At 37.4% G+C, this 72089-nt stretch overlaps 1 pseudogene; it reads left to right on the top strand.

The window, feature by feature from the left end:
* Positions 1-48472: 48472 nt before the first annotated feature.
* Positions 48473-48573, top strand: LOC129239941 (small nucleolar RNA U3; annotated as a pseudogene).
* The last annotated feature ends 23516 nt before the right edge of the window (positions 48574-72089 follow it).

Genomic DNA, 72089 nt, shown 5'->3' with positions numbered 1-72089 from the left:
TGAGAAAACTATTTGTTTATATATTTTTTCACCAAGCTTTGTTTTTATTATTGTTCTTTCTGCATTGGTAAACAGTACACACATATCTCATTAGAAGTCGTTCACATTTTTATTATTAAATTTAATAAATATCGAGTCATTTTCTTTTTCTAAGAAAGTATTACCTGCATCAAATAAGCTGTGAGTCACTGTGTACTTTTCTCCTTGCTTCTTTTCTTATTTCTGGTGCTCTTATTTGTGGTGCTCGGCAGTTGAAAAGGAACATCGCCCAAGCTAACCAATTGAGGCGGCATCCTCAACAATTATTAAAACAACAAAAAAACTCAAAAGAAAAAAATAAAAGATAAATACATATGTATATAAGGGGTGATCAATTCAAATTTATTTAAATTCAAATAAAATAACGAAAGCTGAAGTAAATTGGGCAATCTTTATTATTTTTGTGTAGGACCATGCCTAGTACTTATTTTTTAATAATTTTATATTTATTATTTTTAACAATTTTAACATAATTAAGCCCTAATTTTGAATGATTCGCTGGAGGACTTTGGTCGGTATCTCCTACATAGCTCCTCACTCGAAGTTGGTTTATCCTCAAAGCATTTAAACTTTACATACTCGCACAATTAATCTTGGTGACCAATCTACTGGTCCGAGAAGAGACAAAAATTGCTCACCGAAACATCGACGCAATAATTCACTGTTTTCACGGGTTGTATGGCAAGTACCTCCGTCTTATTGGAACCAAATCTTTTGGAGATAACGGGCATCGATTTCTGGCATCAAAAATTCGTTTATTATGGCGTGATAGCGTTCGACATTCACTGTTACATTAGCGCCAGCCTCGTCTTTCAACAAAGATGGGCCGATGATCCAGTTCTTCTTTATGCTAAAAAATTAGAATATAACAATTTTAAGATAATTTAATGGAAAGGAGTCATAACAGTTACGATCCCTGGTTAAGTTATACAAAAATAATACTTCTCTAGCATACATTAAAGACTTAATCACCAAATTCACTTAAATTTATTACTGCTTTGTGGCCTCTCTTATATCCTTATACCCTTAAGCTTGCTCAAATTATTGTCAATATTTTTTCACTGAAATAAACCACATTTTCTTTAATAAATCGTTGCTGAATCTACTTTTCGCTCATACCTTCAACTCTTGTCCAAAGAAAAATGTTCATATAAAGGCATTAAATCTTTCTTTGATTTTCTTTCCACTTTAATTCGTTTTTCTTTGGTTTTTGTTATTTTCATTATTGTGTTTTTGTATTTTTTTATATTGGCTAGACGGTGCTAAGTTTTATGTGCGATTTGCAGGAGATTTCTTTTCCATTACAATATTTACCTTGTTGCGCTTTGTTTTTTTTTAATCTGGTGGCGAGCAGCACTGGCAGGGAAATGGCAGATTTATGATTGCCCTTGGTGCTTAAGTGCTCACAGCTGTGCACTAAATGTGCTTTGTATTTCTTTCGAATCATTTTTCATATTGTTGTTTTTTTTTGCATGCGAATTCTGCTTCCCTCTTGGAGCGCTGAACATTTGTACGAGTATGGAAAAGTGGATTGCCTGAAACAAGGTGTACTAGAATTTTGCTTTTTTTCTAATTGCTTTGAACCTTACCGCTACATTTTATTGCTTTGTACTTGAACGCGACTGAGGGGGGGTTTTGGGGTACAATTTTCGATACCAATAAAAGATGCTAATTGTAACAAAAAATAAATAATAATAATAATAAAAAATAAAAAATTTAAATATTTTATGTGACTAAATTCGAAATAGAAACAAAAAAATAATATTTTTACCTAAACAAGTGACAGGGAGTGTGTTAAACAATTATGATGTGGCAAGAGCGGTTGAATAGGGCAGCACATCTTTACATCTATAAAATAAAGATAAATAAATAAAGGGCGCTTACACTTCTATTATGTGTTTGGCTAAGCTCCTCCTTCTGTTTGTTGCGAGCGTTGCTGTGTTGTTCCAAAAATGGAGGGACTTACAGTTTTAAGCCGACTACGAGCGACAGATATTTTTTATGAGGAGGTTTTTCATGGCCGAAATGCACTCAGGTTTGCCATTGGCTGCCGAGGGGCGACTGCTATTAGATAAAACTGTTTCTCCTTATTTTGCTGTTTCATGCACGGAGATTCGGACGACGCACTCCCGAATGGTTACGCAACAACCCATTCGGCGGCCACCATATAAACTATAAAGAGAATGGACTAAAGTAGACTTTGCCACAGTGGAAAGAACCTAAAATTTGCTAAAAACAAGTGACGCGTCAATGAAATTATAGTTTTTTTCTGTAAACTGTGCGATTACATAAATATTGTAACCTTTTTCTACCTAAGAAACTAATTTTTTTCTTCTTCAATGTTGATGTTCGTTTGTTGTTGTAGGTGGGTCAGAACGTTCTGCTAATATTGCAAGTCGTTTGGTCTCTCCATCTAAAATCCGCGATTCGGAGGTGGTTTGAGGAAATTTTATTCTGCAAGATCGTTATTCATGGCAGATCCCCCTTTTGCTAGTTCCTCTGTTCTTTCGTTACCTTCAATGTCCCGATGTCCCAGGAAAAGTAACTTTATGGTTTTCACTCAAGGTTATTCCTACTTTGTTCCACTAGTTTAAGGGTTGTTGTAGCCGAATGCAGTGCCCGGATTGCAGTTTGATTATCTGAAAGCATATCTATACTACCCTTAAAAGAAAAATCTGCGGACGCCTTGTACGGATGTCTTCTACCTTCCGAATATTTGATGGTTTTTGCGAGACGTTTGTTTATGAGCCTTTCTTTATAAAGCAACGATTGTAAGCTAACTATACATTTTGTCAAGTACCTGGAATTTGTAAACGATATCGCCCCCTTAATATTAAAATAGCCTATAAATTTTTTGATGTTTTGAGAAAATGAATTTCAAACTTTTTGTCGTTATGTCTGTAAATATTTATTATTTTTTGGCTGACGTTTTGACCCACTTTGTGGAACTAGAATTTGACAAAATTTTGACCACATATAAAATCGACGATGGAGAATCCAAAAATTTAATAAAAAAATAATAGCCTATGAGCACATAGGCTATTGTTATACTAAGGGGACGATATATAAATTTTATTTTTTATTCAATTAAATCTGTTTTACTGTCTTAAAAATGGACCTCTTTGTAATCCAATGAATAAGTAATCTAATAATTCCATTTATATCCGTTATCGACTAAAAACGGTTGCCCCACAGTGGAAATTATGGAAAAGTCTGCTAGTAAAGACTGCAAAATATTGGTTGGTGTACTGACCAGATGCTGTCTCACCCCACATCAGGCAGCCAAAATGGGATTAGTCCAGAGCGATGCGTGGAACACATGCAAACGAAGCGAATGCCAGGGGTACTTAGGAACACCTACTTTGCCACTGCCCTGCTCTTTGTAGGACTCAACAAATGTGCCTTGGATCAGTATATTTTTCATTATTGAAGGGAACTGCCGACAAAAGGATAAGCCAGCACTACCACCGTATTCGCCTGATATGGCTCCATGTGGCTTTTTCCTGTTCCCCAAGCTCAAGTTGCCGCTCCGTGGAAAACATTTTGAGACAATTGAAGTCATAAAAGAGAATTCGAAGAACACACTCGAGCTTGACTTGTTTACAGTAGCACAGAAAACAAACTATGTGACATATCACGCTGAAATTTGCCATGTAAGCTTATAAACAAAAAATTTATTTTTTCCATATGCCATCCGCGGACCGTTTTATTGATACCGTCTCGTTCATATTTGAGCAGAAGTAATTATAGTTTTAGAAAGAAAAAAGTGAACCGCAGCGCATATCAGATGGATAGGGTGGTTGTGCGGAAGGTATTGTTTGAGTTCTGGATCTGAAATTTGTGCGCAATAATAAATTTCTGCATTTTAGTGGTAAATAAATTTTGAGTTCATTTTCATTTCACAGATTTGGTATTTCTCACACATTGGTTCTCTTAAATGCCTCTTTATTTACCGGCATATGTTTTTTTTTTCTTTTTTTTTTTTTTTGGTTTCTTAAATTGCAAATTCCTATAAAACTGACCTTTCAATTGTATATATTATAATAATAAATTTTTCGATGCCTTTTTGACATAATGCGCCACGCATTGCCTGGTTTGCCACGCAGAAGTACTCACACGTATGATGGCTGGTAGCCGGTTAAATAACCTGCGATAACTAATTTATTACGGTTTAAGTGGGACATAATCATTTTTCAATTATCTGTCCACTACAAAAATTTACAACAAAAAAAATTTTAAAAATGATCTACTTCGCACTCTATAATTAACTACACATAATGAAATCGCTTATCGACCATAAACTTTTACACCCACTTGTAACTCATTGGATTTACATGCGCACACAGATAGATATGTATATCGACGCTTGATTATTTATGAAACTTTTCGCAATTAAAAAATATTTCTTTTTTTCGTGCGAAATCCAGTTAATTAATGACTTCGACGCGCAATAACTTTTGCGTCTGCTGCGCCCCTTTGTTGGCGCATTTATTGAAAGGCCCTTAAGTACGAACAGGAAGCAAGCAAAAAAAAAAATTGCTTTAAATAAACCAGTAGATGTCGTGAATGTAAATGCAAAAAAAAACAGTTTTTTTCATTAATGTAAATATGTAAATGTGTACTATTGGTAATTAATTGCTGTAGCAGAGGTAGGAAAATAAAGTTTATTACGGGCGTTGGCATTTTAATTTTAATTTCATATTTTATTTCTCATTTTATTTTCTTTCTGTAATTTAAATTTTCATATTTTACATTCGTTTTTCATTAGTGAAATTATTTATTAAAATTTTATTAAATCTTCGCTTTTTTTGGTTTTTATTATTATTTTCATTACTGCTTTCATTATTGTTTTCATTATTTGGGTTCACAAGCACGTTTTCACCAATTTATGTATGTGTGTGTGTACATAAACACTACTCAGTCTGCTCTCACCATTGTTCCCCCTCTTTTGGGTCAATTCATTTGCCGCAAAAGAACTATATCATGCACTTACACACATATACATACGCAGGAAAAATATTATGTGCGCTCCTTGTAGTGCAAAGCTGAGTAGTTTAGCAGATATTAAACTTAGTTCGTGAACTGGGATTTAATGGAAGACGAAAAACTAGTACTAAAGCGACCAGAGTTGTCCCAGTTCCAAATTGCCAAGAAGAGGTATCCATGTGCCCATAATTATGAAAGTGGCGTAAGTCATATATTTCTTGTCTCGAGATATTTATTGAATTGAATTTGAATAAATTAAAAAATATTTTTACATTACCTTTCCATTTAGAATTTTACCAGTCTTGATTAATCGAAATTTATTATGAATATGCAATTTTGTGTGAATTTTATTCAAAAATGTTGTTTTTAAATTTGGAACTCACTTAGGCCATTTTCAAAGTCTGCTGAATGTTCTATACACGTTTTAAGGCATTAAAGAACTATGAGTTTTATTTGAAACAATAACCTTAATGAAAGAGTTCAGGAACGAGTAGTCATTTCTTCCATTTCGTGTTTTTAAAATTCTTAAAATGTTCCTCAAAAACTGGAGGCATTTATTGTTGTAAACTCATAATATCTTTATGGTTTTCTTCCGCTATTCCGTGTATTTTTGGTCGTCCTCTTTTAGGTGAAAGATCCAAAAAGTTGAATATAAAATCATCTAAAAAAGTGTTATAAGGTTCATTTTCTCATTCACTGCATTTGTAGCCAAAATTCGCCCGCGGTTTTTTTACTTCTTGTTGTTGTTTTACTTAGTGATATCGTTGAAATAAAATCCGGCTGTGCCATTCGTTTTATCGAAAATGTATTTTTGCTTCCACACTTTTTTATCAATTCATAATAATGCTCAGGGTTGTATAAGTAATTTGCATATTTTGTTTTCGCTTCTACCAGCTCAAACTCACAAATATTCGGTAGAAAGAAATGACGCGATACCAAAAATTTGTGGCCTATGGTTTCAATATAACAGGGTCCGGTCCGGCACTCGAAATGTAACCAATTAAAAAGGCCATAAATTTAGTTTGGAAAATTACTTTTATTCAACTCAAAGTAAAAAATGAATTAAGAACTAATTAACTTTTGTTCGATATGACCACCTTTCGCCTTGATTATGGTCTTGAGACGGTCCAGAAACAAATCGCACGCTGCCCGTGACTTGTGTGACTTGCAGGTATTTTAACCCACTCGTAGACAATGGCTTTTTTCAGTGCCTCGAGACTGGTGAATCTCTTAGTGCGGTTCTTGCTCTCCAAAACAGTCCAAAGAGAATAATGCATCGAATTCGCGTCTGGAGAATTTGAGAGCCATTGTGTGGACGTTATGATTCACTCGAGCTTTGTGAGACAGTGTCAAGTCTTGTTGAAACGTCCATGCTCTGCCAGCGAAATTTTTGTCTGTCCACGGCTTCAAAGCAACCTCCAGAATACTTTCTTGATATTATTTCGCATTTAACTCGACGCCAGGCTGGATGAAAACGATTGGAGAGTACTCATCTGCGGTTACAGCAGCCCAAACTATTATCTGCGGTGGGTTCTATCTCTTGGTGACCAACTCAAATTCTCGTATGAACGGACGGTCAAATAAATCCTATCGTTTTGGGAGTTTACGAATTGCTCAATTTGAAAAAGTTTCTCGGCCAAGCCAAATCTGACTTGTTACTGCTTTAGTGTGAGATCATGCACCTTTCGGAAGGCTTGACTTTGAGATCATTTTTCAGTACGAGGCGAATGCTATGGTCAGATATTTGCAGCGGCGTCATCAGCGACAGAAGTAGGGGACGTGAGACTAGCAGAGCAACCGCTATGTGTATTAGCGCGCGAGATATCAACAACATCAGCATCAGCAGAAATAGGCGAATTTACAGTCGCAGGGTAAAGTAGTTGGTAAGCTTACTCTGATGGACAGAAACTCCGCTTGAGGACTGTTGGAAAGGTTGGCATGTATTTGTCATCGTGTAAAGACTGATAACGATAAATCACACGACCACTCTAAGCTATGAGCACAGCCAATTCATTCAAAACAACACTGAGCCTAGATTTCAACTCTTTGCCATTCTGTAGCCCAATGTTTTGCTTTTGTGTAACACTAAAGCGAGCGCGCTCAGTTAACGATGGTTGTTTTTCAGGAAAATCTAAATGAGAAACAACAGTATCCCAAACATTAACTGATGGTTCAGCCGCAATGCGGAATAATAATGAGATGGCGCCTATCGTGGCATCGTTACTTTGCTCTCAGCGAATTTGACAATGAGTGACGTCGTATTAGCCCCAGTATGGCCAGATTACTATTTTCGTAATTTGATTTAGTATTTTTTTGTTATTTAGTCTCCTAGTTTTAGTTTTTTCTTTATGACATTTTTCTAACCTGCTCTAATTAAAATGTAATGTTTATAATTTTGTAAACTATACATTTTTTTTTAAATTAGTTCAATAATTCACTCAGTTTTATTTAGCTTTGGTTTTTCATTATTATCTGGTTACATTGCCCGCCATTGCGGTTATTGTTGGTGTTCTTCTCCTTTCAGCAGTCAAATCTCTCTCTCGCTACTGCAGTGTTGCCTAGCGTGGGATATAAAAACGCACTAAAATGCCCATTAAAAGAAAATAAAATATCAACTTTTTATTAAATTACTTAAAGAACTTTGTATGCGTGACAAATTGTTTTTAAAATGCGCATTGTTTTTTTTAAATGTGTTATGGTTACGTACAATTTAATTTATGAGTTTTTTTGTAAAAATGTCGTTCTGGTTTCTTCAATATTTTCTGATTTTTTTTGCTTATTTTTACTATGAATACACCTCTATATGCCCTATGACTCACTAAGGATTTAGGACCGGACGAAACGATTACACCTCTATGGTTTTAATTCGCATTCAGTAAATTCGAACGGATTTTAAAATGTGTAATAAGGTTTTCAATGTTAGGAAGAGTTGAGAGAAGGAGATTGAATATTCTTGGATAACCTTAAAAGGAGCAAAAGTTTAAATTTGCACTTTTAAAATATCAAATTTTATAAGAAACAACAAATTTTCATAAGCACTTAAATCTTCTCAGAGTGACCTTTTTCAACCTTCTTTTGTTTAATAATACAATTTTTTTTTTAACTTACAGTTTCGGTAGCTTTAAATTAAAAAAAAAGAAACAAACCCAAACCTGAAAATTTTCGCATTTTGGGTATAAAAAAGCACTAAATTTATTGCGGAAAGCAAATGGTTAGCAAAACTGCACAACTCAGCTAATGACTTCACGCACTCTCTGATGGAGGCAATCTTGTTTCTATCATTCACTTTTGCACAAGTTGGGCAATAAAATACACTATCCGATGCCAGAAAGAAGTGAACATCGGCTTCATAAAATTAACTTTAAATGAAATAGTTAAAGCACTTAATTTTAGGCTTAAAGTGCCCAAGTGAGATATAAAATAACCATTACTATCGCACTAATATTTTAAATAACAGCTTCACAACCCTTTTACTCGAGTTTATCTGTTTTAGTGACCGGATTTTATTATGTTTTATTAAATTCTTGCTTTTATTTATTTATCGATATTTAGAACTAAATTAAAGGTCATTTTCCGGAATCCTTGGATAACAACAAAATATGTTTCAAAGACTCGCTGATAAAGCTTTTATTTACTTTTCCAACTCGTCCACAACTGGTGATTTTTGTCACTAACTGGACTAGAATTTTGCATATCTACATATTATATTATAAACAATTCATCAACTGGTATAGGATTGAAGCGATATATTAAACCATTTAACGAGCTAGTTAGCAACTAGTTCTTTGGCAACTAGTTAGTTAGGAACTATATTAGTTAGTTAGCAACTAGTTAGTTAGAAACTAGTTCGTTGGCAACTAATTCGTTGGAAAATAGTTAGTTAGCAACTAGTTCGTTGGCAACTAGTTAGTTAGCAACTAGTTAGTTGGCAACTAGTTCGTTAGCAACTATTTCGTTAAATGGTATAATGTAGTTGCAGATACTAAAAATTGGCATTTCGTGGTTTATCGCCATGTTAAATATACCAGTAGCTAGCATTGGAAAGAAATAGAGGACATAGCCCGGTGGTGCGAAAGTAGTTCGAAACTAAAAATTTAATCACCAGGGCTATAGCGATTTGTGTATGTGTGTATTAACCGCCTGAGTATTGCAATAACTCGCACAACTACTAATCTTCATTTTTATCCTCAGGATTATGCATTCACCTCCGCTCGTCCACGCTGCCGCCGCCGCCACCACTGCGGGTTTTCATTTATCTTACGGTCGCTTTGCCCGTTTAGCTAAAAACTCAATTTGGCCTTTATTTAATTATGAGCTCATTAAACTTTTGTTATTTTTACACATTTATTTCGTAAATCGCCGCCTATTTTGCCCGGGGACGTCTTGGGGAGCCGCAAGAGGTCAAGCTCGTATTTTCATTGCACATTGCAAAGTACGCGTAACTGAAGACGCACCGAGTTTTTGCTTTATTTTCGTTTTGTCCGCTGTTTAAGTTTTACCAAAATTTGTTGCTGTTACTTTAATTTGTGGTAGTGTTTGTTAGCTTAAGTTTCATCGTAGAAGCATTTATTCATGTTTATTGAAAAGTTTTTTCTGCGGTTTCTGTTGTGGAAATTTTGCGCAGTCTTCTCCTGTAAGCATTCTTCGCCCGAAATTACTTGGTTTGTCAGTCTGCTGCATGGCATATCCAGTTACCAGCGCAGCCAACTCAAGTCATATATTTGGAAGACCAAATTTTCGTAATATATGCTTACGCATACATACATACATTTACCATATTTATATAAAGTTTTTAATTGCTTGTGCTAGTGTGCGTAGTGAACTTTTGACCTTGTCCTCGACGCTGTCCTGCAGCACTACAGCATGAAAATGCCTGGCTTGTATATTAGGTTGTGTATCAGTTTGGCGCACCACCTCGCTTTTGAGTTCTATTTTCGTCCAAATTATAGAGCTAATTGAAATTCAATGAAAAGTAATTGGGCGGCAAGGAAAAATCGAATTTCGGTATGCAGTGTTTTATTATTAAACTGCACGAACAAATGAGTGGGAAGAAAAGTGAGGCGGCTGAGAGAATATTCGTTGATTATCATAAGAAGTGGGCGGGTATCTGTTTCATTGGTAGACGTCCGACAGCCTTCAATAATGGGAGTGGCGCATACAGCGTTTTTGTTTTCTGTTGATTTGTTCATTCAATTTATTTATGCTGTGCTCCCTGCTCAAAAACTTACCTTATTTTTTCAAATGTGTAATTTACTGCGAGCTAACCAGCTTCATTTGTTATATCATAAGTGTTAGAAGTGCTGTTATAATTCATTCATTCATTTCTTCATTTAGTAAATCTGGAAATACAAGGCTTCTTACAGACTGCATAGAACTAATGGTATTTGAGACCTATATAGTGGTGACCAAGGATGATAGAAACAGGATTGTGCCGATCAGAGAGTGGGCGACGTTACATTAGCTGAGTTGTGCAGTGTTGCTAACCATTTGCGCTTCGCAATAAATTTAGCGCTTTTTATACCCAAAATGCGAAAATTTTGAAGTTTGATGTTAGTTTCTTTTCTTTAATTTAAAACTGCCGAAACTGTAAGTTAAAAAAAAAAAAACACAAACTGTATTATTAAACAAAAGAAAGTTAAAAAAGGTCACTCTGAGAAGATTTAAGTGCTTATGAAAATTTGTTGTTTGTTATAAAATTTGATATTTTGAAAGTGCAAATTTAATCTTTTGCTCCTTTTAAGGTGATCCAAGAATATTCAATATCCTTCTATCAACTCATCTTAACATTGAAAACCTTTTAACATTTTAAAAAGCGTTTGCATTTACTGAATGCGAATTAAAACCATAGAGGTGTAATCGTTTCGTCCGGTCCTCAATCCTTAGTGGCGCATAGGGCATCAAGAGGTGTAGGTAGGTAAGTGAAATGGTTGAAGTATCGGTCTGGCACTCCTCAAGTAACACTAAAGCGCTGTTTTGAGGTGCATTCATAGTAAAGATAAGCAACAAAATACCAGTAAATACTGAAGAAACCATAACGACATTTTTACAAAAAGAGTGACTTATCTAGTAACATAACCTGAAATAAAGCAAATAAGTCGTCCCCTTAACAAAAGAGTTTCTTTTAACAAAAAAAAACTCATAAATTAAATTGTACATAACCATAACACATTTATTTAAAAAAACGCACATTTTAAAGACATTTTGTCACGCATGGAAAGTTCTTTAAGTAATTCAATAAAATTTGGTATTTTATTTTCTTTAAATGGGCATTTTAGTGCGTTTTCATGTAACTTTGCAGTAGCGAGAGAGAGATTTGACTGCTAGAAGGAGAAGAGCACCAAGTACAACTGCAATAGTGGGCAATGTGACCAGCTGTTAAAAAAAGTAAAGCTAAATAAAACCGAGTGAATTATTGAACTAACTTAAAAAAAAATGTATATTTTACTAAATTATCAACATTACATTTATTTAGAGCAGGTTAGAAAAATGCCATGAAGATAAAGCTAAAACTAGGAGACTAAATAACAAAAGAAATGCTAAATCAAGTTACGAAAGTGGTAATCTGGCCATACTGGTGCTAAAACCACGTAACTCATTGTCAAATTCGCTGAGAGCAAAGTAACGGTACCACGTTAGGCGTCATCTCATTATTTTTTCCATCATAGAATCGCTACGTATATACCGGGAAAATCGGCCTAGATACTTAAGGCATTACTACTTAGGTAATTTCCTATTCATTTTTGAGGTCAAATGAGAGACCTCATATGCAATGAGATGACTTCGTTCGATAATGTGGATGTCCTAAAACAGGAAAGACTTGCCGCGGCTTATGAAATGTGGCAGAATTTAAGAGCAACAGTACGGAGATGTATTTTAAGGAAAATTATAAGAATTTATGTAAGGAATAGAATTATAATGAATAAAAAAGTTTAAATTCGTATGTCACGCTTTGTTTTGCTTTAAACATAAAAAAATAATTAAATTAAAAATATTTCATATATGTATAAATAATTAACTTAAAATTAATTCGAGTATCTAGAATTAGAGGAAACAATTAGAATTAATCATGGTCAAGTCCCATAAGTTTTTTAAATTATACCTCCTTTACTAGCACAAATAATCCTGCATTTCTCAAGCAGCGTTCTCATGTTTGTCATCGTTGATTTCGTTCGTTTGATTAAAAACCAACACAGAACTCAAAACTTTCTCCCAAAAAAGGAGAGAACGAATGAAGTAACTATCGAAAACTGCTTTAAGATTGGAAATACGAATAAGAGCGCAAAGCGTATCGCCGGTACGGGAGACAAAATTTCATCTCTCTTCCGCGGCCGTCCTTCTCCCTCGAACAAAATCCAAATGTTTCCCTGCGTAAATGGGCACCTGCGTAATGGGCACCATCACGACTGTACAGTACCACACATTCTCTCTCTCTTTTCTCACTGCCTTGCTCACAACAACTTCAAACTCATATTGTTTTTAAAACTAACGGCAATTCTAATTGCATATAATATCTAGTTTCACTGCTATTATTATGCTTAAAACGTTGCATTTTAAATATTTAAATCATATTCGTTTAAATGTACCTGAATAAGGAAACCGAACACATTCAAGTGAATAAAAAATAACTTTTTTTCTTGTGCCAAATTGATAACTGATGGGTTTTTTTAACAATTATTTTAATAACAATTTTTTTAAGACTTTTATCAAAATGTTAAAGGGAAAATAACTTAATGGTTCTGAGAAGGTCCAAATAAACCTTTAATCAAGTGAAATCGATAGATTGGGCGAATAATCGGAAGATCAGAGGCAGTGGTGCGCTCTTTTTTAAAAAGAGGCAAAACTTATGATAAAACCTACGAAAGGCAATGAAAACACTGACTAATCGCGAAACAGATTACGTAAAATGGAAAAGAAACCGTTGTAGAAGCCTGTGTTGAAAACGCATCACAGACCAGCGCATTTTGATCAAGCGGAAAAGCAAATATTTGCTTTGTATCGAACAAAATCAATTCTAAAATATACATGGAATTATTGGACAATGTTCTCATCTCATTTTTGAATTATGAAATAGCTGAAGACATCGTTTTCCAGCAAATAACGCTGATTTCAAAGAATCCTTGAAATGGTTTGAACTCCGGTAGAGAACCTCTGGGGGTGCATGCTGTGCAAAATTTATGGAAAAAAGCGCAAAAACAGAGACATGAAAGCGATTTTTTGTAGCCGAAAATTGAAGATATGTACCGGGAGAATTTCTGGCTTCAGCAGAAGGGCGAGTCATGCCACAGTCCATATCTGTAGCACGCACGACTTAAATTTTCTTTTATCATTAAAAGAAATTTTTTTTTATATTAATTTTTTTTTTGTAATGACTTTATTCACTGAACTCAACTTAAAAACTAAAACTACATCATCTCATATTTAATGTCATTAACTAGCATAGTTCCTGAATCAAAAAAGGGAAGTTGTGAAACATATATATTAACTGCAATCGGACAGCCAACAGTGGTGTGATCTCGATGCCTTTATGTACATAGATATAGAAGAAATGTGTACAGCTATATTAAGCCGGTGAATAATATAATACATACATACATTAGTAAATACATTAATAAATACAGGGTACATAATGACATAACAACTCATAACTCACGCCTAGTTCGTTAGTTGTGCTATCAGTGGTCTCGGCGATGTCAGTTGGCCACTCCGTTAGAGATTTTTGGTTGCATACCGTAAAGGTCAAATGTTATGTGAGCAATAAATTAACGTTTCATACCCTTAAGCGAATATCAAGCAACGCCATACGTGAGATTGAAATAGAAACTGTCACCAAAATCGTAAAAAACTGGGTTAAAGAGATGTCCTACTGCGAAACCAGCTGAGACAGCCACGTGAAAGAAATCGTCCTCCGTAAAAACACAAATATTTTCTCTTTCGAATAAACTAATAAGATTAAAAAGAACCTTTTTTTATTGAGCCAAACCTTACTGAAAAGAAGTGTCAACACAGTTTGTCATTCTCAGCTGTCAGTTATCAGTTATCGATATCGATATGCAGCTAAAAGAACAGAGAGATGTTTTTCTGTATAATATAGTAGTTCTCTCTTGAGTAGTTCTTAAAAACGCCACCTAAAAGTACGTATTATAAAAAATAAAAATATATGTAAAATAATATATAAATAGAAAATTAAAAAAAACTAGGCCTACATTTTGCGCTCCACTTAGTAGTGAAGGCGTCTCCACAAAATTTTGATGTGGTAAAAAAAACACGCATAATATCCGTCAGTCCATAAGTTCGTGCGTTTTTTAAAGGTGGTTTTAAAATTAATAAAAAGATGTTTAAAGTATTTATTAATCAATAATATATTTTCCTTCATTATTTACAATGTCTTCTCAATGTTTAGGCAAATTTTTAAATCCCTGCTCAAAAAATTTTTTGTCCTTGGAGCCAAAATACGCTTCGTTATCCCTTTTTATAGCTTCTTTTGAGGAAAAGGTGATAATCACATGGTGAAATATTCGGAGAGTATGGTGGATGCGGCATTAGCTCCCATCCGAACTCGTTCAGCTCGCCTAATGTTTGCCTTGCGGTATGAAGTCTTGCGTTGTCGTGGTGAAACAAAACTTTGCGTATATTCACTAAAGACGGTCGATTTTTGTTAAGTGCCTCATTCAGGTTTGATAGCTGCTGGGAATAATAATCAGCAGTTGTCGTCTGGTTTGGTTCCAGAAGTTCATAATAAACAATAATGGTCATATCCCACCAAATAGACAGGAGAATCTTCTTGGGGTGGAGGCCATCTCTAGGGGTCGGTTCTAGTGTTTCAACTTTATCTAACCATTGGCGTTTGCGAACAGGATTATTGTAAAGGTCCGATTTTTCATCACCAGTAACGATACGGTTCAAAAAACTTTCATTTTCAAGCCGTTGCAGCAGCTGAGATCACACATTCACTCTCTGCTGAAAGTTGGCGGCGGAAAGTCTATGCGGAACCCATTTTCCCAGCTTTGAAACCTTTTGCAGCTGAACCAAGTGCCTGTGAACTGTTCCACGCGATGAATTTAACCTCTGAGCTATCAGAACGACTGTCAAATTGGGATCAGCTTCCGCGAGTTCGAGTGAGGCGTCGGAGTTAAAGACTTCAGGACAACCACCGCGCGGGGCATCCTCCACGTCGCAGTTACCGCTTCGGAGTTTTGAAAACCACTTTTGCGCAGTCCTTCCACTCACGGTATCCTCTCCGTGAACAATGTTTATTTCTGCAGCAGCAATTGTTGCATTTTTACCACTTTTATAAAAAATAAAAAATATGCCTCTTATACGCGTTCGAAGATTCCATATTATTTTTTAACAACACGTGCTTCTATCCGCGATTAAAATCACTTGTTGAATGCTCAATATATCAAAGAAAATATAAATAGTTCCGTTATATTCCGCGAATAATTTTTTGTATGCAAAAATCGTACAAAAGTGAAATGATGGGTAAAATACGCACGAACTTATGGACTGACCTGATAGAAATGCCTCCACTACAACTTCTTCTCCAGAATTTTGTGGAGTCTTCCATTTCCAAACTTGCACCCTCTAAGAGGCTGCACGTTCGTTGACCCGAGAACATCATTTCTCCCACCACTAAACATTTTACCGTTCGAACTTATGCATTCACACATTTACTTTTTGCTCCAAAAAATGCCCATAAAAAAACAAAAAAATCAATCCAATGTGTTTAACTGAACATTAAATTTTATTTAAAATTTGTTCAAAAGTTTATTCCAGAACTGAATTTCAATTGCGAACAGCAATAACAATAACAGACAGCAATAAACCGTTATTTGCTGAACATTAGCACATGGAATGCTTGCAATGAACAAAACCAAAGGCAAAACACTCCTGCTGGGCCACACGCACCATTAAAGGCAAACTTCCACAGTAATTATCCCAGCATTGCTCGTTTAGTTCTGCAAAAAAAGGTAAATAGAAAGAGATGTGCTTCTGCATTTATGCTCGTTCATTAATGTGAGTACCATATTTGTGTATGTATTAGTTCATATGTATGTGCATATGTATGGTATGCATGGCATGCAGTGTTAACCACTCGAGGCTAATGCATGTTCTGATATGTAAGCACAGTTTTTATTACCCCAGCAAAAACCAAGCAAATTTAATTTGAAACACAAAAGATTTGATATCGCTTGAAATGTTTTCGCATTTAATGCTCATACTACTATTTTTTTTTTACTAAATGTTTGCTCTCAGTGAGCATTGCAGTTGCTGGAGATTTCTGTTTTTATACCACTTCTGTTATTTTATGGGCTTATATAGTCAATATTGTGACAACTTTTGTATTTCCATACCTTATTTATGCCTCGCAGGTCAACACAAAGGACTAGATAAATCTCCGTAGAAAGATAAACTAAGTGGTCATTTGATTTTTGTGTTATAAGATTGGCTACAGTGAGAGTTTTATTAAATCTATTTTTACATACATGGGTTAAGTTATGATAGTAGTTGGTCTATACAGGGTCCGGCACTCGAAGTGTATCCATTTAAAAAGGCCATATATTTAGTTTCGAAAATTACTTTTATTAAATTCAAAGTAAAAAATGTGTGAAAATGATACAAAATTAAGAATCAATTTACTTTTACTCGATATGACCTTGACTATGACCTTGAGACGGTACAGAAATGAATCGCAAGCTGCCCGAATCTGACTTGCAGGTATTTCGGCCCACTCGCGGACAATGGCTTTTTTCAGTGCTTCGAGACTGGTGAATTTTTTAGTTCAGATCTTCTCTCCAAAATGGCCCGAAGATAATAATCATCGGATTCGCGTCTGGTGAATTTAAGAGCCATTGTGTGGACGTTATGAAGTTCGGAATGTTCGTTTTTAGTGATACATTGTTCATTCGAGCTTTATGAGAAGATGTCGAGTCCTGCTGAAATGTCCATGATCTTCCACCGAAATGTTTGTCTGCCCACAACAACCTCCGGTATACTTTCCCGATAATATTTCGCATTTACCTTGACGTCAGACTCGATGAAAACGATTGGAGGGCGCCTACCTGCGGTTACAGCGGCCCAAACCATTACCTGTGGCGGATGCTGCCTCCTGGTGGCCAATTGATGTCTTGAATTCTCGTATGAACTGTCGGTCAAATAAACTCTATCGCTTTGGAATTTACGAATTGCTCAATTTGAAAAATTTTCTCGTCCGAAAACGCAATGTTCGGAAATTGACCGCTTTCGGCCAAACGAAGCATCTCCTGCGCTCACTCAAGTCTGACTTTTTGCTGCTTTGGTGTGAGATCATGCGCTTTTTGGATCTTGCAAGGCTTCACTTTGAGATAATTTTTCAATATGCGGCGGATGCGGATGCTGCAATCTGATATTTTTAGTTCTTTCGCCATTTGATTGCCACTTCGACGGGGATTTCGCTCGAGTCGCTTCTTCCCTTTTTGACCCATTCCACGTGATGTTCCAGTCTTTGGGTCTGGTACTCCTCCGCCTTCAGCGTAAAATATTAAGGAGGATATATGTACCAATAAGGGAAGCTGATGAATCCTACAGAATCAGATACAACGATGAGATCGAACAGCTGATATCAGGTCAAAACATTGTGCGCTTCACTAACGCTCAGCGGCTGAGATGGGTTGGACATCTGCTCAAGATAGACGACAGCAGAATTACGAAAAAGATCTTCCACTCTCTTATTATTGGCAGTAAAATGCGTGGAAGACCACCAAGAAGTTGAGTAGACGATGGGGGCTTGCAGCTTTACGACTTATAAATGCTAGGAGAAGCGAAGCAATGATGATGACTTTTTTTGAGGTCAACTCGACTCATAGCTCAAACTCAAATCAAGGTTACTCTATGGTTTTCACTCAAGTTGGTGAGGCTATTCCTACATTGCTCCACCACTTTAGAGGTTGTTATAGTCGCGTCCAGCGCCTGGATTGCGGCTTGGCTATCCGAAAGAATAGCGATATTGCCCTTAAAAGAAAAATCTGCGATTAGTAACCTACAGGCTTCCCCAATTGCTAGTACTTCCGCTTGGAAGACGCTGCTGGTATTAGGGAGACGCACAGATTTTTCAATTCCAAGTCTATGAGAATATATACCAGCTCCAACACCACAATCCATTTTACTGCCATCTGTATAGACTGTGGTATCGAAGTTGTTTAGAGAGAGTCCCTTATTCCATTCTTTTTTAGATGGAAAGAGTGTGGCAAAATTCCTATTGAACTTTACCATCGGGACGATGTAGTCAGTCCTCACCGAGATTAACTCAGCTTGTCGCAATAATAGACTAGCGTGACCATAAGTTTTTTCTTTCCAGCGACCCGCTTCATTTAACCTAAATGCACTCATGGTTGCCGTCTTCTTTATATGTAGGTCTATGGGAATAACGTGTGTCAGAGCATTGAGAGCCTCTCTGGGACATGATCTGATTGCACCGACCGTTATTGCACAGGCTGATCTTTGTATTCTGCCGAGTAATTTGGTATTGTACTCTCTCCCTAGAGCTTTCCACCAAACTACCGAACCATACGATAGAATGGGTCGTATAACCGCCTTATACAACCATAATGTATGCCTCGGTTGAAGACCCCATCTTCTTCCAAGCATACGTTTGCAGGCATATAAAGCAATTTCTGCTTTCCTTACCCGTTCTTCGACGTTTAACTTCCAGCTAAGTTTGGAGTCCAGAATTACTCCTAAGTACTTTGCACTGGTTGATAGTGACAGAGTTTGTCCGTTGATGTTTGGTAGGGTGAAAGTTGGTACCTTGTATCTGGTGGTAAAAAGCATAAGTTCTGTTTTACGCGGGTTTAAACTTAGCCCACATCCTGTGGCCCAAGAGTTAAGCTCGCCTAACGCCCTTTGGATGATCCCACTGATCGTATTTGGGCACAGTCCTGACACCATTAACACCACATCATCAGCGTACGCCACCACTTTTACCCCACCTCCGTCAAGTTTTGTTAAGATTTTGCTGATCACACATAGCCAAAGAAGTGGAGATAATACTCCCCCTTGAGGAGTGCCCCCGTGGACCTTCTTGGTTATGTTGATATTACCCATATTAGCTTTGATGATCCTCGTTTCTAGCATGGAGATGACCCAGTTACTAATGCAACTGTCCACCTCCAGGTCTATCAACGCCCGTTGGATGGCATCTGTGCTAACATTGTTAAAGGCGCCTTCGATATCCAAGAATGCCGCCATGGTATAATGTTTGCTCTCTAGAGAGCCCTCTATTGTTCCGATAACCTCGTGTAGCGCCGTCTCCGTAGATTTGCCTTTAAGGTATGCGTGTTGTGCAGTTGATATACCAGAACTCTCCAAAGAGCTTCTGAGGTGCGTATCCAAAAGCCTTTCAAAAGTTTTTAACAGGAAAGACGAGAGACTGATTGGCCTGAAGTCTTTCGCTGATTCATGTCCTCTTCTACCTACTTTTGGTATGAAGACGACCTTGACTAGTTTCCAGCTGTCTGGAATATGGCCTAAGTTTAAACACGCTTTAAAAATTTCCTCTAGCCATGGTAGGATACAGTCCAAGGTTTCCTGTAACATCTTTGGAATGATCCCATCTGGCCCCGGAGATTTAAAGGGTGAGAAAGATTTGATTGCCCATGCAACTTTTTCTTTGGTAATGATTTCATTTGCAAGATGCTGTGGATTATATTGGCTCCGCCTAATGTTTCCCCTCTCACTTTCGTAAGCGCTGCATCCCGGAAAATGCGTGTTTAGCAGAAGCTCTAGCGATTCTTCTGCTGTAGCAGTCCAAGTTCCATCAGGTTTCTTGACCCAAGAAGCCATAGAGTGGTCTCTGGAAAGAACCCGGCTAAGCCTAGCAGAATCCCTAGTAGATTCGATTGACGAACAAAATTCCCTCCAGCTCTCTTTTTTGGCGGCCCTGATTGCCTTCTTGTACTGTCTCCGACTTTCTCTGTACAATTCCCAATTTCCCGTCGAGTAGCTGAGGTTAAATGTTGATCTAGATTTTTCCCTTAGTTTTAAGAGCTCACTGCTCCACCAAGGAGGGTGAGTTTTTTTGCTAAATTTTATGGGGCAGGACGTTTTGTAGGCCCTACTAAATGCCTTTTCCAGTGTTATGACCCTACTCTCAAGGCTTTCCGTGAGAGTGATTTGAGGGGTAGGAGTCCCTCCTATCCTCTTGTTTACTACATTTTTGAACCTCTTCCAGTTGGTTCTTAAAGGATTTCGATACGGTAGGGGTGGATCTACCTTAAGATCCAAATCGTAGAGGATCCAACTATGATCAGAAAATGACCTTTTATTGGATACCCTCCAGTTATCTACCCTTACTACGCTATTTTCAGACAGTAGAGTAACATCAATCACTTCCTCCCATCCTCTGAAGTACTCCGTACTAGGAAAGGTGAAAGTGGTAGTGTTACCCCTGTTACATACCGATAAGTTAGTATTAATAATAAAATTATATAAAGACTCACCTCGGTCGTTTGTCTCGGAACTTCCCCACAACGCATGCCTCGCGTTGGCATCGCATCCGAGCAGCAGGTTCTTATTTCTGGCTTCACACACCAGCCGACGAGCCTCCTCGGGTGGTGCTGGCCGATCATGTGCCATGTAGATGGAAGCCAGTATGATGCCGACACCGTCAGCGGCTTCTACCTCCACAGCCGTCACATCCTGTGAACAATATGATGGGATTAAAAATATGTTCAAATGTTTCTTAGCTACAACACAAGATCTGGGGTTACCTTCAGTCCGTTTGTAGAAAAGGTTGTGGTTGTTCCCAGTGAACCCCTTCACCTCGGTGCTCCGCACCCAGGGCTCCTGGATTAAAGCGATGTCGACATCCTCCTCCGCCAGGAGAACGGTTAGGTTGTCCGTTGCAGTCCGCGAGTGCTGCAGGTTTATTTGGACAACCTTGAGACCCATACTGCTGGTCGCTTTACAATTAGACGGCGTCGCTAAGCTGCACTCCCGGGTGCTGCTCATTAGCGCCATCGTTTTTGGTAGACGCGGCGTCGTCAAGTTGCATCGGTGTGAGCAACTCGTTGGCGCCGTCAACCTCGTCCTGTTCATCCTCCGGATTTGCAGATCGGAATATCTTCAGTTGCGTTTTCCTGACGCCGAACCGAAGTTTATTGTCCACTTTTCCCAGTGGCTCGATACTCTCCTCCGATATTTGGAGAAGGAAGGACACACTGTTCTTTTGCGGAGCCTCCGCTTTGATGATGCTCTAGTCATTCATCGGAACAGTGCGGTTGTGTGCCTGCAAGTATGGAATAAGTTGCTTAGCTTCGAATTCCATGTTCGGGATCCAGATGCGAGCCCTCGGCCGTCGAGGGATTTCGCTGGCCGGGATTAGTTTGAGCCTCAAACCTTCCCAGTCGCTCTGGATCTTGCCCACAACTGTTTGCAGGAAGTTAAGGGAGAGTTGATCATCGCACTTGATCACCCTGTATCCGCGGACCACCTCCATTGAATCGAATCCTGGCACATGACCCTCCGGGTTTGCCATGACATGATCGACGACAATGCGTGACAGCCGTGCCTCGATTTCGGACCACTTATCCGATGCAGGTTTGCCGCGGTTTGTTATTTCATCAACCAAAGCTATTTGCAGGTGATCCCGTGCCACCTCATTAAATGAGCGTTTGGTTGGTTTTGGTATTGAAGCAGAGTGTACCGACACTTTATGCTTCTTCGGTGGTTTGTCGCTTTCGTCCTGCGAACGATTGCGTTTTACGGCTTCTGCCTTCTGGGTGGCCTGGAACGCCCGGTACTCATCGACCACCTTTTGGCACCTTGCCTTATCGGCCGCGTCCTTTGGATGAGTTTTACCTGCAGCCTCATTTTTATTTATTCTTCCGAGAATAGTCAGAGACCTCTGGTAAAGCTTATACCTGGACGGGCCTTTTTTAGTGTTTTGGCGCTTTTGCCCCTTGGCATCAGCGGATGTGGATGGTTGATTGGATGTTGATGCCGTGCTGTGGCCCACAGCTTTGCCATCAACCGTCTCTTGGCTGGAGGCCAAGAGTTCGTCCTCTGAGGGAGTTCCCAACTTCCTCAGTTCGTTGGTGTCGGTCCGAGTTGTCCATTTGTCAATCTGTTGTGTCAATGGGTGCGTCCGTTTATCCGTTCGTTTTGTGTCTGTGTCCGTCCGTTTGTCCGTCTTCTTTATGGCCTTATCCGAATTTTTTGTTTTTGTTGTTCGTTCATTCTGTTTCGTACGGTCACCTGCCCTTCCAGAAGGCTGCACATGTCGCCATGTGCGGTGACCAATGAGGATTTAGGGGAAATAAGCAGTCCGCCATGGCAGCGCCCCATACCATGGTAAGGCCACCGTTACAACCTGAGGCGGCCTGGTGTCAGGAGGGCTCCGTTAAAAGACAGCCTTGTTTTATCCCCCGGCTGCCAAACCCACCCAGTAGGCACGGGTCGCGTTACACCTTGGGTTGAGGGAGTTTTTTTAACGAAGTTTACGTCTTCGACCTGTGTGGTTCGCGGGAGACCTACTCTCCTACCTTCCATATCTGGGAGGCATTCCCCTATCCACCACCTGGGGACGCGCCCTATAGGGATAACAGGTTCCCCCAAGGGTCTTTAACTGTTGACATGGAATTTAAATAGAATATTCAGCCTCGGTAGTCTAGCGTAAGTGCACTAGCCTGCCATCTCAGAGGGTGTGGGTAAAGCACTGTCTTCGCACTTTTCCCAAATTTTCCCTACTTTCCTTGTTTCTAAAAACAACAAATATATATTCCTTAACTCCAGGAACTTGTTCTTTCCATCCTTAGATTAGATTAGATTAGATTTGTGGGGGTTTGGACAAATCCAAGCACTCAATCAGTAGACCATTGTCTACATCCGGATAGATATCAGTAGAAAGAATAGAGATAGGAAAGATAAAAAGTGGATGGTAAAATGGATAAATTCGTTTGAGGTCACTCTTCCACAAATCTCTTGGATTCATTGATGAGTTTTAAGAGATCCGGAAAAGGAAGAGTATGAACTTTGTCCATACTCAGTGTATTGCAATCCAATATCCTAAGTCTGATTCTGGAAAATGCAGGACAGCTACAGAGAAAATGCTCTGTAGTGTCGTCATTCTCAAGACCAGATAGGCATATCGGGCTGCCTACGACCCTCATGGTAGCCATATGCTGACCACAGACGTTATGATGACACCCATCAGTACTCTAAGGTCCTTTCTGCTAAATCCTTTCCATCCTTACTCCCACACAATAGTCAGCGCATTATTTGCGTTGTGGCTGCTAAAAACAAACAAAAACAAAGAAAAACACACAGTTACGCAATATATCAGTGGCACCAGCAAGCGGAAGCGAGCAACTGCGGTAATACCGCAGACACACCACTTTAGCGAAGTCCTCAACCATCTGTGCGATCCTTCTGCCAGAAAAATGTGGAACACAGATGGCGCTCCAAGCAGTAAGAAGCAACGACAGGTGGGCATTTCTACCATTTAGGACTGGTAGTGGCAGACTAATCACCTGCCCTGTCCAAAATCAAAATAGATTAACAAAACCAAAGCAAGACTGAGTCTTGTCGAGGCCCTATGCTCCCGAGAGGAGTGAACAAGAAAAAAAATTCTCAAATTTATTCTGCATAGATGTTGGTATGCAATTTTTATAAATAATTTTCAATTTTTTTTTTTTTTTGCAATATTTTGTACTTTTTTCAAAAAACTTCATTCCAAATCTGAAGATATCAAAAACTATGCTGTGCTTCTACTGCTATTCAGATGCATAACCGAAACAAATTTTTTTGTTAAAAGCAAATTAAAAATTTCAGGCACTGTTGTTCCGGTCGCGCGCCCATCAACAAAAAGATTGCGTCAAAGTAATCTGTGCCACCACCATTTTTTTTTATAAAACTTCGGCTATTAAGAATATTTTTCGCAATTTTGATTTATTTCATTGTTCTAATAAGCAAAAAAAAAAAATCCGAAAAGCAACCTATTTAGTTTTTCCACAACTGGACTATTCAAATCCCTTCAAAAAAACCAACGCGAAAATGTTTTTCCATTGAATAAGAATTTCAGTGGAATTATTTACGTCAACATTTTCGTCTTGCTTTTGATTAAGCTTTCCAAAAGATAAAATAACTAAGCGCATTACAGCTTATATGCGCTCTTAGATTACCGATGCAAAATATTATATTATATAATAGAATCTGATTTTAGCATATTTTTGCTGGAATATTTTCCTAACATATGTTGCATGAACACAAATACCCGCAACAACCCACACACACACATACACACACACGTTTTGTAACCAAATTGTGTACAGCAAAAGCAAAATGTAATCTCCATTGGTTTGCATGTGCGAAATCACAATTTTTTCTGAAAAATTTAAATGTCACAACGCGCAGTATCTTCTTCTCAGTTCTTATCACTTGTTGGCCTGCCTTCGCAGCATTACAGACGAACTTAATGTTCTGTGACAATAATGTTACATAATGGCCTCTGATAAACTCGAAATTTCTATTTTGTTGATTTATGTTTTTTTTCTTTTATTTTCTTGCATGCAATCATGTTAACTGCCGAACATTCGCTTGCTTTTTATAGGGCTATAAAAACCCTATTCGATTCCATTTACTGTCATTTCTATGGCTTTTTAAATAAACACTCAAATGTTGCGCATACGCCCCGTGCGCCATGTGCCTATGTTGACATGGAGGCATTAAGCGTTGAAATGTCAATGCTAAAAGAATTTACAATTTTTTTTATTGTTTTAAGCCAAGTAAAAATTTGCTTTATATGGGATGATGCCCTAAATGTTTATCCAGTTTGCGAATATTGATTAGAGAAGCCAAATGGACGTTGTCATATTGGCGCATATAAATGAGAATTTTTACTGCATGCACAGGGGAGCTAGTATTGGTTTTTGCTGTTCACATAGTAGAAGTTGTAAAATAAAAGCAAGCAATAAAATTATGTAATGATTTTTAAAAAGTCTATTTTTAAATCATATGTTGTTTTGGCTAAAATGCAGCACTTAAAACGTAAGCAGACCTTCAGTTTATGCAAAAAATTCATAAAATATGCTTGCTGGTAGTCGACAGTATCCGTCATCGTACAATACCTGCCACGATAAGGTATTTGCTCTGGCACATCCGCAATCACTCCATCCAGAATCATCAACTCGCTGTCCACAACGGCAACTCGACATTTCACATATCAGCCTAGCCTAAGCAAATTTTTTCAAAAAGATATCGTATCAGTCACTTACAAAACTCCTTTTAAGCCATCAGTTGCTGACAAATGAGCATCTAAATGGCGACCAGATTGGAGGAGTTTTATCCAATAGGGGTTTCTTGACCGATCGCACATGTCTACTATAAAAGTCAATACATAATTTTTGTCAGTATTCTTTAAAATTTCATCCCGGATGTGATGTTTACAAATCGTATAGTTTTATTACGAAAATCGACGCTCTGTGAAAAGTGTTCATCGCGCGCTCAATCCAACTCATGGTATTCAGCGATGAGGCCTATTTCTGGCTTAATGGCTACATATATAAGCAAAATGATGCCGAAAAGCAACCCGGAGGCGAAATTGAAGCCCGCGATATCCATTATATTCGGTTCCAAAAAGACGGCGCCATGTCATACAGTCCATGTAGCAATGGATTTACTGCGTCGTCGCTTTGGTAAGAAATTTTTCTCTCGTCTCGGACCAGTAGATTGGCCACCAAGATTGTGTGATATCACACCTTCGGACTTTTATTTGTAGAGGTATGTAAAGTCGAAATGCTTTATGAAGACGATTAGTGGATTTGGAAATGTGCGCCATGAATTTAACCTGGAATCAACAGATCTGAGTTAAAGGAATTTGTTGCGGTTCTTAGCGCCTCCCTGAAACCGTAGGAAATAATAATAATCACATTATCATCTCGACACAGCTAGATCATTGCACACCCACGATAAGTCTAAGCGGAACTTTTTCTATTCAATTCCCTCAAGGAGACATATTTACGCATGGGTCGAAGTAGGACGGAAGAGTTGGTAGAGGAGTATTCTGCGAGGAGCTTCACATCAAGCTCAATTTTAGGCTTCCGGATCACTGTAGTATTTTCGAAGCGGAGGTTGGTTGTTCGCTGCTATAATAACTACTGCGACAGCCAAGCAGCAATTCGGGCTCGGGGCTTGTTGTTTGTGGGTTCGAAATTAGTCGGGAAATGCCAGACTTCTCTCTCGATTGCACTCGAATTCTTCAATATCAGGCCCATTTGGGTTCCCGGTCACAGCTGTATGAAAGTAAATTCCTGGGCTGATGAGCTGACTAGATAGGGTACTCCAGAGGGTAGTGCAAAATTAGAGGATTCGGGTGCCCTTGAAAATGTGTGGTCTGATCCTGGGAAGATGTGCCTAATGTCAACTTAGCGAGCGCTGGGTTAGTATGCCTAGTCGCAATATCTTTCTGGCCACGAGTAGATCGGGCGCGCTTGAGGGCACTTCAGAGGGTATCAAAGCTGCAGGTCTCGAATTTGGTAGGTATCCTTACCAGACATTGTCCTTTAGGTGTCCCTGCTGTGAGACTTGGAATTGCTTTAAGTCCTTTCTACAGAACCAGTCTGTAGGATGAGGTGGAATCGTCTCAGCACTTTTTTCTTAGCTGCTCTGCTCACGTCGGGTAAAGATTTAGACATCTGAGCTCTCACTTTTTTGTTAAACCTACGGTTTAAATATCACAAATCGGGTGAAATTCGTCAGTAGCTTGAAGTGATTAATACGAACGTAAATAGCCACTGTTGAACGCAAACGTGCTAAGTCGCGAAATTCTTCTGGCCACAGGTAGAACGGAAGCGGTTGAGGGAACTTCTAAGGGTAACAAAGCTGTACCACTCGAATTTGGTTTAGTATCATTACCGGACATTGTCCTTTAGGTGTCCATACGGTACGACTTGGGATTGCCTCAAGTCCTTTCCGAAGAAGCTGTCTGGAGGATAAGGTGGAATCTTCTCATCTGCCCTGCTCCCGTCGGGCAAAAATTTAGACATCTGGGCTCTCACTTGTTTGCTGTTTTCCACCTTTCTGGTTCCTTTCCTTCTTTTTTCCCCTTGTGTGGTATCATAACGGACGAAATGCTGTTATATTTTTCAATGAAGCTAATACGAATATGTAAAGTTATAAATATCCACTTGTGGGCTTAAATTAAATCAATTAATTGCAGCAACGCATCTCACGTCACACAGCCCATAAAATAGTCACTCTTTAACGCACTAGTTTCGATAATCCTCCAACGTTGCAATGTCAACTGGCAGCTCGGAGTTGTGAGCTGATCCCAATCATCCTTCACTGAAGGTCAGCATTAGGCAGATAATCGAAAGGTGAGACCGACTTTTCTGGTTTATTAATGAACTAACTTTAAGGCATTTAGACCCCTGCACAAAAACTGAAAAAAGAGGTGCAAACACAAAGATATGTATGTAGTTATGTTTTCTATGGTGAAGCAAGAATATTCTTGGCGGCATGCAAATAAAAGTCTAAAAAATAGTACCTTAATGGAAAAGTTGAAAATTTTAGCATCTCATTAGAAAATCATCAACGTAGAGCGCATCAAAAGTTAACATAGACAAAAAAACAAAAAAAAAAAACAACAACCAAAGAACAAACAACATTAATTTATCATCTGACGGGAAAGGTAGAAGTGAGTTTTGCAAATTTGGAATTCCAAGAATTTCGAATATGTACGCCTGTGAAGAAAAGTCTTGTTGCAGACATGCATACATACATACATACATATATATATATATATATATATGTATATATATATATACAAAAATCCTTAATGAAGGCGCAAGAGCACGCCTAATTTATTAACGCGCGCACCGTTTAGTTGTTTTATTATTTGTCTGCGTCCAAATGACATTTACTGACAGTTAAAATTTATTACCAAATTCAGTAAAAAGTATTCACGTAGATCTTCGACCGACTAAGATGACTACTCACAACGTCATTGAAAAGTTCCGTACCCAAGTAAAAAGCAAGAAACGTCGGGTATGCATTATATGGAGAAAATTCGCAGGACCGTTAGGGAAATCAAAAATCATCCAGAACTTTGAGCCACTTCAAAATTTAACTTTATTGCATGCTTCCTCTACACAGAAGCATGCACGGGCATAGAAGGAGTTCCACTGCCTCTTCCTTATCTATAGCTTGACAGCTTCTGCAATAGTCATTAACTGGTGCTTCTAATCCACTTGCATGTCTTCTTGTTAGACAGTGTTCAGATAGCACACCTACTACGGTTCTCAGATCCCTCCTACTTAATTTAAGTAGACGCTTAGTGCGACCCATTTTCCATTCGTGCCACGTTTGTCTACTAATAGCGCAGATGCTTAACTATTTCCAGTCGGAGTTAGCAACACTAATGGTGTCTCTGTCTATCAGAAGTTTACATGTTGCCAAGGAAAGCATCATCCATGGGCGAGCGGCTTTTAACTATCAAGAACATGGTGCGCCCGCAATAGCATGGCTTCTTTCCGGGCCGCTCAACAGTGTCTAATTTAGTTGTATTTGATTGTTGCTGATTGTATCGCTGCCTTCCAATGAGGGTAACAGGTTGACACCATTTATACCGACTACTCAAAGTTTTTTGAGCGGGTTTTCGATGTAATATTAATGAAAAACTTACCTGCATTGGCTTTCACGCAGGCTTTTTGAGTTAGATTACATCTTACTAGCCCGATCGCTGCTTCATTGTCGTCGGCAATGTTTGGTCCATTTCCTTTCGTTGCTTGCTCTGGGATTTTGCAAGGTAATACACTGAGCCTGTCGATTCTGAATTGATGTACTTATACGCTGAAGCTTTTGTATGTAGCGTTTCTACGTTTCAAGCATGAGTATGCATTCTTCATTTGGCCTCCGTAATTCCCCACTGGCCATGCTGCTAGAATTGAACGAGCCCAGAAAGTATTCTTACATTTCACGTTGCGCACCGTTAAAGAAATAAATATTTACTCCGATAGCCAAGTGGCAATTAGGTCCTTGGGCTCGTTGTTTGTGCGTTCGTGATTGGTCGGGGAATGTCTGGCTTCTCTCTCGATTGCATCCGAATACTTCGACATCAGGCTCATTTGGCTTCCCGGTCACAGCGGCATAGAGGGCAACTGCTGGGCTGATGAGCTGGCTAGGCAGGGAACTTTGGAGACGGTTTTGTCGCGAAATGAAAGAACTGGGGTTCCCTTAAGAACCGGTGGTCTGCTTCTGGAAAGATGGGCCTCGAGTCAACTCAGCGAGCGCTGGGCTAGTGCGCAAACGAGCAAACGTGCAAGGTCGCGAGATCCTTCTGGCCACGGGTAGATCGGGAACGCTCGAGGGAACTCCTTAGGCTAACAAAGCTGCAGCTCTCGAATTTGGTGGGTGTCCTTACCGGACATTGTCCGTTAGGTGTTCATGCGGCGAGACTTGGGATTGCCTCAAGTCCGTTCTGCATAAGTTGTATTGAGGACGACGTGGAATCATTTCAACACCTTCTTCTCAGCTGGCCTGCTCACGTCTGGCATTCATTTTTTCGCTACGCCTGCGTATATAGCGGGTCTAAATATCATAAATTTGGTGAAGTTCATCAGTAGCTTTTTGCCACCGTCGGCGTCGTCGTAAAATGCATGGTCATCATCGTCTCTAATCCTAAGGCTTCTTCTTCCGTCCCTTCTTTTCTCCCATGTATGGCATCACAACGGACGGATTTTCAATATTTTTCCAAGTGTACCCTAAGCTAGGGCAGCCATTTTAGCTTTATCGAGTTAGCTATGGGTTGAATTTTGCAACCCTTGTACAGTTCGACATTGCTTATGGTAGATGTGGGCCACCATATCTTCAATATCCTGCGCATACATCTGTTAACGCCGCTTTGAATTTTGTTCACAATCCAGTTGTTTGTAAGACAGGTTTCTGAGCCATATAAGAGCACCGGACTTAACCGACTAAACACTACTCTCTAAGATCATTAATTTGTTGATGGAATAAAGAACTGAATACTGGACTTCAAAAAAGTGTGGCTTGAAATCATTTGTTTATGCGAGTAACTTTGCAATTGAACATCGTTTGCATCGTTCTTGTCATGTAAGTGACAAGACTAATCTTGCTGACAACTGGGAGCGATATCGTCATGTTCAGAGGAACTACAAGAAGCTAATTCGGTAGTCGAAAGGGGCTTCTTTTAGGGAATTCTGTGGCGGTATTGAATCTCTAAGTGACATGGCGAAATTGGGTAGAATACTGAAGAGGGATCCAACCGCAAAGCTGGGGTTACTTGGCGAATCTGATTGCTCCTTCACAGAGAAGCAAAGTGAGATACTCAGCTTGCTGATGGACTCTCTCTTTCTAGGTAATCAGATAAGCATTAGCCGGCAACAGCCCTTAACGAAAGAGGCTGTTATCAGAGCTGCTACATCTTCTCGGCGTGACTGGTACGTTGCCGCAATTCGAGTTCCCATCGAATCTCTTGGCGGCTACAAGTCCCCCGGACTAGAAGCTTACCAGAAGGAGAAAGCTTGATGGACTCATTCTGCCTAAGCTAAAAGGAGTCACAATCCAGTTATCCAAAGAAATCAAATATCTTGTATTAATCCTCGATAGTAAACTTCTTTGGAAGTCACACGTTGAAACAAAGATATCCAAAGCACTGACAGTTTCCTGGTAGTGCAAAGGGGTTTTTGGAAAAACGTGGGACTGCAAACAGCTGGTTGGACTGATGACGGGCCACTTTCTGTGTGGATGAAGGTAGGCATCTCAGACAGTGTACTCTGCCCAGCTTGTGAAGAGGACGATGAGACGGTGGACCACTTTCTGTGCGTCAGCCCCGCCTTTGCTCGAATCAGGCTTGAAGTCTTTGGCACTGATGTGTTAAGAAGCGGACACCTTGGCTCCTTGGCACCACAGGATTTACTCAGATTTCTTCGGAGGTCGGATAGATTTAAAGAAAATTAAAAAGGGAATTCGAAGTGCAGTGCAATGGACTTAATTATGTCTGAGTGCTGTACTTGCTAGTTGTTCCGCTAAAAAAGAAAAACCTCTAGTCTACGTCTCCAATACTCTAAATGAATTATCCCTTGTTCAGAACAATAATGGATGACATTTCAGGTTGACTATCCTGGCAAGCTGCAGATTCTGAGAACAGCTCGCGTATGACCTAAATTTGTCAATTTAGCCAATAGAAATTTTTAGCTTTGTTCTACTTATATGAACGAGTTTACTAGTATGTCCTGGATGGCACGTTGGACCTTCCCGGACAGGTGGACTATATAGTCCCGCCTAAACTTGCCATTACAACTTTCACGACCCCACTACCTTCTAGGGAAGAGAGGGAACGAGACGAGGTGAGACAGGGCGAGTATATCCATGTATACACAGATAGCTCAAAGCTAGAAAGCAGGGTGGGCGGAGGTTTATATTCCGAGCATCTGGGGATCTTCTCAGTTTTCGGCTTCCCGACTACTGTAGTGTCTTTTAGGCTGAACTGATGGCAATAATGAAAGCACCGACACAAAATAGTCGACAACCTCCAAGGTAGCCATGAAATGCCGCGCATCTCGTAAAAATATGGCTGAATCATTTCACCTTATGATAACATGGGTTCCTGGATATTGTGACATTGAGAGAACTGTAAGAGCCGATGAACAAGCGGAAGTCGGTACAAAATTGACTGGTGAGTACATAGACAATGACATAGGCATACCCTTACAAACATGTAAGCTACTCATCCTCGAAGAAATTGTAAGGAAAGCAAACGAAAGATGGCGTAATGAAGCCACCTGCAAAATCGCCCGAGAGCTGTGGCCGACTCTTAATGCTAAACGCACGGAACTTCTACTAAGATAAGCACAGTCTTAACATAAAACTTCAGTTGTAACGGGGCACTGCCTAATCGGTAGACACGCCCAAAGGATGAGTGTGCAAACACACAGAAGTTGTCTTGATGAGGAAGAGGAAGAGACGATCCCGCACCTTCTGTGCCACTGTCCTACTTTATCCATAGGCTCGCTATTTTTGATGGAGAATTCTTTAATGAATAGGGGGATCTCAGCTCTGTCGGAATTAAAAATCTGACAAACTTTTTGAAAAGTACACACTGATTTTAAGAGGGATAAGGGCAAGTTCCCCACGCGGCATCACAATGGGCCATGAACCTGAGTGTGTCCCACATAGACAACTACTTTAACCTAACCTAAGCTACTCGTATTAAGACAGGGAGAGCTTATTGATTGTTCTCAAACTCTCTTTGCAAGAGTAGTCCGCCCAATTCTTGGGTATGTTTTAGTAGTTTAGAAACCCCGGTGGGTTTAACATTACTACGCTACAGTACGATGGAAGGTAGAATGGTTGAATAAATAAACACAAACACGTTATCTGGCATCTGCCATCTAAGATAGAAGAACTTTCCCAGCCCGATAAGTCGAAATTAATCTACTGGAAAAAGACAGCGTCCAATCCTGATTGGAAAAGTATAGCAACTAAACATTCATTAGACATGCCAACAAACACTGCAGAAAAGTGCGCATAGTTATTGTAAACATAGTAGCCATTAGGGAATGCAGTAAAGCAGTCTAAGAAAGACACTGCGAAGTTCGTAAATTTACCTGAGGCCAAACACAAATTAAATGCTAAATTGTGAAAAAAATAGTTTTTCTTTAATAATTCTTTCAATTAGTTTACTACTGTAGCCTTGAGATAGGCCTGCAATCACCAACATCACTTTTGTTCACACCTTTAAAGATTGGAGTACCTGAAGTGAATTTCTAATCATCACTGAAAGTTCCTCGGGCTACCTACTAAACCTACTAAACTTCGTTTTCATAATGACATTACGAAAGGAGCACAATTTCCGAACAGAGTCATCGCACTACCTTTTACATCTACTCGCTTTGTATATATATTTAAAGATTCTGTATACCTTTGAGAATGTCATTGCCAGCCAGCTTCTTAATGCTTTGTCTTTGTTACAAATATAAATCCGCCCCATCATATCCTCTAAAACAATTTATCCTACAAACGAGCGCCTGAAGCCTTAAAGACAATGTGACACGAGCGTGCAGAACATTATTAAATTTTCAGGCTGCCTCCTGTTGCTAGCCGCCTCACATTCCACTATTCGCACCTTCGCATCACCTTTTGCGTTGACTGGCAAATATCCACACCTGTCTAGGCACAAAACCGGCCTGCCCGCCTGTAAAATGAAACCATTTTGTGTAGCTCATTATGCTCATTATCAACTTTCATAAAGCTGCCGAATCATCTCGGCCTTGCCACAGCGAACAAAGGTGAATTTGAAACTCAAAATTCATACTCAAAATAAACGATAGCAATACAGCCATAGTGACTGGGCTGCTATGAAAGTTTTGTTGGTGTGGTATGAGTTCGCAGCTACGGAGCAAAATTTGGTTAGACATTAAATTAGCTGATTAGGTCTTTCTTTACCTTTGACACCTTTGGCAGCGCCGAAAATTTAATTTTGTGGACCTACTAATTTAAATAATTGTTTGTAGTGGTAATCATTTGCTTGTAAGTAGACAGTCAAGTTAATGCATTTATGGATTTGATTCATTATGCGTATAGCCTTTGGGTGTGAGGAGGGTATAAATGTGGGTATACGGATTTTGGGTGTTTCACTCATTTTTTTTTACGGTCTATGTCTGAAGTATTTTAAAGGATGTGAGTTTTTCATAAGATTTGGCTTTTAAAACTAATTACCAAAAAAAAGGGAGATCTTAAAAGAAATGTCGAAACAAATTTCTAAGCACTGCACTTCCAATTTTGGTTTTGAATAATTTTTTTAGTAAATAAAAAAAAATATTTCGATATATTCCTTATTTCGCTCTTTACGCGCTTCAGTGCTTGTCTGTTTGTATGCTGCAGCTGTCTAACTTACAAGTGCCAAATATGATTGACGTGCGACGACATTGGCAAAAAAATTATAGTTCTTCTGATAGAGTGATTAATTTTGTGCCAACCTTTAGATACATACAACGTGCGCCATCTTTTATGTCGGTATGTAAACGCTGAATAACTTTGTCATTTACCAACCGATCGACTTCAACATACATATTTTCGATATGAAAATTCAGCACAATTTCAACCATGGATCGCTTTACACCGAAACAGCGCACTGAAATAGTGACGTCATACATCGAAAATAGTCATTCTATTGTTCTAACTCAACGCGCATATCGCAAAAAGTATCGCGGCAAACAGGTACCATCTGAAAATACTATTCGTCGTTTGGAGTAGAATTTTTTTTAACACGCGACATTAGCAGATCGTCAACATGCCGTTCATCAACGACCAAGGCGTTCCAATGAACTTGTTGAAGCAGTGAAGGGTGAGGGTGAGCGTTGCCCAGGAGCCAACTGTGTCGTATCGTCGTCGCGCTCACCATTTTGGCGTCAGTGAAACCACAATTCGGCGCGTTTTATTGAATGATTTAAATTTGTTTCCGTATAAAGTGCAATTGACACAAGGATATTGCCGACAGACCATTCACGTCGCTTGGAATACGGCCAAACAGTCCCTCGAATGGTTGACACTGAACCCAATTTTTGGAAGCAAATTTTAATGACTGACGAGACACATTTTACCCTCCCTGAATAAACAAAATTGTCGCATTTGGGTAACTGAGAATCCACACGAAATCCATGAAAGGTCATTACATGGCCGGAAAGTAACTCTTTGGGTCGGCATTAGCGCCAAAACCATCATTGGGCCATATTTTTACCGAGAAAACGAAACGGTCGATGGAAACCGATATCGATGGATGTTTGCTCATTATGTCTGCCCGCAAATGCATGAGAAAGGTTTAGACGGTTACTGGTTTCAACAAGACGGTGTGCCATGCCACACTGCAAATGCAACAATTGAATTTTTGCAACGAAAATTCCCGGGACGTCTAATGTCAAAAAGAGGCGACTTCAACCGGCCCCCCAGATCACTTCACTTAACCCCCCCCGGACTTCTTTTTGTGGGGTTATCTGAAAAGTAAGGCTTACGCCAACAAGCCGCAGACTATTGACCAGCTTAAGGCAAACATTCGTGCCGAAATCGACGCTATAAAACTCGAAATGCTCGACAAGGTGATGAAAAACGCAGAAAAAAGATCGTGATTGTGATTGCTAATAAAGGTGGATACTCGATTGATGTTGTATTCAAAAAATGGTTTTAATATATTTTAAATAACCAAACCAAATAAAAATACCTCACTGATACAAATCAGTTGTTTGTTTTTTAAAGTTTTTCAATGTTTTCATACCGACTTAAAACATGGCGCACCCTGTATACAAAAATCCATAACGAAACCGAAAGAATATGCTCAATTGATTAATACGTACCTCGTTTAGTTGAAATGAAATGAAACTTGGAAAAGGCGAGCCAAGAAGCACCGAGAGATTGATAGCTAAAACAGTCAGGCTAAAAAGCCAATTGCATTCAAACCCTCCAGTTTGAGAGAACGCATTTTACTCGTTCTCATGACATTGGAATCCAAAATTCGTAGCCTTGCCCTAGCAAAGGCAGGACACTCACAGAGCAAGTGCTCAGTTCGATCCGCCTTCTCTAAAAAAAACTGGCAAATCGGATACTCAATGATTCCAATGGTGCCCAATGATTCCAACGGTGGGGGTAAACAACATCCATGAATTCTGTCCTGTAATAATACCAACCATCAACCGAACATCTATTCTTCCAAATTTTAGAAGAAAGTTCGACAATTTTCTGTGCGGACTTATCACAAAACACTTTGCAGTTCGGCGGCGTTCTACCGAGCCGAGCATTCATTATACAAATTATATCTAATTGCACAGAGAAGTTTGCTTACAGTTATTTTTATTTCCCTATATGGAGAAACTCGTGCCTGATCGAAGGATTTTTTTTCAAAATTTCGATTTTTTTAAATAATTATTTGTCGTTTTGTTTCTTGAAAATCTGAAAAATATTTCCTTGGGCCACCATACTACTAATTTTGAAAAGAAAGCTTCGATCAAGCACAAGATTATCTATCTATCTATCTAAAACGAGTTCCTCTTGACTATCACTAACCCCTAAAACCAAATAATATTTATATATCAAATGTGAGTGTTTTACCGTTCCTGCGAAAGCTTGTTCCACGCAGTTAATTTTATTTTTTTTTTTCTGTTGTTGATTGTCTTTTTTTTTTTTGGTTATTTTTTTCACTTTTGGTTACCTTTCGATTAGCAGTCGACGTGGCTCTTTCCTGCCACGTTCGTCTACAACTAACTATAACTACACACAAACAAGCATATTTTGCATGCATAGAAATTTAAAACTTAAAAGGGAATTTAAGTGAATTTCTCTTTATTTATATTTCTGTGCATTCTCCAAAGTATTCTAACCTTTTAGGAATTCTTGTTTGCAGATTGCATGGAAATTGAATTTGTGCATTCTGGCGTTCTTCTTTATCAACTTCTTGTAAACATTTACATACAATTATTTGTTTTTTTTTTTTTAACTTTGTGGGAAGAAAAATAACTGGAGGAGGTATACCCCACCGTATCGATTTTCCTGACTCTCATATTTCTGCACTGGATTTTCTATGTATAGTGGTTAGATATTCTAATAAAAATGTTGGCAATGAAAAATTGTTTTAGTGTAAACATTTTATTTTATTTCTGGGTGTGACATCTACAAAAATACTTTTACTTCTAAATTATGGAGGAATAATTTTATTGTTACATGAATTCTCGTAGCTTAAGCAAAGAACATTCTGTAAGCTTTTGTTATTGTTGTTGGAGTGGTTGAATATTTCCACTGAAGTAATCCTAATTAGTGACCACGATTTACGATTTTACCACCACTGTCTCATGTGATGATGTCTTGGTTTTCTTTTTTTGTGTTTCCCAGTGTCAGGTGCATTTCGTGAGGTCCAAGTATAACAGCAAATTCTTTATCTCGATGTCTGAGATTTCCTTCATTTGCTGTAAGAACGGCTTACCAAAGGAGCGGAGTCGTGCTCTAGCTAGCCCCGGACATTCACATAAGTAGTGGAAAAGACTTTCCTTCACCCCTTCCGCTTGGCAGCTTCTGCAGATGGCTTTGAAGGGGAGGTTGAGTCTGGCTGCATCATTCCCTACTTTCCAATGACCTGTAAGGGCTGCAGTGATGCGTGAGATATTTGGTCGCATCACCTAACAGGTGATTCGTCCTTTGAATTTGTACGACGGCCATGTGTTTTTGTTGTAATGCATGTAAATAATTGCTTCCACCTCTTTCGGTTAAAGCACGATTGTGTGAAGCTATGGATGCTTTTATTGAGTTCAGTGGGGTGGAGACTACCACTACCTCTACCATGTCTAGTGTCGAGCCTCTTCTTCCTAGCTCATCCGCCATCTCATTATGTTCCTATGACCGGGAACCCATATCAGAGTAATTTCAAGCGAATGCCTAAGTAATTTTAGCTCCTCTCTACACCGTAAAACTAGTTTGGTTGAAATGGAGTTGGAATCTAAGGCCTTTATCGCTGCTTATTTCCTTTATTGCATAAATAAATAAATTAAGTTTATGTTTCTTCCATTTCCCTTTGATTTATAAATCAATCAGTGAAATTAGCAAAAAATTAATAATTAGGATTTATTTTTTGATACTCTTATTTTGGATAGTCTTAGATAACCCAAAGTTCTACGCTAAGTCATTACATGGCCATTTTTTCATCATAAAACTTTAATTATAATTAACTGTGTTCCAATAGTCTAAGACGGGATCTGGATAAAAATTTTGCATGCAAGTGTAACAACAACAAAAACAGCATTTGCAAAATATATTGTTTCTATACTTCAATTTGCAAATTTTTTATTTACTTATTTTTTATTAACAAAGTTGGACTTATACTTAAAAGTTAACTACGAAATGTCCTTCAGGATGTCGGTGTAAGCCTTTTGGACGCTCTCTACAGGCGCAAAACGTTTTTCTTACATGGTCAAAAGCAATTTTCCCAATAGGTAGAAGTCACAGGGAGCCATATCAGGCGAATGCGGTGTGTGATCGATGGTTAAAAGTGATTTCTAGTCAAAAAATCAGTCTGAAAATTAGATCGATAAGATGGTGCATTATCATGCAATAAGCGCCAGCTTCCTCCTGCGCGGGTATTCAAGGCGAATTCGACGAATGATTCAACGAATGCAACAAACGCTTCAAAGTGCCAAGATAGAAAATTATGTTGACGGCTGGCTCACTAACACGAACGCCTTATGGACAATTCCCTTGGAATCGTAAAATCAAATGAGCATCGACTTGATTTTTGACTTCTCCAAACGCGATTTTTTTGGGGTGGTGGCTCGTTTGGGGACTTCCATTCGGCACTTTGACGCTTAGTTTCAGGTTCATGTTGGAAACATCACGTTTCATCGCCAGTTACAGTGTTGTAAAGGAAGTTCTCGTCTTTTCTCGCCTCTTTAATGAGGTCTTTCGAATGTTGAATTCTGAATTTTTGGCCCTTAGTTAACTTGTGCGGAATGACACGTGCACAGACCTTTCGTAAGCCCAAATGATTAGTTAAAATGCGATAAATCGATGGTTTGGATATATTCAACTCCGATTTCAAGTATTTCAATAATGATTTTCCTTAATTTTTAAAAAAATTTACGAACAATTTCGATTGAGTTTTCAGTGATTACTGAATTTGGGCGGCCCGTATGTTCATTGTCATTCATCATTTATGTCCTCACAACCATCTCTGAAACGTGTAAGAAACTCATGAGCTCTGGCACGAGATAGACAATCATTGCCATAAACTTTTTTTATTAGTTCAAATGTTTTGGTAAACGTTTTACCGATTTTAAAACAAAATTCGGTAATAGCTCTTTGTTCGAAACTCATTTTTGTACCAATGGCACAAACATACTGACACTTTAGACACAACAACTTCGCTTCCACAGAAACGAATGTCACCAAGCTTTCACTGGAAGTCAGCTAGAGATGTAACTCCCAACGCTCTAACTCATTAAAAAGATGGCGCCACCACAAATATTTCTTTGACGCCAGTCTTGTTTATTTTGGACTTCTCCTTGTATTACAATATTTTAAGTGGCTTAAAAAAGTTTTGAGATTGTCTAGATTTGGGTTTGTAAGGAGCTCCATTGGCTTTGCATTGGGTAGAGAACTTTTATATTGCTTGAAAAATGAACATTTCTTGGTTTCTGGATATAGCTTTGTGTGTCGCTGGCCAAGTAATTATCCAGGCCTCTTTTGCAGTTAGATCGGCTAGTTCGTTGCCTCTAATTTTTTCGTGGCTTGGTGCCCAGACAAGTTTTATTTTATTTTTATTTTTTAAAAGTAAATTTCTTATGCTGTCTGCATAAATGTTAATATTTTTTTAAGCTTTTTATGGTTTCGAGAGATGAAAGTGAGTCTATTGCGATTGAAAATTTATCTCGACTGTGGCTGGAAAATTTTATGGCTTCATAGTTTCGAGCTATAGGCTGGTAACTACCCTACAATAATTGTTTCATCATTGTAGACTGAACTGAAACTGACACAATTTCCTATTTTGGAGCCATCTGTGTAGATGACTTTGGATGTTTTAAGCTAATTTGTGAGTTTAAAAAAGTGTTTATTGTAAATTGCTAGAAAATTTGGAAAATTCTTCGTGGAAGTTTCTACAGGATTTTGCTTCTGACAACTAAAGCAAAGAATGGCTTGGCTTTTAAGCGTTACTTAATAAAGAGGCAAAACTCTCAACAAATACAAGAAAAACTTGCTGCATAGTTAAGCGTGACTAAAGCGGCTATTTCTAACTACCGGAAAGTATTGGACTTGATACAAAAGAAAGGAAAAACTATCTGACAATTGATTTGAAGACTCGCCTCGTTAAAGGCAATTTTGCATGTCAGAAATGGTTGTTGAGTCCCAAAAAAAAAAAATATGGATGCATTAAGACGGACACCTCAAATAGAAAGAGGAACTCGTCCAAACACCCGAAAAGTGTATAATTGCCCAATATATATATAGATAAAGGACTAACGTACAGGTCTTTAAAACTGCAGAAACATTTTCAAAATCTTATTAACTTCAAAAGCAAAAACAAAAAAATAAAAAACGAACAATTTAAACGAATATGTAGAGCAAATGTGAACTGCAACACTAAAAGTACTACTGCACTCATCGCAACAGCAACAAAAATAACTTCAATTAGATCCTTAACAAGAGCCATTAATTTCTACTGTAATTTCCCTTACTGAAGATTACCAAATGTAAAGGATTTTCTTCTCAATTAAAAAAAATGCTGACATCAAATACGCTTAAAGAAATACACTGGTTTACAAATTTCGCGAGCATCGAATGCATATGCAATGGATAGCTTAAGATTAAAATAATGCCCAATGTTCCAAAAAAAATCGTTTTCGAAATTTTTTCCAACATAAAATTTAATACTAAAACTTTTAGAAAGTTGACATAAAAAAATGTCACCTTTTTTCTAAAAAAATGTTTTTGAAATTTTTTCGAACATAAAATTTAACATTTAACATAAAATTTAATTTTTTCGAATAGTAACATTAAAACTTTTTAAGCATTAACATTAAAACAATGCCCAATTTAAAAAAAAAAAATCATTTCAGAAGTTTTTTCGAGCATCAAATTTAACACTAAAACTTTTCAAACGTTAATACTAAAACATTACCTTATTTTGCTAAGAAAATTGTTTTCGAAATTTGTTCGAACATAAAATCAAATTTTTCAAAGTAGATGTTTTTAAAATTTTTTCGAATATTAAACTTAACACTACAATTTTTTTGAATATTGACATAAAATAGAATCCAACTTTTCTAAATAGATGTTTTTGAAATTTTTTCGACCACTAAACTTAACACAAAAGTTTTTCAAAGAGTAACATTAAAACTCTTCAAGTATTAACATTACAACAATGCCCAATTTTTCGAAAAACTCGTTTTAGAAGTTTCTTCGTGCATTAAATTTAACATTAAAATTTTTGGAATATTATTATTAAAATATCCTATTTTTCTAAGAAAATTGTTTTCGAAATTTTTTCGAACATAAAATTTAGCACTAAAGTTTTTCGAATTTTCACATAAAATCATGTCCACTTTTTCTAAAAAGATGTTTGTTAAATTTTTTCAATCATTAAATAAAGCTTTAAAATTTTTGGAACATTAGCATTAAAAAAATGTCCAATTTTTCTAAAAAAACCGTTTGCGAACATTAACATTAAAATAATGTCCAATTTTTCTTACAAATGGTTTTCGAAATTTTTTCCAACATTAAATTTAAGATGAAAATTTTTCGAACATTAATATTAAAATATTACCCTATTTTTGTAAGAAAATTGTTTTTCAAGTTTTTTCGAACATCAAATTTAACACAAAGTTTTTTCGAGCATTACATTTAACATTAAAGTTTTTCGAACATTCACATTTAAATAATGCCAAATTTTTCTAAAAAGAGGTTTTTGAAATTTTTTTCGAGAAACGTTTTTTTTTGTTTCTTTAAACTTGACGGTGACTTGACATTATTGTTTGTTGACTTCCGGTATTTGATATGCGCCAGTTCAACTCCGAAAATGCCTCTTTGAAAAAAAAGAAAAAAATTAGAATTTTCTTCTTTGGCGACCCAAAATTAACCTAGAAATCATTTTTTCATCGAGGTTAGTTTTTTATGTAAACTAGTGATATGCACCACTGCGGGTCACAGACAGCAATCATTTGCTTAATGTTCCGCTTGTGAGGAATGCGCTGATTCAATTAGCGAAATTCACGTGTGCTATATAAAAACACAGGTTGTTGTTGCTTTTGCCTTTGACTACCATCACACACCTACACATGCACGTACGAGTATATGAATACAAGTAATGAAAGTAATTATTAGCAGGCAGGAAATGAAGGAAAGACGACGCGCGTTGGCGCCTGTCACTAATTTCCTATCGCCCCACGCACGCGAGTATCTACGTGGGAAAGTTTACTTCGTACCCGTAGAGTGGAACTGGTACCGCCAAGTGATATTTTTGGCACGTAAACATTAGGTGAATTTCGCCCAACACTTCGCTCTGGTAAGTGTAAACTGGCTTGGCGATTATAAGAAAATCACGTAGGACTTGTTCGGGAAACGTAATAAAAGCACTGATAAACACTTGCAGTTGTGTTGCAAATGCGGCACTTATTTTGAATAGATGGGTGAAGGTGAATATAGAAAATTGAATATAAGAATAAAAATAATGGAGTTTTCTAAAAAAAACTTCCCTTTATAATTTTAATATTTACAGTAATTTACTATTGAAAATGGTAAAGAGTAGAGTGAAGCAACTTTGTGCGGAACAATGCTCAAATTCTTGACAGTTACAACGCTGTACTTCTGCATAAGTTGCCATAATTACACATCGAAAGTGATACTTTGAAAAATCGTGCAACACAGTGGTTATGAATCACACTCGAACAAATCCTAACTCTTATAGGAGCCCAGAATTGCACCTGCTACTCTATGCACAACACCACGGTAGGGTGAGGGCTAGGGGTGAGGGCTGATCTCCGACAAAGACATTCGCGGGGCATGAGTTCATAAAGGTCGTGATGGACTCTCGATGAGTGATAGCCAGTTTGTATATTGTAGAGTTCAGTAGTTGTTTTAGGTCTATATGGCAAATCAGATGTAATATGCATCAAGTAGTTGATTTCTAAAGTAACTTTTGATAGCAATTTAAAAAAAAAATTGAATAAAAAAGTTCCAATTATTCTAAACAAATCATTCTCGAAATTGTGTCGCACATTAAATTTAAATTTAAAATTTTTCGAAAATCGTTTTCGAAATTGTGTCAAACATTAAATTTACCATTAAGATTTCTCGAAAATCGTTTTCGAATTTTCGTCGAACATTAAATTTACCATTAACATTTTTCGAATATCGTTTTCGAAATTGTGTCGAACATTAATACTTTTCGAGTATCGTTTTCGAAATTGTGTCGAACATTAATATTTTTCGAATATCGTTTTCGAACTTGTGTCGAACATAAAATTTGACATTAAAATTTTTCGAAAATCGTTCTCGAAATTGTGTCGAACATTAAATTTAACATTAAAATTTTTCGAAAATCGTTTTCGAAATTGTGTCGAACATAAAATTTAACATTAAAACTTTTCGAAAATCATTCTCGAAATTGTGTCGAGCATTAACATTAAAAATGAAGTCGGTTTCTAATCGTAGTCTTATTGAAAGCCGTCCACTAGACTATAAAGCTGTTAAAGAGGATCGGTCTGACAACGGTTCTATACAGCCAATGAGTGTTTTTCGGAGAAAGTCCATCCATCTGCGTTCTATTGCATTTTTGCATGAAAATAGAATTACAATATTCTTCCTTACTTGTCCTCTACATTCATGTTCCAATTTAGTTTTTAGTCGAGAATTACACCTAAATATTTTACGCTATCTCCTATTTCTAGCTTTACACCATTTAACTCAGTGGATCACAATTTGTTATGTTTGAATCTTAAAACTATTTCGGCTTCAAAGACATGGTTAGCTTAGGGGCAGAACGCAGAACATCAAGACAAGTAAATTACCATCTCAGCATAGATATGTATACACTGGTGTTCCGCAAGGGTCTATCCTTGGTCCACTTCTATTCAGTCTTTTTGTCAATGTCCATCATCCGAAAATCATTCTCGAAATTGTGCCGAACATTAAATTTAACATTAAAATTTTTCGAAAATCGTTTTCGAAATTGTGGCGAACATAAAATTTAACGTTAGAACTTTTCGAAAATCATTCTCGAAATTGTGTCGAACATTAACATTAAAAATTTCCGACTATCAACATTAAAATAATGTCCAATTTTTTAAAAACATCGTTTTCGAAATCAGATATTTGTATACGTCTAATTTGGCCTATAGACCATTCTTTACATCTTCGACGTATTTTGGCAAAATGGTCTGTCTCATTGAGCCATATTTAGCCTTCTTGTTTGCTACTTCATTATCCTAAATATTGCTTTGTCGCGGGATCCAGTAGAGAGTGAAAGTGAGCTGGCGTCCGCCACTGCTTTTGGATTTTCGATTTCACTACTTTGGTTTCTTATGCTCTCAGTGCAGCACTACATTGAATGAGTATTCATAAAGTATAAAATGAATTACGTTACCTTGTAAAAACTCACTGTAATATCTATAGCTCAAAACTGAGCTTTCGAGGACGCTAAAATTAGTTGGCAGGTTCTCTGTGTTCAAGAAGCACAGGCACACCGTCTAAATGGCAGGCGACTTGAGTAAAATCCAGCTCTGTTTTGTTTTCCTAAAATGATGTGAGACACAGCTGAATGATAAAAATACAAAACTATGAACCTCATGCGACACTATTTAACGATGTCAATACTAAACTACCAACCTTAAAAATTATGTATTTTACTATTTTTTTTGTCTTCTTTACCATTTCTCACTGAAAAATAATATATCACGTATGTCACTTATAGGTAACATAATAACTAGGTATTGTATGTAATTATGTATGGTTTAAAATTTATTAAAAAAATTCTTTTCAACCAGTATGCGAACCAGCATACACGAGCTGTCCGTGGCACATTTCGGTTAATTTTAGACTGCTCTGAAACCAATTCAAATTGCATAAATTGTGATAGTACCGATTCAGAAATTCATTTCCTACTGGTACACTCTTTTATTAACATATGTACATATGTGCTCCTCAGCGGCATACATGCACAACAATTTCCTTACAATCAGTAGGAATTACCTGCCTATGTTGCCATTGCTTTGTATTGCAAGTCAGCATAGTACGCCGGTGCGTATACGCAACTCACTCATTAAGCAGTTAATTACTAACTTGCATACAACAACAAACGCGCTCCGCTTGACAATTGTGTATAACAGTATTTTTATGTAAGTGTGCTAGTATATGGAAATAAATGAGTATGCAAAAGAAAAGCTAAGCCATAATGGCTTTCCCGTTTGCGGATGCTGTCATTTACAAAATTACTTTATCGCCAATTAGGAGATGTTAATGTGACAGACGGCACACTTGCGCGTGCCTCGGGTTTTTTTTTCTATATACTGCACTTGCACGCTTGACACAATAAAAGTTTTACTCATATGCATACGAAGTATGTGCATGTGGTTGTGCGATAGTAATTATGCGTAGAAATTTACGTTTACTGCTGCTATTAAAACTTATTGATAACTTATTTTTTTCGAAAACATTACTGTGCCAGAAAAACTTGTAGGCACTTTTTTAGGAGCTCTAGCAAAAATTCTAGGTCAAGTTAAATTGAGAATTATGCAGAGAGAACTTACATATACGCCGTTTTATGTTTAGAAAAAAAGCAACACCGTTTGTGTGACAGCCGTCTATAAATTTAATGACAGACACTATTTTGCGCTTGTTGAAAAGGCTCTAGTCCCACTTGCAGCCGAAGTATTTTATGGCATTTTAAATTTTTGGTGTTTTAAAATTTTATTGTTGCTGTTGTTGTTGCCACATGTTGCAAATATAGTTCCATTCCAAGCGATCTAATGCAGACCACCCTTAAAAATCTGTCTAGATGTCAGAAAACATGCCGCAAGGCTCGGTACCTGGTCCAACACTATGGTACGCAATGTACGACGGCGAGTTTAAAATTGCCCTTCCCGCAACACTGTATGCAGCGCCGTTCTAATGCAAATGCAAAAAATCGCTTATGAAAGGAATAAGAACCACACACATACTAAGCGCGCTTAGAGTGGTGAGCGCTTTTCACACTGTTTCAAACGATGTCATAGCAGTCATATCGAGGAAAATCCCAATAGATCTCTCGATCAAAAAGCTACAGAGGTTGTATACTCTAGCGCGAAAAGCACCGCTCGTTGTTATTAAAGAAGAAGAGAGGCAGCGAATCATCAGTGAGTGGCAGCAACGCTGGGACCTTTAAACAAATGGTTGTTGGACACACAAGCTTATTTCAGACATAGCGAAATGGTACCGAAGGTAGCACGGGGAAGTTGACTTCTACGTGACGCAACTGTTGAGCAGTCACGGATGCTTTAAAGAGTACCTACACCGCTTTAATTTGGAAAATGCCCACTTTTGCCCGGTCTGCCCTGACGAACCAGAGAGTGCAAGGCATGTTCTGTTCCGGCGTGCGCGTTTCGACACCGAAACAAAAAACCTTTGCATGGTTTTTGGCGAGCATCCCACAGAGGCAAACCGTACGATGCAAATGTGCAATAAACTTAAAAAAAGGCGAGCATTAAGTGGTGTAGCAGCGCGTATAATGAAAACGATGCGTGATGAAGAATGGGTCCGAAAGGCAAACCTGCGCCAACTACAGCTTGATCTCCAAGCTGATAGAAATGCTGAGAAGTCGTTGCAAGACGAACACTGAACAGATTATCGTACTGACAGAGACTGACTGATTTGAGTTAACATTACTCCAAATCGGCCTCCCGACGCATTACTTAACGGCAAAGTTCCCTGAGTAGCAACGGTTCAGACAAGAGGGGGTTTTGTTCGGGTTAAAGTCTCACACTAATGGCCAGACTGGCCATAGATGTCGAGAAAAGATGTGAGAAAACAGAATTAGTGCAGTTTTCGAGGGAGTACAAAAGTCCACACTTTATAAAGCCAACATTAAATAGTATAAAGCTAGAAATAAGAGATAGCGTCAAACATTTAGGTGTAATTATCGACTAGAAACTAAGTTGGAACATGAATGTAGAGAACAGCGTAAGGATTGTTATTGTAACTATATTTTCATGCAAAAAGGCAATAGGATGCAGGCGGGTCGACTTTCTCCGAAAAACACCCTTTGGCTATATAGAACAGTTATCAGACATATCCTCTTTAACGGGAGTATATTCTGGTGGACGGCTCTTGATAAGACTACAATTAGAAACAAACTTCAGAGGGTTCAGGTATGGCGCTTATATGCATCAGCGGCGCTCTTAGAACCACACCCTCTGATGCTCTGAATACTCTTTTCTTCTTATCTGCCTTAGATTTAGTTAGTAAACCGAATACAGGTAACGCTGCTACTCGGCTCGCCACAACTAATCAATGGCGCAATTTAGGGGTTGGATTTTCTTCCATAACACTCGGTCTGGGTCCAAATAACCATGTTGACTATTGTTTGAATGGCCCATACTTTAATAGGTTATTAAGTACAAGAATTTCAGCTAGATGCGAGTGTCCTTATTCTTTTTCGGGGTCCTTCATCAATTGCGAGGCATAGGGCAACAATGTAAGTGTGTTGACAATATACCTGGTCGGAAAAACTACCTATGGTTGTTTATTGATGGCTCAAAGATAGACGATTTTTTTTGTTTGTTTTTTTGGTGGGTGACCCATTTGTCAGTTGATGGAATAAGTTTCGCCGTCCATTTGCCACTCGGTTCAGTGTTCCATCGGCTTTGCCACCGCAGCATGGTTTAGCATCTCCGTTCTGAGAAGCTAGTGATGACGTGTTTCTTCTTGAAGGCCCGCGCATCCATTCGTTCCCAGACCATGAAGTCGACGGGTATCTGACCGCTGATTACGAAAACTGCTGCGCCTGAGACAGTGCGGTAGCCTGAGGCAACTCTGAGTATCTACAGTGCTTTGCGCTTGGCTTTGCAGTTTAGCACAATTCGCCATACTTCGCTGCCGTACAGGAGAAATTTAGTTTGTGGCCGCCGTAATTAGCTTTCTTTTGCTCTGTGTTGGCCCGCCGATGTTTGCTATTAATCTACCTTTGCTGCTTTGGTAGCCGCATGCCGTATCTGGGCCCAGAAAGTAAGCCTGGATTCAAGTTGTATACCTAAGTATTTCACTACTTTTTGGGTCACTAAGGACGTGTCGCCTATTTGCATGCTGACCTCGAGTGGAATGTGACCACGTGTCATAAGAATGACTTCGGTTTTATGTTTGGTGAGTTCCAGACTGTTGTCCTCAAGCCATATTTGCATCCTTATCATGACTTAGTTTAGCTTCCTTCTAGTGTCCTCAGTGCTCCGAGCTGGTACGACCGGCGCTATATCGTGGCCGTATCCCACTAGATATGTACCTTTTGGCATTTCTATGCTCAACATCTTGTCGTAGCTCAGATTCCAGAAATCGGGGCTGAGAATAGATCCTTGAACTGCGCCAGACGTTATCGCTTTTGTTTTCTGGCCAACTGATGTGTCGTACAGCTCTCACTCAGGTAGCTCCGAAGAATCCTTAGCAGGTATGCAGGTATTCGAATCCTTTCTCGTTCATCATAGGCTGTTAAAGGTGTTTCGAACGTCAACGGTGATGCGGTTCAGGTAGTGGGATCTGCGTTGAGCGCTGCTTACCACCTCCTCTATTGCGTCATGGGTGGATTTTCCGCGTCGGAGACTGCATTGACTTGCTGACAATCCTCTTGCACTCTCAACTGACTCTGCAAGTCTGCGCTGTATGAGTTTCTCAAGCAATTTCCCGGCGCTTTCCAGCATGCAAAGCGGATGCCAAGCTGACGGTTGCGCTGGGTCACGATTTCCCTAAGACCATACTTCATAGGATCATTTCTGTAGTCGGTCTTCATTTACTTTCAAAGCTAGACGATAAATTTGGCTTTGGTGTCTACTGTAAGAAACCAAAAGTAAGCGTTTTGCCTCGTTTCCCTAATCACTTTAGCGTTTTTCAGGCTGAAATGTTAGCCATTAATGAGGTGCTGAAGTGAGAGTTCTCTGGTTAGCCAAAAATTAGACTACCTTAGAGGAAGTCTAAATTTACTCCGATAGCCAAGCGGCGATGAAATCTCTTGCTGGGGCTGTCACTAATACCATCATTGCTCGCAAATGTCGGGCGTATTTTAACGCATTTCGGCATCCATTTGATATGGGTGCCAGAGCGTAGTGGTATACCAGGGAATTGTAAGAAATGCAAATTAGCGATAGAGGGCACTATCATTCACCTCCATCTTGGTATGGAGACTATAGGGATGCCCCTCTTAACCCATAAATTGCGTGGTGCAAGTTGCATTGTCACTTCAGCCAACACGAAATGGGTGTTAGTCTGACATGTAATGCTACGATAAAAATTTAGTCCAAATAGGACGTCAGGTACTCAAAGGTGCTGCCTAATCGGTCAATGAGAAACGTCTTTTTGTTAGTTTTTTTTGATCACAGGCTACTCTCTCCTAGATCGACATGCTCAAAGATTAAACGTTCTACATTTCATCTATTGCAGAAGCTGCAAGAATGAGAAGGATGAAGAGTCTGTTAGAAATCTTCTCTGTTGCTCTTCCACGTCGTTTGCCACTAGGTTTAGATATTTTGGCTCATCACTCCTGACTGGCACTGATGACCGTAGGGAAATAATTGTCAGCCAGTTCAATGAGTTTGCACTTCAAACAAAATGTTTTAACTAAGAGCAGCAGCAGGGTTGGGAATTTTGCACTACCACTAAATTGCAGTATCACTAATTGTTTAATGGTAGTTAAAATAAGAGTTTCGTTATCTCTAAATCTTCAGTTTTTGACTGTTTTAACTATCCGTTTAATGCATTAATTATTTAGTGCACTATGTCCAACCCTGAGCAGCAGGTAAATGGTTACTGTGGTATCACAATGGATCGGCAACGGTCTAATTCAGTTGGTTTAGAGACCGACTGCCATTTATACCTACTTACCTACCTAAAATTTTATTATTTTCCATATCAAAGATGGAATGTGTTGAAATGCAAGTTAGAAAAAAGTATTTTTATTTGATATATTATTTAAATAAAGGGTGTTTTTTTAGAGGTTAGGTTTTCAAGTTGGCACTACTTTTTTCGTAGATGGTTTTTTTGACAGCTGTCACTTGATTTATGCTCGGTTTGGTTTGCCATTTCATAATGAATAGACTCACACCTGAACAACGTTTGCAAATCGTGCAAATTTATTACGAAAATAATGGTTCGGTTCTCGCGACGCATCACAAGAAAATTTTGTTCAGCGATGAAGCTCACTTTTGGTTGAATGGGTATGTCAATAAGCAAAATTGTCGCATTTGGAGTGAACATAATCCACAAGCCATTGCTGAGACGCCGTTACATCCTCAAAAAGTCACTGTTTGGTGTGCTCTATGGGCAGAGGGAATCATTGGTCCATATTTCTTTAAAAATGAAGCCGGCCATAATGTAACAGTCAATGGAGAGCGCTATAGAGCCATGATTAATGACTTTTTCGTGCCTGAATTGGACGATGTTGATGTGGACGACCTTTGGTTCCAACAAGACGGCGCTACATGCCATACAGCCAACGCAACAATCGATTTATTGAAGGAAACTTTTGGTGAGCACATTATCTCGCGCCGTGGACCTGTGGCGTGGCCTCCAAGATCGTGCGATATAACACCGCTGGACTATTTCTTGTGGGGCTATGTAAAGTCGCTTGTCTACGCAGATAAGCCCGAGACGATTGACGTCTTGGAAGAGAATATTCGGCGCGTTTTGCTGACATACGGCCCCAATTGCTGCAAAAAGTGGTCGAAAATTGGGCCTCTCGGCTGGAATTTATTCGAGCCAGCCGCGGCGGCCACTTGCCTGAAATCATTTTTAAAACATAATGGCAAACCCTTATCTTTCTAATAAAGCTAAATTCTTGGCCATAACATTAAATTATATACGTTTTATTTCATCTTGAAAACCTAACCTCTAAAAAAACACCCTTTATTTATAATCTTACATATTTTTGTATATATTTCAATTAGTTTTTAATAAATTGCTTTACACAAAACTCTTTTTCTTCTGCAGGAACACAATTTAATTTGCCAAAACCTGGTTGTCGAGTACTTTCCAGTGGCGTGTATGCACATACAGCTGACTTTGGCTCATATAATTGAGACTTTATCAAAATAAGGTAGGTCCATCTGCAAATTTTATCAAATTACTATTTAATACTAAACATGCATTTGGAAAGTAATTCGATTTTGAGGGAATATTTGACTTTTACAGAGGGAATATTTGGTTTAACATTTCAACTTTTCTAGCTTTTTTAGCTGGGTAACGTAACATTTATGCTTAATGGTATTCCACAAAAAATAGGCTAGTGAACTAAAATCGATTATTAGAATTTTGAAGATATTCGAATATTTATAATATAATACTTACCACATTTGTTCAAGCTGAGGCTCATATATTTTGTAAATGTTTGAACTAAATTTCTTATATATCTTGGCTGTTGTTTTAGCTGTCAAAATCAAAAACAATCACTAGTTAGAATTCCAAATGCTGATAGCTCGAGCCATTAGCATATTAAGGATTCGCATTTGAAATAACCTACAAATACATTTGTGTATGTATATATGCATATGTATACAGGGTTGGCCATATTAAACTGACCCATTGAGTAACCCTGTAACTTTTTACTGTAATTTGAAATCTAAGGTTTACGTCAACAAGCCAAAGACACTAGGCGCACTTAAGGCCAATATCCGACGGGAAATAGCCGCCATATCGGCCGAGACGCTGGCCAAAACTATGGAAAACGCCGAAAAACGGGCACATTACGCTATACGACCTAAGGGCGACCACTTGCGCGATATCATATTCAAAAAGTGATGTAAACGAATCTCCTTGAACTAAATTAAATGTTTTTCACAATGAAACACAAAAAAATGTTTCTTTTTCCATATTTTTTTAATAATCACATGGGTCAGTTTAAGATGGCCAACCCTGTACATATCCAAATACGTGCTAAGGGCGACCACTTGCGCGATATCATATTCAAAAAGTGATGTAAACGAATCTCCTTGAACTAAATTAAATGTTTTTCACAATGAAACACAAAAAAATGTTTCTTTTTCCATATTTTTTTAATAATCACATGGGTCAGTTTAATATGGCCAACCCTGTATATTTGTATATTTATATAACTGCATACATCATTTTGCACAAATCATTTCATTGGTGTCCCAACCAAAGTTGCTTCCAGTTGCGAATACATCTTAAATCTCTTTTAAAAATCCAAAAATGCAAGTCACATTTCACCCATTACAAGCAGCATTGGTCCTATTGAAGTGGTTTCCATTCATTTTTATGCAGAGTTGTTAGCGCTAAGCTCTCTGAAGAAATATGATCTACGCCTCCACTTACATCACTTCTTAGGTGCACTCACAATGTGGGCGAGAATGTAACCCCAACAACGCAACTCGTTCGAGCTTTGTAATCTTCTTCTTTTGCAGTTTCCTGTCTCTGCATGTGGAATGAGCACCCATGAGTGCGTACAAATGTGAAAAGGAATATTCAATTTGAAATTTATTGACACGAGATTCAAGCTTAACAACTACGTGCATCACATTTCCCACAAGTGCTTTGAATGCGCTTTGAATTTTTCTTCGGAGTAGTTAGAGATATCGAAAGCTTCTTTCACTAACAACTACTCTTTGAGTAGCATATTTGTTACATCCACAGGGTGGTCCATATGCTAGTTTTTTTTTTAGTTTGGGTGTAGAAAAACAAAGTGACCAAACAAGAGCGGTTTGACTTTTCAATTGGAATCTGAGCGATTAAGTGTTTGGGACAAGTTTAATTTTTATAAAATGTATGTTAATGTAATGTTTGAGTATAATAAAAAATAAAAGGAAAAAAATAAAAAAAAATTTAATAATTTTACGATTTATTCAATGTTGAAAATTTCGGTCTGGAGTTTCTTAAAGTGAAATATTTTCTGTTTTTTAACATTTTTATAAAAAAATTTCTTTATTTTCTAGCATAAAATATACTTTTTAAAAAACTATTTATTGGAACAAAATTTAGTTTTATGGTAAAATTTTTTGTTAAAATTATTTAATGGTCTTTAATTTTTATGAAATTTTGTTCATATATACATAAAACTATATAAAAAGAATTAAACTAAAAAAAACAAAAATGTTTAAACAAATTTTACTGGAACACCATTCATTTTTGTGGTAACATTTTTTGTTAAACTTATTTAATGGTCTTTAATTCTTATGAAATTTTTTTATGTATAAAAAGAGGTAAGCTTAAGAAATATTTAACAAAATTGGGATAGAATTTTTTTTGTGGTATAATTGTTTTACAAATTATTTAATGGTCCTTAATTTTTATGACTAAGTTTACTAAAAAAAATGGGGAAAAAATTATAATTTTACAATTTATTCAATGCTGAAAATTTCAATATGGATTTTTTAAAGTAAATATTTTATGTTGCTTGCAACATTTTTATAAATATTTTAAATTTTTTTTTTTATTTTTTAGCATAAAATATACATTTTTGGAAAAAAAATATTTTTGTGGTAAAATTTTTTCCGAAATTTTTTTGTAAAAATTATATATTGGTCTTTAATTTTTACGAAATATTTTTTGTGTAGGCTTGAGTATAAGAAGTAAACAAAAAAACTAAAAAAAATATAATTGTACGATTTTTTCAATGTTGAAAATTTCGGTATGGATTTTTTAAAGAGAAATATTTCCGTTATTTTTAACATTTTTATAAATATTTTTATTTTTTAGTTTTAAGAATAAAATTTAATTAAGAGAACTAATTTTAGAAGAAAATTTTTTTTTGTGGTAAAATTTTTGGAAAACTTGTTTTAATAAACATTTTTTTTTTGTTTTTTATCATTTGTGAAACAAAAGATTGACGCAAGAAAACAACGTTTCGCTCAGTAATCCTTGAAAGTTTCGTAGTGAAATTTTATTAACTCTTCGAGTTATATTCAAATATGTGCAGCCAGCCAGTGAAAAATCGGTACAAAATACTGCTCTGCCGTACTTATTGATGTAATTTCACTGTGAAACTTTCTGGGCTTACTGAGCATAATTTAATTTGTAAGGAAAAAAAATCTGAGGGCAACCTCGTTTTCCCAAATGGTAGAAAAAAGGTTTGACAAAAAATTAAATTTTGTTAAAAAATATTTTTTTAGAAAGAGTATATATTTTATGCTAAAAAAATTAATTCATAAAAATGTTAGGAAATAAAAAATATTTGATTTCAAAGCGGTGAGTATTTTTTTGCAAATGACAAAAAGAAAAAAATTTCCGGAAATTTTTAACAAAAAAATTAAATTTTGTTTAAGACATTTTTTTTTAAAAGCATATTGCTAGGAAAGAAATACTGAAATAATTCATAAAAATGTTAAAAAACAAACAATACATATTTGACCTTAAAGTCTGACAGTGACTAAGTAAATTTTGTTAAAAAAAATTTTTAAGAATGTTTAGTGCTAGAAAAAAATAGTAATTCTTAACAATCTTAAAGAAACAGAAAATGTTTGAGCTTAAAATCTGAGAGCGACTTGTCTTTCACAAATGAACCGAAAATCTTTTACTTTAAAATCTGAGAGCGACTTGTTTTTCACAAAAGACAGAAAAAAAAATTTCAACAAAAAAAAAATATTTTGTTAAAAAAAATGTTTACAAAAAAATTGTTTCTTTGTAAAAAAATGTATTTTAAATTTAAAAAGTATATATCTTAAAATTTAAACAAATTTAATTGAAAAAAAAATTCTTAAAAAGTATATCATGAAAATATTAAAACAAAGAAAACCTTTCAGCATAAAATCTGAGGGCGACTTGTTTATCTCAAATGACAGAAAAACAATTTCCAAAAATGATTAACAAAATAATTAAATTTTGTTAAACAAGTTTTTTTAATGAATTTCGTATGCTAGAAAATAAATATTAGTTGATAAAAATTAAAAAAAAAGAAAGTATTTAACTTTAAAAACTCCATACCGGAATTTTCAATGATGAGTAAATCGCCAAATTACTAAATTTTTTAGCTTACTTTTTATTATAGTTGATGTTAGGTGAAGTGGCTGTCCTTCGATGCACCTGAGCCTGTTAAAGGCCCTTTGTGATACCACTGGAACTATCCTATACTTACTCTGCTTGGCCCTCTCGAAGCCAATGTGTGACCCTTAAAATGCTGACTATACTATTTACTTTGGGATTCGCAACATTCGCGATATTGTCCAGAAAAGCGCGACCGAGCACAATCTCAACTGTCTTCTACACAAAGCCATGAACCCGCTTAAAAGGTGTTCCACTACCTCTTCACCCTCTATGTCCAGACAGCTTCTACAATAGCTATAGTGATTGGATGGTGTCCCTAATCTACTGGCATGTCTGCCGATTAGACAGTGCCCAGATGGGACAATTTGATAACTCAAACCGTTGTGGTTTTATTTGATTTCTTTTCCTTTTTCTTTTCCTCTCTCTCTCATTTGGTCACTATATACAAGTAGGTATTTCTACACCCATACGCATATCGAATTCTACTTGTCTACATATATTCACATCCATATCCATTTGTCTCACTTGGCTAAGAATTTTACTTGAGTAGTTCTGTAAATCGTGGACTGAAAGATATCTACATCAATCCCATCTACATACTTTCATATGTAAAACTCGCGGTTGTTGTTAAAACTAAAAAAAATATTTCCACTTTAATTTATAAAATACGCCTATGAATTCCAGTAACAATGGACTATGAAGTCCAACCAAAATTCACAAAAAAAAAACCATTCATTTCCCCCATGAACAAAGGAACTAATTATTTTCTCATATACTAAAGTAAATATGCATAAATACGAGGGAATTTTTTTGAAGTGTCTCTCAAATTTATTGTCCATTCATTCGCTGCATTGCCTGCTTTTTCCGCTCGCTTTTGCATGCCCTTCCATTCGAATGGTTGGCAATTTAATAAATTACCAAACATTGCGTTCAATATTTCATAACGCATTTCAGTGCGGGAAAGTGTTGCATATAAAAACTAAAGTGGGATCGGGAGCGGGAGCGCCAAATTTACAGCAATTGAAGTACAGAAAACCACATTGAATAATTGCAAAAAACAGGTATCATGAAAAAGCTGCACAGGTCATACACATCAAGCGCCAGCTGCCGCGCAGTCCCCATTCCTTGATGTGGTCAGCCACGTGCACGTTCGCAGTTGCCGCGGTAACAGCCCCAGATAACACACGGGCATAAATGAACGCATACAAATGCATGTTTGTACAGGGGAAGCAGGCCAGCGGCCATGGGGCAAGTAAACATCCATTTACAAGGGTACAACCCAATAACACTCGCGTGTGTCGGCGTTTTTATTTGCGTTTTGTAGTAAATCAATAGTTGAAAAGAGCTGGTTACATATAATACTTTATGCCGTTAATTGCTTTGCATGAGGTAAAGGATGGATAGTTATTTCTGTTTACCGTTCTTTACTTGTGTATGAGTAATTTTAACTGAGAAAATTTATGGTGTTCGAAAATCGAGTACATTTGAACGTGAAATTGAACGTGAAACTGGCCAAAGTAAAAGGGAAAGGGAATAGCCACGGTTAGCAAATGGGTTACTACAACCCACAAGCCAGCTTGGTAGGCTGAGAGAGGCTGCAGATGGACTAAACTGATGTTACCTGTCATGTTCGACCGACTGTCGCAAATCCTCCTTTCATTAAGCAGAAGGGACTGCAGACAGCTGATTGGACTGAAAACGGGCCTTTTTCTGTGAGCGAAGTACATGGAAAGGTTGGGCATCTCAGGCAGTGTACTCTGCCCAGCTCGAATCAGGTTTGAGGTCTTTGGCACTGATGTGTTGAGAGCGACCACCGTGGCTCCTTGGCTCCACGAGATCTGTTCTTATTTCTTCGGAGATCGGGTAGATTTAAAGAAAATTAAAAGGGAATCTGAGTGCAGTACAATGGACTTAATTGTGTCTGAGTGCTGTACTTGCTAGTTGTCCCGCCAAACAAAAGGGAGTAGCTACACAGCTGAACTTCACGAAGAAGAAATGAAGAAGTGTCTAACTTTGGGCGTAGTAGAATTTTATTTGACTGATATGTGATAGTCACGGCCGCTGTTTGCTATTGAAATATGACTTTTTCATAATTTTTGAAATTGCCGTACAAAAAATTCTCTAAAACGCATTCAAACCGAAGGCTTATAAAATTGTAAGTAGATTTTTTTCTATTTCGAGAAAATTACACTAATTATTTATTCCGGTCCATTAGCCAATGCAGACCTTTATTGTAAATCTGTAATCAAACCGTGCGGTATAGCATGGCCTTTAGGGTAGAACTTAGCTGCAGGTTTAGATAAAGCGATGTACTTAATGCAGGTTGATTGAAAAATAGGTTAGTTTAGTTTACATTAGCTGTCACTCTCCCTGCGGGTATAGAGGGACTTACTTAGGCCTGTCGGCCTGTAGATACCACTAGTTTGGACTCAAGTTTCTTCCTTTATTTCCCAATGTGGTGGAACTACTTTACCTCTCCTCCTCTCCCTTTGCCTGTTAATGGATTCTAAGCCTGTCGGACTTCCGCTTGTAAATATTTTTGGTGACATGAAAACCAAAGAAAAATTTAACGCCAGTCTTCAGCGGTGCTGCCTCGGTTAATAAATGATTATTATAAAAAAAATTATAATAATTTATAATAGTTAACCAATGCCCAATGCGCGAGGAATGCATGCTGTGAGACTTGGAATCACCTCGAGTCCTTTTTGCGCTGGATGTATGGAGGATGAGGTGGAATCATCTCAGTACCTTCTCCTTAGCTGCCCTGCTCTGGCGGGGCTAAGATCTAGGCATCTTGGCTCCTACTTTTATGGCACGCCTGCTGATATAGCTGGCGCTGACATTAAAAATCTGATGAATTCCATCAGCAGCATAAAGCGGTCGACGCAAACATAGTCATCGTTCGTAATCCGCACGCTCCTAACCATCCCAGCACCACCTCTCCCCGCCCTCTCCCTGTATCCCATCGGTCTTTCTCTCCCGCCTCACCCCTCCATTAAGGCATCACAAAGGACGAATCTTTCTTCTAACCTAACCAACCCAATGCTGATATTTTGAATAATAAATCTTACTCGCAAATATAAACGCCTGAGATCGCATGTGTTGAAAAATGAAAGCTATTCACACAAACAAAGGGCTTCATTTCTTCCCTATGTATGTTTATATATTCCCATACATACAGACACATGTGCTTACTTTTGTATAAGAAGCTTTATTTGTATGTGTGCGTATGCACATCGTGCACACCAGCGCATTGTGTAACTTTCCAATTTGTAGCGCTTGCAACTGTTTGTCGAAAATCGGCTTAAGTCCAGCTGTTGCAACAATGTAAATGCTCTGGTTATGGCAGGCATGCAACTTCGTTTCGAGTGCGCATTAGCAAACGTTCAAGCAGCAGCCCCCTCCCATTGCCGAGAATTTTGAAGAGAATTTTGAAATGTATACCTAAATAGCACTAATAAGTAAACCAACTAATTTTGATTGTTCCGAGCTGTGTTCTGAGTATCTCAGTTCAGTAGATATTTCAAATTCAAATTTTCATAAAACTCTTCATTCACTCACCATTAAGCATTCTGTGTGTTACCAGTTTAGTTTTGGTTAAGTTCGAATTATTGAACATTTGATAAAAGTAGTTTATTTCAAATTTCTCAACAAGGCCCTTTTATAAGAAAATGATGATTATATGGCGTAAATGGAAATTTTTTGAAAAAAGATGATGAGGGTACATTTATTTCAAGGTTTTGCCTTTATAAACGAAGTGTTTTGTATATTATCGGCGAAAAAAATCGCGCTGTATGCTCGACATACTCCAGTTTAAAGAGAAAGGCGAGCAAATGTGGGTCTTGCGGTGAATGAGGGTAAGACAAAGTACCAGCTGTCAATACACAGGGAGTCTTCCCGTCTTTGACAATATGGCTACATTGTATCTCTTGTTAAGCACGACTCTGTATGGCATGAAGTCTTCTCTGTTGTCCAATGCCGCACAGGGGCCGTACCAATTCCCATTGTGTTTCAACCTGCAGATGGCCCTCAAGGTCTCTCCTTGGATTAAAACATCAAGTGGTGGTAGAGTAATGGAAGTGGCAGAAGTTTTAAAATATTATTCTCAATGCCAATCGATGTGAAGGTAGCTATTTCAGATTTAAATTTTTATTTTTGAAGTGAAACTTCTTAGGCGTCGATGGACGAGCGAGAATGGAGAGTAAAATTTCAAGGTCATGTAACGTTTTGGGCATTTTCGTTCCACGAGAGAGAAAAAATATATAACGTAGAGGAAAAGGAGAGAGAGAGAGCTATACCTTATATATTTTATAGTAATTTACCATTATAAATCCATCCATTCTCGGTGGATTATTTGCTGTTGACCGTCTGATATTTGACAGTTTATATTTTGTATTATTTTATTACGTGCATCAGCCACAACTCTCTGTTTAAATATCGGCTTATTTATGGTTTTTTGCAATGTTAATCCTTTACGTGGGCTTACCGAATTGTTGCTGCAATGAATGAAAAGCGTTAACCAAAAGATTTCAGATTACTCAGACTTGAACACAGGGAAATATATTTCGACATGCTTACAATTTCTTAACTACTGATGGTCGAGCAATCTTTTTGGTTTTAATTATTTCGGCGGCCAAACTCAGATCCATAGTCGTTGCGTACCGTATTTCTTTTTTTTCCGCGATAATTGGTAAATTAAAATTTTTTTAACTAATTTACCTTTGAATATTACGAAAAAGAAACAAATTTGTTCCCGTGTACGTCTTTGAAAAAAAACCGATTGATGTTTAGTGCAAAGTTGGATGCGCTTGCTCTATTGTGAATAGTGTGTAAGCAGTGCTATTAGGTCTAAGCAAGACATTTATGCCGAAACAAATTTTATTTCAACGTCGCTGCTAGGTATTCAAAATGCAGATTCAATTTGAAGAATTTTTAGGAATTAACGCAGTTAGGGTCTCCGCACACGGGTCGTATCGTCAGTGGCTTGTCCGCACACAATGCAACTATCTATCGTAAAAGTACAAGTTGTCAATATGTCGAGCGGTGAAGGGGAATTTATTTGTAAATTTTTATGTATTTGTATTCTCTGCAAATGTTGTGAATTTTATTAGATATATATTCTTTCTCTGCTATGAAAGTTTCACTTCTGCTATGTGTACTAAGCTACACGTACTTTTTTTTAAATTTTATTAATATGAATTATTGCGATTTAATTTTGTATTTATTTGACTACTCACAAATTGCATCGAAAATCTCTCCTTTCCAGCTATAATAATATCAATGTTAAGCTTCTTCGTTTTTCCAATGGGGTATACCATACTCGTACTTTCTCAAACTATGGCGCATTTACTCATACACATTCAACTCATCCACATGCTTACATATACATACAACATATTTGCGTATGATTTTCTTCGCTGACTTTTGATGCAGAAAGATTTGCAAATAAACTTTGGTTATTCAAATATAGATTCCTTGAACTCTTCCAGAAGGATGTAAAGATAAAATAGTGCTAATCAATTTTGCACTGGCGTGGAAGGGAGTTAGTTAGTAATCAGTAGTAAAGTTATGATTTTGGGGTTAACTGGATGAGTTGCGCAAAGTTTGTTAAAACTATATGCAGTGAAAACCCCCTACCCTGCAGATAAAATATAATTTAAAATCATGATAATTTAAAAATTTGTATGCACTTAACCCGCGGTCGGCCAAAGATCACTTGGCGAAGGTCAATGTCGCGCGAGCTAGCAGATGCCGACATCACATGGGACGGCGCAAAAACAACAGCCCTGAACCGTGTACGATGGAAGAGTCTTGGCGAGGCCCTATGCTCCCGAGCGGAGTGAACAATATTATAAAAATTTGAACTTTACCCAGTGGCCATTGCACATTAGAAAGTGTGAAGGAACCGTGCATAGCGGGAGTATTATTTGTGCTTCTGGGTGAACTCGCTTATGCCTTTATTTATTTAAACCTGCTAGCGCATAAGAGTTGGAAGCATAAATCATATGGTGCGTCTAATCACCCGGTGATAATTTACCTCGTATCTCGTGTAACCCTCGGAAAGAACCGACATTTTTGAGAAGACTTTGATGTGATGCAGTCGTTTGCGCCCAGTGCACGCTTTCAATATATTATATCATTGCACTTGTAGCGATTTGCTCGGAAATTGAAATGATGAACAAAAAGCTCAACTTGTAGCTTATTTAAATCCGAAAAGTAAACTTTGCTTAAGTACCCGCCAGTATCAGAGACAGGCCATGGATTGACAAATCGTCAACCACTTGTTATAAGCCAGTTTCAGTTTTAAAATAGTTCCAGTCTCATCTAATCGCAATTATTCCGATGCACGATACGCGAATTTAAGATATGAATCCCCTAAGTACCAGTAGTAAGTTGTAATTCGTGTCATTTAATTAAATTCTTGAGAATAAAATTAAAACTTTGGTACCTCTTGGTATAGACTTACTTTTCATCATCTCAAATACAGGGTGGCTGATGAAAGCCGCTACCAAAAAAAATTGAATAACTTTTTTTCTTTTTAAGTTATCTGTTCCATTTTTGTTTTAATTTGCAGATTGATCTTTAAAATTTATTAAAATGGATAACTGGGACACGCAAACAAGAATTTGGATAGTCCGCCGCTGTCACGCACTGGAGTCCGTAGTTTTGGTACAGAGAGAGTACAGGCGGATGTTTGGCGGCGATCCCCCGAGCAGATGGACCATAATGAGACTGGTGAATAATTTTGCTGAGCAAGGAACAGTCGCAAGAAGGCCTTATCATCGAAACCCACCAGTTCGGACGGAGGAAACGATCGCTGCTTTAGCTGCAGCTATACAAAGCAATCCAAGGGTTTCAACAAGAAGCTTATCTGCTCAACTTGGTGTCAGCCGACAGTCCTTGCAAACAATAATGCACAAAGATTTAGACTTATTTCCCTACAAAATTCAAATGGTTAACAAACTGAATGCAGCAGACTTGCCGATTCGCTTGGAATTTTGCCAGAAGATCCTGCAAATGGTGGAAGAAGACCAAAACATGTTAAACTGCCTTTTCATGTCTGATGAGGCCCATTTCGATTTAAACGGCAATGTGAACAAACAAAATTGTCGAATATGGAGTACTTCTAACCCACAGATACTCCACGAGACGGAATTGCATCCTCTTCGCGTGACAGTGTGGTGTGCGGTTTCTTCACGCTGTATTGTCGGGCCTTATTTTTTTGAAGAAAATGGTCACACCGTTACGGTTACTGGAGACCGTTATTTGAAAATGCTGAAAGAATTTTTCTATCCAGAACTACGCCGAAATAGAATTCCTTTCAACTCTGTGTGGTTTCAACAAGATGGGGCAACGTCTCACATAGCCCAGACTGTTATGACAGAGTTGCGACGAAAATTTCCCAATAAACTGATTTCAAGAAACTCCGAATTTCGTTGGCCCCCCAGGTCGCCTGACCTTACTGCACCTGACTTTTTCTTGTGAGGTTTATGTAAACAAGAAGTTTATAAAACAAAGCCAACAAATTTGGATGAACTAAATCAATCCATTCGGGCAACAATTGCGGCTATTCCTGTCGCAACTCTCAAAGCAGCAATGAACAACTTTTTACTAAGATGCCGCACTTGTGTCAACGAGCATGGGGGGCATTTAAATTCAATTATTTTTAAAACTAGTTAAGCTAGATTTAATAAAATTTAATGACCTTCAACTTGAAAAAAAAATAAATGAATTCCATATACTAAAAAAAAAGTTATTTGAGTTTCTTAATGTAGCAAAATTCATCAGCCATCCTGTATTTGGGTCATATGAGATAAAATTTCTTGGTAGTTGCTAGAAGGCTCTGAAATAAAATGATTTTAATAAAACCTGATGAATTAAAAAAAAAAAATAAAGGGATTTTCAATAAGAGGTGTTATTTTGATACTCAAAGAAAAATGCTATTTTTTAATATAAATGATCGGATGATTATTTAATTATAAAGAGGAGGGTATGCCGTTAGTAGTGGAAAATAACATCAGGCAAATGACCACCATGACCACCATGACCACGCTTACAGGACAATAATTATCCTTTTCATGAAATTTTCCATAACCGAATTGCAAAGTGGCTGCCCTATGTCCTCGATAGCCTCACGAATTTCAATCTTGAATTGACCCTGGGCTGTTGGAGTAGACTTTCTCTTTCACGTGACCCCAATGAAAAAAGTCACAAGGTGTTAAAACACAAGATCTTGGTGGCCAATTGTGATCACCTCTTTGAGAGATAACACGGCCCGGAAACTTTTCCCGTATAAAAGATCAGTGGTTTCGTTGCTTGTGTGGCACGTAGCGCCGTCTTGTTGAAAATAAACGTTGTCCAGATCAATACCATACAATTCCGGCCATAAAAAATCGTTAATTATCTCTCGATGGCTCAATCCATTCACATGTAACAGCTGTTATTAAAAAACCCTGCACAATCTTGTTTTGAGTCCTCCCTTTCAAGATCAGTTTCTTTGTAACAGTTCCCTAGAATCAGACTTAGACTACTGGGTACTGAGTATGGATAAAGTTTATAATCTACCTCTTCCAGATCTCTTAAAATTCTGCAATGAATCTAAAATATTTGCGGAAAAGTGACCTCAACCCCAATTTCTCCGTCTTACCATCCATATTGAATCTATCTTGCCTTTCTATTCTTTCCACTGTAATCTATCGGGATGTAGTACAATGAGTGCTTGGACTGCTCCAGCCCTTCTCTAATCTTATCTAATCTAACCTACCCTTGAACGACATCCGCGTTATTCACAAAATTATAAGGCTACTGCTTCACCGATGACAAAAAACTGAGAAATTTGTAAAATACAATGTAAAAAGTAATTTTTGCAATACCATAAATATAAAATGTAATAAAAATGCAAGCACAGTCGTATCGAAGTAGTTGTCGCGCACTTGTTTCCATTGTTTACAAAATTATTGTTTTCTTTGCCTTCCATTCATCTTCTGTTGTTCGTATGGAACGAAACAAAAATGAGCTGCCACAGAGCAGGTCCCCAGCACGTATTTTACTATCTACAATGTAATGCGGCGGTGGCGATTGGCCTCAGCACACCCTAAATTCCATCTACGAAAAGGCAACCGCTGGAAACATGATTCCATTCCATGACAAGAAATGGTAATTTCACTTTTAGACGAAAATGCTGTATTTTATTTACTTAAGTATTTTTCCCACCGAACACAGGATTAGTAAAATGATTTTTTGTTTTTTATTTTGGATACTAAGCTCACTCAATTTGTTTTCGACTCACTCGGTTTCATGGTAGTTAGAGGCACAATTCACACAGTACGAACGAGTAATTCAGCTTTGATATGCAGCAATCAAAATGTCAACCATTCTGACGGCCCGCATTTGCTGCGCATCACTAATTACAAAATGCTGGTGTTTGATTAATGTGCGGTGCTGACATGAAGAAAAACGGGGAAATAACAACAGATATGCAATAGAGGTCAAGGAGAATAGAAAAGAAGATGAATGGGTCTGGACGCCGTTTGAGCTGCCTAGTTCGAGCGGAAAGCAGCACAGTGATCAGTGGACAGTGGTCTGTAGCCAGTGGCCAGCGTGTTTTTCATTTTCTCATTCATTTTCTACATTTGACATGCAGTGCTAGGTAAACAGTTGTACGGCTGGCAAACAATGGCCATAACATTGAGAAGATGAACAAAAATTACAATAATAACAAGAGCAAAGTTTTGGCCTACTATGGTAACCACAGAATTTCTGCGCCGCATGCCTAGCCGAATTCGACTGTTAATGAAATCAACAGCCTCTGGCTGATGGAATTTAAGTGTAGATGGAGTCCTTAATAACCGTAGCGTGAGAAGATATGAAATGAAATTAAATTCCATACGCGTTTAGTCAAATTTCGAAGCGCAAAGTTTCACATTCTTTGATATTCGCAGAGCGATGCTAGAAGATATTTGGCTTTGTGGAAAGCTTCATTTATTGTGGTTATGGTTTTTTCTTAGATAAGTGAAAGTTATGCAGGTCACAGAAAACATTCACTTCTAAATGTGAGTGTTCAAAATATGGCTACCAGGTACGTCCGGCAAATCGTACGTCTTGAGATATATTTTGTTCATAATTTATATGTACCCCACTTGTAGGGAGTTTGGCTGAGCTTATCTTTCCTAACATTTTTCCAGTAAGTGGAGGAACATACAATTTTCTGCTAACTCCCAACATTAGATGGCTTTATAAAAAGCTTTTTCATGCAAGGAACAAAACGCCTGCTGAGGAGTGACTCCAATTAGAAAAAGTGAGTCTAGGTTGGGTTAGGTTACGGTGGTAGTCGGTCTGCACGACCAACTCACTTAGACCTTACAGGTCCGTTGTGATACCACTGTGCTACACGGGAACCTCATTTATCTTCCTTCGTGGAACCATTTTGTGGCTCTTATGCAACGTAGTATTGATGCCAGCCCCACGCCAGACAGTTCTGTAAGAGAATTAAAAAAGTATTTACCTAGACAACCTGCTCTGATTTTAGCTAGGGCTGGACAATTGCAAAGGAAGTGCTCGACTGTTTCTTCCTGTTCCTCATCTCTGCAAATTCTGCAATATTCATGGAAGAAAACTCCTAGTGTCGAGGAATGTCTGCCAAATAGCCAGTGACCGGTTAAACAAGCCACGACCTTCAAGATATTGTCTCTTGAGAGACTAAGCAATTCTTTGTTCTTTTCTTTTTTATTTGCGGCCATAGTAGCCTAGCTTTCAGATACGTATCTTCATTTCTCCATGACCTATTGGCCTCTTGGATAATGTGGTTTTTTATTATTAGTTTACTCGTGGCCATGGGTATTCCAATGGTACTTTTGTCACTGAGCAGTTAGAGAGCATTACTTTTCTGGCTATCTCATCAGCTTTACAGTTTCCCTCAATATCTCTATGTCCCGGAACCCAAATAAGGCTGACCTTGAATACGTCACTAATATCATTTAGAGCTGCCCGGCATTCCTGTGCAACCTTCGATATTAGTAAAACCGCATTCATTGATTTGATGGCCGCCTGGCTATCCGAGAATAAATTTATAGTCGTTTTGTTACGGCGTGCGTGTTATACAGGGTGGGCCATATAGCGTTTGTTTTTTGAACCACCTATTTTTTTGAGATTTCAAAAAGCAAATTTTACATGGCCCACCTTATATATGTAGCCACTTCTTTTATAGCTAGTACCTCTGCCTGATAGACGCTGCAGTTGTCTGGTAGTCGAACGGATAGTTCTAGTCCTAATTCCTTCGAAAATACTCCATAGCCAACCTTATCGTCTAGCTTGGAACCATCTGTATAAAAGTTTAATTTCCCCCTTCTCCATGGTCTTGGTGTCTGCCACTCCCTTCTTGACGGTATACTCGTCTTGAAGAGCCTTTCAAAGGTGAGTCTAGGGATAGAGTGCGAAATTGAAGCGTGGCCAAACCACCGGTCTTTCCATAGCGCCATACTTTTAAGTCTGAGCGCCGAGGCGGCGGCCACGTGTTTCCCTACCAGATTTAGGGCAGATAAATTGATTAGCACTTCTAGCGCTTTGTGTGGGGTAGCCCTTAAAGCACCAGAGATGCATAAAAAAGCTGTTCTTTGGACCTTACTCATGATTTTAGCGAAAGTCGCCTTTTTAAGAAGATGGCCAGCATACAAGTATTTCATACTTTAAGATTGGCTTAACTACAGAAGTATAGAGCCAGTGCGTAATACGAGGTGTTAGTCCCCACTTGATACCGACCGCTTTTTTGCAAGTATGTATATAATGCAACGTTGGCCTTCTTTACTATTTCCTCAATATTAGATTTCCACGTGAGTTTCCTGTCTAATACGAGCCCTAGTTACTTGACATTCTCTTTCAAAGGAATCTCCACACCCTTAAAAATTAGCGGGGAGATTATAGGGAGCCTATATTTCTGTGTGATGAGAATTATTTTAGATTTTGAGGGGTTTATATTGAGTCCCCTGCTCTCAGTCCAGCTTCTAAGTGTGGTCACTTAAGGCTAAGATAAAAAGTAAGCAATGCAATGAAAATAGAGTGAAATGATCTTCTGCGGCTGATAAAAATTTGCTCAAACTTAAACTTAATTTGCTTAAAGTTTTTGATGCAAAATCCTGTGTGTCTATAGACTTTCGTTGGGTTATTTTTAGCATTCAAAAGCACACAACTTTTTCATATTTTTTTTAAACACTTGCAATAAGCAACAAAGTAAAATAAAATACAAATTATCTAACCAACAACTCTTGAAAATGCAGACAACACCAAAATTAAATGTTCGCATTATCAAATTATCAAACCAAAAGGCAGTCAGTCGTAAAAATAGCAAAACAAAAAAACAGGAATGAAAAATGAATTATAAAGCCACTGAAATACTTACACGCACACTACCACACAAACCGACAATAAAATATTTGGGTACGCAAACGCAAAGGCTAGCATAAAAATAAGTAATTAACTAAATTTAAAGTTTGTGAATGAGATAAAATGAATTTATTATGCAGACTGATTTGCGAAGTGAAAAGTTGATAAAAGTCTCATGAATAAGCAACATGTCACCACAAAGCAGTACAAGCAACAGCAGCAGCAGCAGTAGTAGTAGAGACAGCCGCAGACCTGGTGGATGCGGGACAGGCTACAATAAATGATTGCATTTTTATTTTACGGCGTCGCACACGAAAAATTACTGTTAATAAGCTGTCATGAGGAGGAGCAAGAAGAACAAGCTTAGAACGGTATCTGCACACTTGTTGGCTATAAAAAATTAAGTGCCAGTTCGCAGCATGCCACTTGCCACATTATTGAGCTTCATTTGTAGTATAAACGGTCGTGCAAAAATTCTTTATGTCCATACACACGAATGTGTGGGCAAAGAGAAACGGAGCACAGCAGGTGTAATGCGCGAGGTGTTGGCAGTAATTTTGAAATTATTACATACCACCCATCTATGTAGGTAAATATTTATTTTACCACCAGCGCACGCTGATATAAAATTTTTCGCGTAAATTTTAGAAAATTTAGATATAGTACAAAGTTGTTCGGTTCTTCCCGTTGCGGTGCTGATGTACAAGCAAAAATGAATTTAAGAAATGAGAATATAGAGTTATTCCTAATAGGATTTGAGAAAGAGTAAATAAAATAAGTCGCGCTAGCCCGACAGAGAAGTGATGGTTTCACTTGTAAAAAGGTTTAGAGAAAAAACGACACAAAGTGCTTAACCTGCTGTTGAAATTACGTTTCAGGTGGTAAGAAATACACTGAATATTGAGTATTGGAAAGAAACATAGCATAACATAGCTAGAAACATAAGTTGACATAACATAATTACATTTTGGGTAAGAAATAGATATATATTCTGAACATAACACAACTAATAAACATAACACAACATAAAATAAGATTACATAACAAAACATAGCAAGCATAAGATAACACGACATAATTAACTTAACATAACAGAACATCGCATAACAAACATAAGTTAACATAACATAATTTACTTAACTTAACATAAAAACACAACATTATATTACATAACATAACAAACATAATTTAACATAACATAACATAAAATAAGACAACATAACATAACAAACTTAAAATAAATAACAAAATTACATGTTGTGTAAGAAATACGTATACATACATTCTGAACATTAAATATTGGTAAAACACTATATAACATAGCATAACAAACATAAGGTAACATAACATAACAAATATAACACAGTATAAAATAATGCTACATAACATAGCATACCATAACAAGCATAAGTTAACATAACATAACACAACATAACACAATACTACATAACATAACAAGCATAAGTTAACATAAAATAATTAACTTAACATAATATAACACAGCGTAAAGTAAGCTTACAGAACAGTAGGTGGCACTACAAAATAAGATAACATAACATAATTAAATTTTGGGTAAGAAATAGATATATATTCTGAATGTTAAATATTGGAAAAGCATAGTACAATACAATATAACAAACATAAGATAACACAACATACAATCATTACACAACATAAAATAAGACTACATAACATCTGTCACATGATTTTACTACTGTGGCAACGCCATAGTGTCACATGATTGTACTCCTGTGGCAAGGCCATAGTAACAGATGATTCTGCGGAAGCATACTACAGCACCGCTTATCGAGTACCTGCAACTTCGTACACAACGCAGTGATGGTAAATGTAGGGAAAATTCCCTACATGTAGGGATTTTTGTCGAAAAATGTGGGTGTAGGGAAAAGAAGGACAGATTTTTTTAAATTCTGTAAATGTAGGGAATTTTCAAGAAGGACAGAAACAATTTTTAAATAGCGGGGTAAAATTAAAAAAGTTCATTTAAAATAAAAATCCGCAGTAAGATTTCATGCCAGACTTCTTTTCCTTATGGCAGCATACTTTAAAAAGCGTTGCCGTTTTTTTCTTCGTTAACGCTAGCACGATTTTTTCTTTGCGCGGAAATTGTTAGTTGTCCCACGTTTTCTGGTGCTTTTCACTTTTGAAGTAAGTTTACAATTATTTTAGTTTTGGCTTTTTTTATATTTAAAATGCATATATTTTACAGAAATGAGCTCCTCCTCTTCGACTGACTCTCCGGAGGAACACCAGGAAAAACAATGCAAGTATCGGAAACAAAAGTTCAATAACAAGTGGCTTGACGACGAAATTTTAGTGACTAGTTTGAAGCTGTGGCTAACGAGCAAGTCTGATTAACAGAAGCACGCCGAAACAAAAATGCACCAAAAAATATGAAGGCAATTAAAAAGACATCTAAAATATCTTTTTTTTAGAAAAGGCGAGTAAACCAAATGATTCCAGAAATTTCGAAATAAGACTTAGCACGTTCTTCGCTGAGCATAATGTTGCGCTGCAAGTGGTGGACCATTTAATCCCACTCTTAAAATCGTGCCTGATTCTGAAATAATAAAAAACTCTGAGCTCGGAAGAAAGAAGTGCAACATAATAAAAAATGAATTGGCAAAAGAAGAAAAAGACAAATTAGTTAAAAAATTAAAAGTAAACAAATTTTCCATCGATGAGAGCACAGACATCGGACTCAATAAGCTTATGTGTCTCATGGTGAGATTTTTCGGCGAGGAAAGCGAGCGGCTTATGGTTAAGCTGCTGGATCTAATTTCAATAAGAACTGAATGCACTGTAGAAGCTCTGTACGGAATTTTTAAAAAATCTTAAGCAAACAATTCAATTTTGACTTTGCAATTGCCTCATTATAGTGTAAACACAGGAGAAAAAAATGTAGGGAATTTCGTAGGGAAAATTTGTTGTAAGCATAGGGAAAAGTAGGGAATTTTTTTGGGTTGTGTAGAGATTTTTCAAAAAACCATTTACCATCACTGACACCACGATTCCGCCGGGTAGATGCGTTAGAATCATAAACGGACTTTATAGAAATATTTTTTACTTGCTTATTATATTCATTTAAGAGAACTGTACTGAAGTTGTAGTTAAAGAAATGTTAATTGAAAAACACTTAAATTCTATGAAATCTATATATATAAAAATGAATTGCTGTTCGTTAGTCTCGCTAAAACTCGAGAACGGCTGAACGGATTTATCTTATCTTGGTCTTGAATTATTCGTGGAGGTCTAGGGAAGGTTTAAAAGGTGAGAAAAATTCCAATAAAGATATAGGTCAAAACGTGGACTCGGGTAACCTTCGGACGTGTATGTACAATATGGGTATCAAATGGAAGCTGTTGGTGAATGCTTTAGTTCAGAGTATTTTTCATGCCGCTCCGTGACTAGGGTCTCGAGATATAGGTCAAAACGTGGACCCGGGTAACCTTTGGTTGTGTATGTACAATATGGGTATCAAATGAAAGCTGTTGATAAGTGCTTTAATACGAGGTAATTTTCATACCTATTGATGACTAGGGTCTGGAAATATATGCCAAAACGTGGACCTGACGTGTCTTTGCATCGAATTAAATCAAACTTACACTCATTGTTAAGTAAGTATTGAAAATGGGTTTCGTAAAGTTTGGTTGTACGCGTACAGCGTTCTTTTGAACCAGCCATAATGTCGTTTACTTTTTTAACGCTTGGGGCGGAACTGAACTGTCAAATTTACAGTGTGAGTTACAATGTGTCAATATTTCTTTCTGATTTGAATGCCATAAGGAGAAGACGTAAGTGCAAAGTGTAAAAATTTTTTGTGAATTTTTTTGTAGTGGATTTTGGAACAGTGAATAATTTCTTACGAAATTTGAGAATTTAATGTGAAATCCGAATGTTCAAATGAAATTATGTGTTCGTGGAAAAACAAATTTTTTTCGTTTTTGTTTTTGAAAAATATAAATGGATAATGGTTAAAAAAGCTGCAATGCTTAATAAAACATATAAATTGAAACGAAAAATTAATGGATGATCAGGGAAAAAGACGATTGTTTCTTAGTTATTCATTTGGGTTGATTTGAAATTTAAAAACAATCTTCTTTTTTCCTGATTTTCAATTTATATTTTATATTTACTCAAAAACAAATAGAAAAACAAAAAATATTGTTTATGCCAAAGCGCTTGAATAAAGAATAAAGAAATAAATAATATGAAAACCATATCTTTTCTGTTCTAAACCATATCTATTCTATTTTAGTATGCCCAGCGAAGCGGGCCGGGTTTGCTAGTAACTAATAAAAAGATATCCTGACACCGTTCGTGAAAATAAAGTGTTTGATTTTGTGACACATCACTTAGCATAACAAACATAATTAACGTGGCATAACATAGCAAACATATCACAATATAAAATAAGTTGCATATATTGCATAACCGAACATAGCACAAACATAGCAGCAAACATAATTTAACATAAAATAATTAACAAAGCATAACATAACCAACACAACATACAATAAGTTTACATAACAGAACAGAGCATAACAAACATAACATAATAAAAGATAGCAATTATTACACAACCTAAAATAAGTTTATATAACATAACAAACATAATTTAACATAACATAACAAAACATAGCAATCATTACACAACATAAAATAAAAATACATAACTTAACACAGCATAACAAACATAATTTAACATAGCATAACAAAACATAGCAATCATTACACAATAAAAAATAAGATTACATAATATAACATAACATAACATAACATAACAAACATAATTTAACATTACATAACAAAATATAGCAATCATTACACAAGATAAAATAAGAATACAAAACAAAATAAGTATACATAATTAACATAACATAACATACCACAGCACAAAATAAGTTTACATAGCATAATATAACAAACGTAACACAACACAAAACACGTTTATACAACATAACATAGCAAAACAAACATTT

Source organism: Anastrepha obliqua, chromosome 2 (genome assembly GCF_027943255.1).
Source record: "Anastrepha obliqua isolate idAnaObli1 chromosome 2, idAnaObli1_1.0, whole genome shotgun sequence".
In the NCBI taxonomy this organism is placed as follows: Eukaryota; Metazoa; Arthropoda; class Insecta; order Diptera; family Tephritidae; genus Anastrepha; species Anastrepha obliqua.
Note: the sequence above shows the minus strand (reverse complement) of the source record. Positions and strands in the feature narration are given on the sequence as shown.